Here is a 72,089-nt window from a genome sequence, read left to right on the forward strand (position 1 = left end):
ATGATAATGATATAAAATATATATATATATCACTACTGCAGGACAGGTATATATTATATAATGACGGACCTGCTGGACACTGTCAGCAGTAGACTCCTAAACTACTAGTATGAAGAAGATAGAAAAAAAAAACCCACCACAGGTAGGTATACAATTATGGACAAGCACTGCCGACACAGAGGTAGCTACAGCCGTGGACTACCGTACTGCGTCTGCTAGTATAGACTGGATGATAATGATATAAAATATATATATATATCACTACTGCAGGACAGGTATATATTATATAATGACGGACCTACTGGACACTGTCAGCAGCAGACTCCTAAACTACTAGTATGAAGAAGATAGAAAAAAAAACCCCCACCACAGGTAGGTATACAATTATGGACGAGCACTGCCGACACAGAGGTAGCTACAGCCGTGGACTACCGTACTGCGTCTGCTAGTATAGACTGGATGATAATGTTATAAAAAATATATATATATCACTACTGCAGGACAGGTATATATTATATAATGACGGACCTGCTGGACACTGTCAGCAGCAGACTCCTAAACTACTAGTATGAAGAAGATAGAAAAAAAAACCCACCACAGGTAGGTATACAATTATGGACGAGCACTGCCGACACAGAGGTAGCTACAGCCGTGGACTACCGTATTGCGTCTGCTAGTATAGACTGGATGATAATGATATAAAAAATATATATATATCACTACTGCAGGACAGGTATATATTATATAATGACGGACCTGCTGGACACTGTCAGCAGCAGACTCCTAAACTACTAGTATGAAGAAGATAGAAAAAAAAAACCCACCACAGGTAGGTATACAATTATGGACGAGCACTGCCGACACAGAGGTAGCTACAGCCGTGGACTACCGTACTGCGTCTGCTAGTATAGACTGGATGATAATGATATAAAAAATATATATATATCACTACTGCAGGACAGATATATATTATATAATGACGGACCTGCTGGACACTGTCAGCAGCAGACTCCTAAACTACTAGTATGAAGAAGATAGAAAAAAAAAAACCACCACAGGTAGGTATACAATTATGGACGAGCACTGCCGACACAGAGGTAGCTACAGCCGTGGACTACCGTACTGCGTCTGCTAGTATAGACTGGATGATAATGATATAAAAAATATATATATATCACTACTGCAGGACAGATATATATTATATAATGACGGACCTGCTGGACACTGTCAGCAGCAGACTCCTAAACTACTAGTATGAAGAAGATAGAAAAAAAAAAACCCACCACAGGTAGGTATACAATTATGGACGAGCACTGCCGACACAGAGGTAGCTACAGCCGTGGACTACCGTACTGCGTCTGCTAGTATAGACTGGATGATAATGATATAAAAAATATATATATATCACTACTGCAGGTATATATTATAATATAATGAATCACGGACCTGCTGGACACTGTCTGTCAGCAGAATGCGTTTATAGAATAAAAAAAAAAACCACCACACGAGTGTTTAACTTTTTCAGGCAGACAATATACTGGTGGTCACTGGTCAGTCACACTGGCAGCAAAAGTGTGCACTGTTATGTACTCCTGGTATAACTGCTCCCCAGTCTCCCCCACAATTAAGCTGTGTGAGCAGTGAGCACTCAGCACAGTCAGATATACATAGATGATATTATCATGCAGCACACTGAGGCTGAGCACAGATATGGTATGTGACTGTGTATCGTTTTTTTTCAGGCAGAGAACGGATTTTAAATAATAAATAAAACTGGTGGTCACTAGTATAACTATCAACAAAACTCTGCACTCTCTGATGCTCCCCAAAATTACTAAAATTAAATTACTAAATCAAGTGTCTCACTCTCTATCTATTCTAACGGAGAGGACGCCAGCCACGTCCTCTCCCTATCAATCTCAATGCACGTGTGAAAATGGCGGCGACGCGCGGCTCCTTATATAGAATCCGAGTCTCGCGATAGAATACGAGCCTCGCGAGAATCCGACAGCGGGATGATGACGTTCGGGCGCGCTCGGGTTAGCCGAGCAAGGCGGGAAGATCCGAGTCTGCCTCGGACCCGTGTAAAAAGGCTGAAGTTCGGGGGGGTTCGGATTCCGAGGAACCGAACCCGCTCATCTCTAATAATTACATCTGTAAATATAAGGTCACCCACTTAAGAAAGAGGGGAGTCCCAACTTTCAAATGATTTGCCTTCCTTAGCAGCTATTGTCTGGTGATCATCTGTGCAAAAAGAGATTAACTAAAATGGAGGAAAGGCACTTTGTGCCCTATCTACCCCACATAACTGGTCTGCACACACATGGGGACACACCTGTCTTGAAAGAGGGAAGACTTCTCTTTCAAATGGTGTACTACCTTAGCAATTGTTGCCTGACAGGAGTGGATTCTGAGCAGATAGTGTCCCTGGAAAAATCTCTAGAAGTGTCCGCATGTGGGTGGCACCAAATCAACTACACAGTAGACGGGGCTAGTACGTCACTACACCTGTGTGGAAACTGAATGACCGATAATAGTAGGAATGGTATAAAGAAATCTAATGAAACTAAATTCTGTGTACATACAAACGTAATGCAAACCACCCTGTGCAGTGCTTGGGCACTTTCATAAGTTATACATGTACAATGCAGTGATTTATCCATCATTTATGCAGCACATGCTATCGTCCACTCAATCTGACCATTGCAGCAGTGTTTAAAGTAATTTATCAGCTTCAAATGTTCTAATGCTCCTGCATACACATTGGCTGATCAGCCAGATAATTGGATAGTGTGTACCTAGCTTAACTTGTTAAATATGTTCTTCTTTATCTTTTCAGCTCTCCATCTTTAGCTTTCCCACATCAGTCATCCCAATAATATCTTAATTTCAGCTTGCACCAATACACTTCTACCGCCTGCCCTCTCCCTGCTACACAACAGCCCCAAAGCCCTTCCTTCCCAGTTCCCATGCAGTTGCTCTACCTCCTACTCAATTCCCCTGTACCATTTCCCCACTACTGTCCATGAAGACTTCTTTCTGCCATCTGTCCATATCTAACTGAAATACATTTATGTGAATATGCATTTTCTGTACTCGGCCCGTGCTTGCCAGTTCCTTCCCTTTCCAATTGTAAGAAAATGCTAATGAAGGATTTACAAAACATTATTGGAGAGATTTAGCAAACCTTGGAGAGCGATAAAGTCCCAACCATTCAGCTTCTGTCATTTTTCAAACACAGCTGATAGTTTGATATTTTATCACTCTCCAGGCTGTAAGAAATCTCCCTCTAGATATGTATGTATAAATAAACATATATGATGTACAGTTTAAGAAATGTATATCTTTCTCAAAAGAAAATTAAATTGCAAAACAAAAAATGTATACATCCAACTGCAATGAGGTCCATAAAGTCAGTAAATACTACATAATAATTATTTATTATGTTTTGGATTTTATTGGCCATTAGTTAATGGGGAAGCATTCGGCTTCCCGAAGGATGGGATCCCAGCGTTCAATATATCGACGCTGCTCGGGATGCCGGCATCACATTACCAACAGCTGGCATCCCGAACATCCTCACAGTGGGAGGCGCTCACGTACTGCCATGGAGGAAGGGGGGGGGGAGGTTAGGTTTAAGCAGGAGAAAGGAGGTTAGCATTAGGGATCACGGACAGGAAGGTTAGGGACCAGGGTAGGAGGGTTAGGTTTAAGCACTAAGAGGGGGAGGTTACGGTAAGGCATCAAGTGGGGAGGGTTAGGCTTAGGCAGCGGGGAAGGGAGGGTTAGGCACCACTAAAGAGGGTTATGGTTAGGCACCCCCAAGGGAGGGTTAGGGTAGGGAAAAGGTGAGGGTTAAGGACCTCAATGAGGGGCTGTCGGGATTCTGATGGATGGAATGCCACTGTCGGTATACTGACAGCCGGCATCCCGTCCATCGGCAAATCATACTGATCCCAGTTAATGTTATTCTTTGCTTTATTCAGCCTCTATGACTGGTAATTAGAGTCATTTTCAAAACTGTTCCTCAAAACATTTTGTATTTCCCTGGAAAACTTCTTTGGCTCCTATTGAAATGGATTGACCATCATCCCAATTACACAATAACAAATCCGGTGTGGAAAGGCAAAGTGACAGCATAAATCAAACATTGTATTGTACAACATCACACCTAAAGCTGGGCATACGCGATACAATTATCTGGCAGATCATCTGCCAGGTCTGGCTGGTTGGAATGAAAATCTGGTTATGGATGAGGGCAAATGACAATCGACCATTTGCTCCCAAATTTCGTGATTTAACCAATTTGTCTAAATGACAGGTTTTGTCCATATTCCAGTGTTTGGAGTAAATGGTCAATTTCCATTTGCTCTCAGCCATTACCAGATTTTCATTCCAATCAGCCAGATCTGGCAGATGATCTGCCAGATAACTGTACAGTGCCCAAGTTTAACAAGGTGGCTTGTCTGGTTTTGAAATTGGATTAGTGCTGCCTTGATTTTACCACCAGTATCTAGGACTGTAGAGTATACAAATACTTATGCATCTTGCTACGCCTTTTTGAAACTCTCAATGAAATGGGTTAACAGAGCACTGAATCTTATTTATCTCAGCTCTTTTCAGCAAGGAAGGGCGCAGATTTACAAATGTCTAATTATAGCCTTCCTGATTGATTGTGATTTATACTGCCACATATTCGCATTTTTATGCTGGAATTATTGTTGAAGCAGATGTGCGTTGCTGGAAGCCTGTTTTCACAATGAGCATAGTTTAGTTAGTATACTTCAGATACTCTGTCGTATGTTTTTAAGAAACATCTTTTCTGGAAATCAGAAAATACTGTAAATGGGTCTCTCTGGACAGAAAAAGATTAAAGTGTTCATCAATTCCAAATGCTTTTCATAGAAGTTTAGGTAGCTGCTACCGATGACATGTTTGTATGGATTTTTTTGTGTGTTCTTTATATCGTTGTCATAATAGATGCTCTATGTGTCCATTTGTACACCTAACTGTCCTCCCAATTTATCCTAATATATTTAAGTTTAGGAAGACATAATGTCATTTTAACGTACAGATAGTAGACAAAAATGGAGACATCTGGGTAAAGAAGGAGCATCAAGTATACTGAAAGCAACAGGTTCACTATAGTATGCCGGCAGTCGGGCTCCCGGCGACCAGCATACCGGCGCCGGGAGGCCGACCGCCGGCTTACCGACAGTGTGGCGAGCGCAAATGAGCCCCTTGTGGGCTCGCTGCGCTCGCCACGCTACGGGCACGGTGGCGTGCTACGCGCGCCACGCTATTTTATTCTCCCTCCAGGGGGGTCGTGGACCCCCACGAGGGAGAATAAGTGTCGGTATGCAGGCTGTCGGGATCCCGGCGCCGGTATACTGTGCACCGGGATCCCGTCAGTCGGCATACTGAAGACCACCCGAAAGCAACACCTTGCAAACTTCTGTGGCTTGTTAGACATACAGTATTGTCGATCAGAGTAAAACTGGTTTGTCAAAAGCCTCTCTTTGCTGAGATAGGGAATCCAGTTAACACTTCTGCATAACTGTGACTTATAGATTACACATCCAATGACTGGTGCATGTGCTTGCACTGTACTTGATCTCATTCAGTACACTGGACTTTAGGTAGTTGGGTGACATCATGCAGACACTCTGGATTACTATTATGTGGGGAAGGGGCAGTTCTTCAAGAGTTACAGGGCTACATTCAACAGACTTGTGCAATACATCTTTTTGAGCAGAAATACATTTGCTTAACTGATCAATATGGCGATGCCACATTACATCTGAAGCTATATCCACAATCTAGATCTAACCTGCCTTGAATATTCCGATTCCGATTCCATTTGTGGCTGTGTGGCAAGGGGTGAATAGTGTCAAAACAAATACCATTCTTCAGAAATATTTGTCATTCTTTATTTGTGAATTAAAGTCCATTATCACTGGCCAAGTGTTTAAGCAAATGTTTTCTAGCCAACAGGTTCTCCAACAAGTTCTGGAGCCTTTTTAAATATTCTCAATCTTCAACCCATGGCCATTTCTCCTTACTTTCTAATAGCTGGTGTAATGGGTGGAGCACTGTGGTTAGATTAGGCAAGAATCTATTGTAATAAATGATGAATACTAAACATTGAAAAGACTTCTTGTGACTTGGGGCTTTTAGTATATACCTGGGTGATGGTGAGCAGTATTTTTCTTCTTCCATTTGAAAACTTTTATTAGGTCAATGTTACTGAACCTTTGCCATCCTGACATTTGCAAAGATGTCTACAATTTAGGTTACAAGGTATTGTCTTTGTAAATGGATTTGACAGTGACCTTAAAATCACCACACACTGTCATTGTGAAATTTTTCTTGGCTTCCAAAACCACTGGCATTGCCTATGGACTTCAATCCACTTTGGACATGATTACAGCTTTTTTCAGCTCGGCTTTGAACTTCCACTGGATTGCATTGGCTACAGGACATGCCTTGTGGAAACAGGAGAGTAGCTCCTTCAACGTGCGAAAATTCACACTGATCAGTTGTGACATTCCAGTTCCATCTTGGTAAACAGGTACTACCTGTTTCAGAACCATTTCCATGTTCAGGGGAACAGCTTGTGGAAAACTAAGACTTTTTATTACTTCTAATGTAACTAAAGTTTATTCAATCATTCTCACAAAACATTAACTCTCTCTTCTTGAGAATATGGGATTATCACAAGAGGAACTATTCTTTTTGTGTACATTTTCAGTAACATTGCTAATCTGCACAGATTAATCTCCTTGAAACTCTGTTAAAATTTGCACCAAGACATAAGAGCAACTGCAGTTCCCATGTCTAATTACATTTTTTTCAGTCTAGCCATATGAGTATGGAACAAGCCATATTGCTTGTTTGTCTCACCCATTTACACTTAAAAGTTTTTTTGTGATATGTATCAAACCTTCTAAATAGTGGAAAAATGGGCAATTAGAGATGTTGCCCTTAGTAGTCAGTCAATCAATCAATCAATCAATCAATCAATCAATCAATCAATCATCTTTTACTGTACTTATCATGTCATAGAATATGCTTGATAAATGCTAGCTAGAAATCGCTTGGCTGCTTCTTAAAGTGTCAGCTTCTCCACTTTGTAGAAGGTTTGATACATCTCTCCCATTAACTGGCCAGTCCTTTTTCACTGTCAGTGTTACTTCCCTCTAAAACACAGAATTTTTCAGTAGTGCTGCTCACAATTCTCATGTCTTTTACATCTTTATTTTTCCAGTGTTTATTTATCTCTCATTTGCCTCCGTAGTGTTTACATTGTGCTCAGTCTGCAAGATATTTATCAACTGCATAGTCCTCATACTCCTCCTAACAGTGCCTCATCTGCCCTAGCTGAGATCCTGATCCAGTCCTAATCTTATCCTCCTGTTCTCCAGTCCTGTCCATTACTTGTTCCAATTATATTACTCCAGCCTCTCATCCTGTGGTTTCCAGCCAATTGTATAAGACGCTACAGCTAGAGGTATACGTCCTGGTGGTATCCTAAGTAATGATGTGCAGTTGTACATCAAGCACTAAGGGAACAATGGGTGGCTGTTATAGGCAGAATTACATCTCACTGGCTCTAGGAGTCTTACACAATTGTGCTGCAGTTCCCTAATAGCATATATCATATATATAACATATGTTAAGCGACATATAGGAACAACAAAGGGTATGGGTCATTGGGTCGACACAACTTAGGTCAATAATCATTAGGTTGACCACTATTAGTCGACATGCATTAGGTTTACATTCACTTGGTCGACATGGGCATTAGGTCGACATGTACTAGGTCGATTGGTGAAAAGGTCGACATGAGTTTTTGGACTTTTTTTGGTGTCATTTTCTTTGTAAAGTGATGGGGAACCCCAATTAGTGCACCATGTCCCCTCGCATGGCTCACTTCACTCGCCATGCTTCAGGTTACTGTTCCCAATTGTAGTCCACGTGGATCATAAAGTATGAAAAAGCCAAAAAATTTAAAGAAAATGTGAAAAACTCATGTCGACCTTTTGACCTGTTGACCTAGTACATGTCGACCTAATGCCTATGTTGACCTAGTGCATGTCGACATAATGCCCACGTCGACCTTCAGTGGTTGACCTAATGACTGTCGACTTAAGCTGTGTCGACCTAACGACCGTATCCCCCTCCAAATGACAACAAACTGTAAGGCAGCAAAACAATGACAGTTCAGAGTACAGAAAAAAAAGGGATGGTGTGTCTACACTTCAGTTGCACTGCATGGTGTGTGTGCCTCTGCCACAGTGATAACACATATTATACTGTAAAGTGGCTGCTTTGCTTGCCCTAATAAATGTAACTACTTCTTTACATCTACTGCTACTTCTACTGTGCATTTGAATGTGAGACATCTTATTGGAAATTACACTTTCCAGTCTACATCTCAAGGCAACATTTAAAATATTTCCACATGGGCAGTTATGAGACAGCACCTCTCACAAACTTTTCATTTTCATCTCAAAAACATTTCCAGGATCAGACCCTTTCTCACCAAAGTTGCCACCAAGACCATTATCCACTCACTGATTATTTCCAGGCTGGATTACTGTAATCTCCTCCTAACTGGCCTCCCTGACAATTACCTCTCTCCACTCCAATCTATCCTCAGTGTTGCAGCCCGGCTCATCTTCCTCACCAAACACACTACATCCACTTCCCATCTCCTACAAGCCCTACACTGGCTCCCCTTCCCTTTCAGAATCCAATTCAAACTTCTCACACTCACTTACAAAGCACTCACCCACTCCTCTCCCATTTAAATCTCTGACTTTATTTCCCTTTACTCTCCCACCCGTCCTCTTCACTCTGCTAATGCACGCCGACTCTCCTGACTACTGATTACTTCCTCCCACTCCTACCTCCAAGATTTTTCATGTGCTGCTCCCTTACTCTGGAATTCTCTACCTCTCCCCCTCAGACTCTCCACCTCTCTACAGAACTTCAAACGGGCTCTTAAGACCCACTTCTTTACCAAACCCAGCCAAATCTCATCCTAACCCTCTGTCCCACGCTCGGTCTACCTCATCTGTGTCACCCCTGTCTGTCTGCCCCTCCCCTTTAGAATGTAAGCTCTCACGAGTAGGGCCCTCTTCACTCATGTGATTATCCTTTTCTTACTTTAATAGTCCTCAACTGCCCAAATACTGCAGTTCTTGGCCACCTTGATACTTATCTCAGTGTCGTCTACTGATGTAGTTATGCTTAGTTACCCTGTACTTGTCCTATATTGTCTTCAACTGTAAGTCACTGTTTTCCTGTTTTGATTATGTGCATATGTACTCTGTAATTGGGTGCTGCGGAACCCTTATGGTGCCATATAAATAAAAGATAATAATAATAATAATAATAATAATAATAATAATAATAATAATAATGAGACATTTTTTAAATTCTGCCAAATAAGCAGCAATAAACTCCACCTCGATTTGATTCTGTCTATGGAATCTGAACAGTTCTGCAAAAAGCAGAAGTTTATAAAAAAGAGCATAATTTGTACAATGGTAATAATAAGTAAGCCCGAGATTCTTAGGTAACTTTTAACCTATTCTAATCCTTTCCCATTACATTAAAAATGTCAGTTTCTTTTTATGTTTTATGTAACAGGGAACAACATACTTAATTTCTACAGGACCTAAATAACCTCTCAAGACTGTTAGAGCCTAAAAAGACCTAATTCTGTTACTTAAGTTGAAACTATATATATTTACCGTGGAAATGTGTGGAATAAGTAGTTTTCATATGTAATTCATATATATATGATGTGTCCTGTTAAACCTTGCTGTATACAAACTGAGAGTCGAGGGTGTGAGCGTATGCACGCACCCGCAATCCATTTGATTCTATGGGCTAGCCACAGCTGCGAATGGATCGCAGTCTTATGGGCATAGTGAATCATAGAAGCAAATGCAGCAAGGAAGTAGCAGGATACATCTGTACAGATGTGTCCACTTGCAACTAGCCTTCATGCACTTTAAACAGCCTTTCCAGTCACACCATGGCGTGAATTGGTAGCGCCGAGCATTTTTTCGTGCAACTTTTTCCATTAAAATGACAGGTCCTGTGCAACTACGTAAGCTTCTTCTTTTTTTTTTTTTAGCCAAAATGCGTCTTATTTACAAAATTATATAAATAGGATGCACAAGCAGCTTATGTTGATTGAAATTATATGCGGCAGGCCCATGGCCGGTGCTAGGGTGTTCGGCGACTTCCTGCAAAATATAAATTTGCGCCCTCCCATACTTTACATGCAGGGCCGGGGGGTTATCATGGCCTCTTGGGACCCCGAGCTGCAGGAGATCCGTGCAAGCCTATGGATGAGAACTCTCTGCCCACACACTCTGTGCAGCGCTAGTTACGGCCCTGCACACAGACAGTGCCGTAACTAGACATGTTAGCGCTGTGAGCAAGAGAGGGCATCGGCGCCCCCCCACCTGATTGTAAAATAGGAGCAGTGCACGCCGCAGGCGTGCGTTAAATATATAGGGGCGTGGCTTCATGGGGAAGGGGTGTGGCCACAAAATAATACCAATTCATATTATATATTATAGTAGTCTCCATTATTCAAACTACGCCGCACAGTAGCGCCACTACACCAGGTAGAGCCCCTTTTACACATTACGGCGGACAGATTCCCCTTTTTACACATTACGGCAGACAGCGTCCCCCTTTTTACACATTACAGCAGACAGTGTCCCCCTTTTTACACATTGGTGGGAACTTTGTGGTCAGCGGTGAGGTTACTTTCGGTCAACCGCTGACCACAAAGTTCCCACCATTGGTTACAATGGAGCGCATAGGCGCTACATTGTATCACTGCCGTGTGCTGCCTGACAGACACTACAGGAGCACACAGCCAATCAGGAGGGTGCCACGACGTGGCGCTCCCTGATTGGCTGAAGGAACCCTCTTAGACAGAAGTCAGGGGGGGTTCCTGGCAGTCGGGGAAAGGGGTCCCATGTGAAAACATGGGGCCCCTTTCAGTGCGTGGTCGGGTGTTCGTTTTTTTATTTTGCAAAGTACGTGGATTACAAAAAGAATAGAAGAGGACCGATCTACACTGGATTATGTGAGTATAATTTTTCCCACAGGTACCCCATGGATTCTACATGGAGAAGAGGACCGACCCTCGTGTGAACATAGGTAAGTATGTATGTTTGGAGGTGTGGATGTATGTAATAAACTTTTACTATCAAGGTGTGTGTCTCCTGTTTTTATTGGGGTATTTTTTTAGTAGTAGTACTACAGGTACCAGCGGGCCCGGTTTTCCCTCCGCATGCTGGTACTTGTGTTTCTCCAAGTACCAGCTTGTGGGGGAGGCTTGCTGGGACTTGTAGTACTGCTACTAAAAACAATATTCACATTTTGTCAAAAAGGCTATCAGCCACCCATCCGCCGCCCTTGGATGGGGGGGACAGCCTCGGGCTTCACCCCTGGCCCTTGGGTGGCTGGAGGGGGGACCTCTTGTCTAACTCCATTGGTTACAATGGAGCGCATAGGCGCTACATTGTAACACTGCCATGTGCCGCCTGTCAGACAGTACAGGAGCACACAGCCGATCAGGAGGGTGCCACAACGTGGCGCTCCCTGATTGGCTGAGGAAACCCTCTTAGACATAAGTCAGAGGGGGTTTCTGGCATCCGGGGAAAGGGGTCCCATGTGAAAACATGGGGCCCCTTTCATTTCGTGGTCAGGTGTCCGTTTTTTATTTTTACAAGTACGTGGATTACAAATGGATTACCTGAGGAGCCCTCTACACTGGATTTGGTGAGTAGAATTTTTTCAACAGGTACACCATGGATTCTACATGGAGAAGAGGACCGACCCTCGTGTGAACATAAGGTAAGTATGTGTATATGGTGGTGTGTATGTATGCATTAAAGTTATACTTTCAAGGTGTGTGTGTAATGTCTTTATTGGGGTATTTTTTTAGTAGTAGTACTACAGGTACCAGCGGGCCCGGTTTTCCGCTGCATGCTGGTACTTGTGGTTCTCCAAGTACCAGCTTGCGGGGGAGGCTTGCTGGGACTTGTAGTACTGCTACTAAAAACAATATTCATAACTTTCAACAAAGGCTATCAGCCCCCCATCCGCAGCACATTGGATGGGGGGGACAGCCTCAGGCTTCACCCCTGGCCCTTGGGTGGCTGGAGGGGGGACCCCTTGATTTAAGGGGTTCCCACTCCTCCAGGGTACCCCGGCCAGGGGTGACTAGTTGGGTATTTAATGCCACGGCCGCAGGGCGCTGTATAAAAGTGACCCCCGGCTGTGGCATTATCTGTCCAGCTAGTGGAGCCCGGTGCTGGTTTCAAAAATACGGGGGACCCCTACGCTTTTTGTCCCCCATATTTTTGGAACCAGGACCAGGCGCAGAGCCCGGTGCTGGTTGATTAAATATGGGGGAACCCCTGTCACTTTTTTACCCATATTTTTTAAACCAGGACCGGCTCAAAGAGCCCGAGGCTGGTTTTGCTTAGGAGGGGGGACCCCATGCATTTTTATTTTTATTTTTAACAATGCTATATTTTTTACGAAAGGTGCACAATGAAGCCCAGCACGGATCTCACAGATCCGGCTGAGATTCATTGTGTTAAATTCGGCAGTGTTTTACCATTCACTCCCGTAAAACACTGCCAAAAAATACGAATGACATCGACATCTGTAAATACGAAAATGCAGAATACGACAGCTTAGTAAATTAGTCGTAATAAATTCAAAAAGTTGCAAATTTACACTTTCGATGTCATTCGTGTTTGAACTTTAACCTCATTCGGAAAAATACGAATTTTAGTAAATTTACCCCACAGTGTAGAGAATAATAAAATATGATGTTCTTATATTATTACATGTTGAATTGTAGATTTTATTATAATTGTTCTGATTCTTAGTGCTTGAAGTGTGCACCTGCTTTTATCTTTTTTTCTGCATGGCACTCCGTTTTTCCCCTCTGTATTTGTCTGTATATTTTGCACTTGAAGGTGAGACTCCTTCTGTCTGGCTAGCACCCCACCAACCTGCCCTTAGGTAATTTTAATTAGTGTATGGTCCTCGCATAGCAGTCTACACATTAGAATGGCACTATGAAAGGTAAGTCCTAGATAAATGTATATAATGTGTCAGTATTATGGATGCACCAGATAAAGGTTCACCTTCCCGTGGTATGGTAGGTGGGCTTACATTTTTGGCCAAACATGTATAGTACTAAGTAACTTATTAATACTCCATGTTAAATTGTATAGTTTAATATAATTGTTCTAAATATTAGTATTCTTATTGTTTGAAGTGTGCACCTGCTTTTATCTGTTTATCTTTGATTTTATATATGGGCAATTAAATAGTTATTTCACTGAATATTCTATACACTGTTTTTCCATAGTCACACTATTATCAGGAGTGTGGCTTGGAAGTGAAGTACTTAAACTGGTTAAAGGAAAGACTTTTAGTAACCAGTGTGGGCTTCACTGAATAGGAATTCTGTGTAGCATTGTATACTGTATATGTGTTGGGAATAGTAACTGACACAAGCATATGATGGAATAGACTATTACAGTTTAATAGGAGCTCGTACTTGGGACAAATTGCTGAATCATTTTTTTTCTTCCATGTGAACTCCTAAAGACCTTTTCTTATACAATACACATTTTTCTGCATTACTCTCTCTTTTCATCCTGCACTTCATTGATCTCCAGCGCCTTATCTGGTGTGTTGTGCCTGGCATACAGCCTGCAACATCTATAGGAGGAAACAAAAGTATTTACTGCTCAGACATTGACGAGACGTGTCCTCTGTTCACCTTTGGCTGCTGCTAAAGAACACACTCTGCTGCCATTATATTACATCTAAGGTCCCATGATAATACCTTAATGTGCAGGACGACCTCTTAAAAAAAAAAAAAAACACAGAATAGAGAAATTGTAACGTTAGTAATATAGATCAGATTTAACACAAGTAAAATCTTTATTTAGGGAAATTGTGGAAATACATACCACAATCTAAAATATACAGGTAGGTTAATTGGCACCAACAAAAATTAAACCTAACGTGAATGTGTGTGTGTGTGTGTGTGTGTGTGTATACATGTGGTAGGGAATATAGATTGTAAGCTCCACTGGGGCAGGAACTGATGTGAATTGCCAAATATTCTCTGTAAAGTGCTGCTGAATATGTGTGCGCTATATAAATAACTGGCAATAAAATAATAAATAAATACTACCGGTGGCCGGGATCCCGCCTGTCATGATTCCGACAGCTGGATCCCAGCAACCAGTATGCCGGCAGCAGGGCGAGTGCTAGAAAACCCCTTGCAGGCTCACTGCGCTTGCCATGCTGCGGGCACAGTGGCTCGAGGACGAGGATGTGTCTGTGCCTGTGGGAAAGACAAAGAGTGGGCACAATGTGCATTTTACTTATTAGGAGAATGTGGTCCTGGTCCAGGGAGTCATGCGCCATTATGACTACTTCTTTGGTCGCTACTCCTCCCGGACCAGTAACCACAAGACGTCTATCCTGTGGCAGAAAATCAAGGTGGATGTCAACTGGAGGTGGCCAAAAAGTGCTTTCTATGACATCAAATGGTGCATGAAGTGTATGGTGACCACAGAGGCCAGTCGACATGGACAGAGTGGTGCTAGCTCCCTCTTCCAGCAGGAATGGCTGGAGTATGAAGAGACGCAGCGGGCCTTAATACCCCCAGAAGTAGTTCATGCACTCCATGTCCAGGACACAGATGCCCCTCAAGTGCAGAGTGAGTAATATGCTACATTTTGCTTTTCTATGCTTTGTGAGCTTACAATTTTGCCTTCAACCAAATTTGTATTTTGTAAAAATTTGCATTAGGGCTTTACTAATACTAACATACAGTATGTGGAGGTGAAAAATAGTCTCATTGTAACATATATGTTTCCACACAGCCATTTTAGAAATTAAATTGCATACCATCTTGTAGTTTTTTTTTTTTTTAAAGAAAACACCTCCGTAAGTGTAAAAGAAAAAGTCAGGTTTATTTGTGGGTATGCCAAAGTTTAACATCAGACTAATACAAAGTAAAGCTGTTTGTCTGCTCTGCTCATGGTAAGGACATATATATTTGCCAAATGTGCATAGAAGTTTTTGGAAAACAAATAACTGTAAAAACATATTCTTTCCTCAAGGAAAACATGTTTTATTTTTAAACAATAAACTCACTCCAAATATATCATCACAGGGCAAAGTCAGAAAGGGAAATCCAAAGCCTCCCACCCTCCCCAAAGGCAGCCTGACCAACAGGCAGGTAAGTACATTTGCAGGTTTGTGTTGCGCTTACTCCCAAAAAACAAAGTTTATATTCAACTGGATACATATCTTTAAAGGACCAACTGGCAGATGATGACCACCACCGCAGCCTCCACTGGCTTCTTCAGAGAGGAGGACTGAGGAACAACAAGTGGAAGGGCCACACAAACCTCCTTGTGGGCAGCCACTTGGAGAGTATCTACAAAGAAGAATGAAAATGCTCAAACAAGTGTTTTTGTCCAAATATACACTTAATAAAATATCAATTTGCACAGTGGAGTTGTTTATCTTAGAGGTAAAGCATCCAATAATGTTTTAAAAATAATCTTCCATAAAAAATGCCTTAATTAAACTGCATGTTTGTGGTGCTAGACGTGTCTGTTTGATGTTAAAATCATCAAAAAGTGCTGTATATGACAATGTGAATTTTTTGGGGGTGTTTTATGGCTTGCCTTTTTTTTTTTAAATGTGAAAACCACGCAATACAATTGGTATTACTGCCTTGTGTTCCCTTGTATTTCTACCATTCAATCATAATAACCTCATCTTTTTCTTTAGTCTTAAACACGGATGCGCCAAGATCCCCAATAAATGACCCACTGCAAACAGATGATGATGGGACATTTATTTTGCATCTGTATTCTGGCACACCACCACAGGTCCAAACTCCAAGCCCACCCAGTCCTGACTTACAGGAGGCAACAACCCAAGCAGGAGTTGAAGCTGCCACTAACTTCCTGATCTCCATGGCTTCATTCCATCAGTGTGGCACTGTTAGACACAGAAATTAAGCATTGTCACAAATTTGTCGACCACTGTGAAAATGTGACAATACTCATACACAAATTAATGCTAATTGTTTGCTGTTAAATGACAATGTCATGCAGCTCAACACCAATTTGGCACATAGCTTTTCAGTAATGACAGGGATGTTAGAGGAACAAACCCAGTAATATGTCATTTATTTCTTTAAAGTCCAAAACAATTTTCTAAGGGAGATTACTGCAAATTTATCAATCTTAGCACAACAAAATGTTGGTTGCCTCCCTGAGGTATGAAGTTGTCCCAGTAATAGTAGTGCCAACCACTCACCAACCACCCAGGCGTGGAGTCTGTACTAGAGGAGGTGGTACTGGTCCCTGCCACTCCTCATCCTACTCAGGGCCGGTTCTAGCCCTTGTGGCGCCCCAGGCGAAAATCCTGTGTGCCCGTAGCAAGATCCGCTACTGATCCTACCCTCGCCATCCACCTAAAATGATACGTTGATTCAGTATTTGACATTGGCCACAAAAAACCTTTTTGTTTGCAATACAACATTCTTTAGCAGTCATTTCTTTGCTTAAACAGAAGCAATGTTTATTTTGTAGTTTATAAATTACTTTCAAAATGTTTGTGTAAAAATTGTTCTGGTGATTGTTCTGGTGTTTACAAACCAATATTTCTGCAGCATACTAAGCATTGTATGAAATGTGAACGAGATGCTACTTTTGAGGCATTTAAGCCTATGTTTGTCTGCATATTGGTCAAATCAGACATAATTTTCAAATTCTTTGTATTGATCCTTTATAGGTACTGTATTTGTACTGTATGCTGCAATAAACATTCTTGGTTGTTTTGTTCAGCTGCTCACATTCCTGTTTATTTATCATTTGTGTGGGTTCAAACAACCACAATTATTGCTCTTTGTATTTGAAGCCTAATTCTGTAGTAATTGACATGCGTATACTCCACTTTAATGTGATTGGTGCAACATTATTGTGTGGTCTATACTAGAGATGTGTACATTTTTCGGGTTTTGTGTTTTGGTTTTGGGTTCGGTTCCGCGGCCGTGTTTTGGGTTCGACCGCGTTTTGGCAAAACCTCACCGAATTTTTTTTGTCGGATTCGGGTGTTTTTTTCAAAAAACACTAAAAAACAGCTTAAATCATAGAATTTGGGGGTCATTTTGATCCCAAAGTATTATTAACCTCAAAAACCATAATTTCCACTCATTTTCAGTCTATTCTGAATACCTCACAACTCACAATATTATTTTTAGTCCTAAAATTTGCACCGAGGTCGCTGGATGACTAAGCTAAGCGACCCTAGTGGCCGACACAAACACCTGGCCCATCTTGGAGTGGCACTGCAGTGTCACGCAGGATGGCCCTTCCAAAAAACACTCCCCAAACAGCACATGACGCAAAGAAAAAAAGAGGCGCAATGAGGTAGCTGTGTGAGTAAGATAAGCGACCCTAGTGGCCGACACAAACACCTGGCCCATCTAGGAGTGGCACTGCAGTGTCACGCAGGATGGCCCTTCCAAAAAACACTCCCCAAACAGCACATGACGCAAAGAAGAAAAAAAGAGGCGCAATGAGGTAGCTGTGTGAGTAAGCTAAGCGACCCTAGTGGCCGACACAAACACCTGGCCCATCCATCACTAGTACTGCAGCCGGACAGGTATATATATTTATTATGTAATGACGGACCTGCTGGACACTGTCAGCTCAGCACCGCAGACTGCTACAGTAAGCTACTATAGTAGTATGTATCAAGAAGAAAGAAAAAAAAAAAAAACCACGGGTAGGTGGTATACAATTATGGATGGACGAGCGACTGCCGACACAGAGGTAGCTACAGCCGTGGACTACCGTACTGTGTCTGCTGCTAATATAGACTGGATGATAATGAGATGAAATTAATATATATATATATAATATCACTAGTACTGCAGCCGGACAGGTATATATATTTATTATGTAATGACGGACCTGCTGGACACTGTCAGCTCAGCACCGCAGACTGCTACAGTAAGCTACTATAGTAGTATGTATCAAGAAGAAAGAAAAAAAAAAAACCACGGGTAGGTGGTATACAATTATGGATGGACGAGCGACTGCCGACACAGAGGTAGCTACAGCCGTGGACTACCGTACTGTGTCTGCTGCTAATATAGACTGGATGATAATGAGATGAAATTAATATATATATATATATATAATATCACTAGTACTGCAGCCGGACAGGTATATATATTTATTATGTAATGACGGACCTGCTGGACACTGTCAGCTCAGCACCGCAGACTGCTACAGTAAGCTACTATAGTAGTATGTATCAAGAAGAAAGAAAAAAAAAACCACGGGTAGGTGGTATACAATTATGGATGGACGAGCGACTGCCGACACAGAGGTAGCTACAGCTGTGGACTACCGTACTGTGTCTGCTGCTAATATAGACTGGATGATAATGAGATGAAATTAATATATATATATATAATATCACTAGTACTGCAGCCGGACAGGTATATATATTTATTATGTAATGACGGACCTGCTGGACACTGTCAGCTCAGCACCGCAGACTGCTACAGTAAGCTATTATAGTAGTATGTATCAAGAAGAAAGAAAAAAAAAAACCACGGGTAGGTGGTATACAATTATGGATGGACGAGCGACTGCCGACACAGAGGTAGCTACAGCCGTGGACTACCGTACTGTGTCTGCTGCTAATATAGACTGGATGATAATGAGATGAAATTAATATATATATATATATATAATATCACTAGTACTGCAGCCGGACAGGTATATATATTTATTATGTAATGACGGACCTGCTGGACACTGTCAGCTCAGCACCGCAGACTGCTACAGTAAGCTACTATAGTAGTATGTATCAAGAAGAAAGAAAAAAAAACCACGGGTAGGTGGTATACAATTATGGATGGACGAGCGACTGCCGACACAGAGGTAGCTACAGCCGTGGACTACCGTACTGTGTCTGCTGCTAATATAGACTGGATGATAATGAGATGAAATTAATATATATATATATATATAATATCACTAGTACTGCAGCCGGACAGGTATATATATTTATTATGTAATGACGGACCTGCTGGACACTGTCAGCTCAGCACCGCAGACTGCTACAGTAAGCTACTATAGTAGTATGTATCAAGAAGAAAGAAAAAAAAAAACCACGGGTAGGTGGTATACAATTATGGATGGACGAGCGACTGCCGACACAGAGGTAGCTACAGCCGTGGACTACCGTACTGTGTCTGCTGCTAATATAGACTGGATGATAATGAGATGAAATTAATATATATATATATAATATCACTAGTACTGCAGCCGGACAGGTATATATATTTATTATGTAATGACGGACCTGCTGGACACTGTCAGCTCAGCACCGCAGACTGCTACAGTAAGCTACTATAGTAGTATGTATCAAGAAGAAAGAAAAAAAAAACCACGGGTAGGTGGTATACAATTATGGATGGACGAGCGACTGCCGACACAGAGGTAGCTACAGCCGTGGACTACCGTACTGTGTCTGCTGCTAATATAGACTGGATGATAATGAGATGAAATTAATATATATATATATAATATCACTAGTACTGCAGCCGGACAGGTATATATATTTATTATGTAATGACGGACCTGCTGGACACTGTCAGCTCAGCACCGCAGACTGCTACAGTAAGCTACTATAGTAGTATGTATCAAGAAGAAAGAAAAAAAAAAACCACGGGTAGGTGGTATACAATTATGGATGGACGAGCGACTGCCGACACAGAGGTAGCTACAGCCGTGGACTACCGTACTGTGTCTGCTGCTAATATAGACTGGATGATAATGAGATGAAATTAATATATATATATATATATAATATCACTAGTACTGCAGCCGGACAGGTATATATATTTATTATGTAATGACGGACCTGCTGGACACTGTCAGCTCAGCACCGCAGACTGCTACAGTAAGCTACTATAGTAGTATGTATCAAGAAGAAAGAAAAAAAAAAACCACGGGTAGGTGGTATACAATTATGGATGGACGAGCGACTGCCGACACATAGGTAGCTACAGCCGTGGACTACCGTACTGTGTCTGCTGCTAATATAGACTGGATGATAATGAGATGAAATTAATATATATATATATATAATATCACTACACTAGTACTGCAGCCGGACAGGTATATATATTTATTATGTAATGACTGATGACGGACCTGATGGACACTGTCAGCTCAGCACCGCAGACTGCTACAGTAAGCTACTATAGTAGTATGTATCAAGAAGAAAGAAAAAAAAAAAACCACGGGTAGGTGGTATACAATTATGGATGGACGAGCGACTGCCGACACAGAGGTAGCTACAGCCGTGGACTACCGTACTGTGTCTGCTGCTAATATAGACTGGATGATAATGAGATGAAATTAATATATATATATATATAATATCACTAGTACTGCAGCCGGACAGGTATATATATTTATTATGTAATGACTGATGACGGACCTGATGGACACTGTCAGCTCAGCACCGCAGACTGCTACAGTAAGCTACTATAGTATGTATCAAGAAGAAAAAAAAAAAAACACGGGTAGGTGGTATACAATTATATATATATACAATTATATTTACTATTCCCACTACGGGCATGAGAATCACCATCAGGCATGTTCTCTCCTGTACATCCACGCACATCATATACCTCATTATCTGTCCCTGCAACCTTTGTTATGTAGGGAAAACGATCAGAACTCTGAGGGAACGCATGGCCCTCCATCGTTCAGCCATAAAGGCCGCTATTGCGGGGTCCCCCTCTGATCAGCCAGTAGCGAGGCATTTCCAGGAGGCCAAACATCGGTTGGGAGACTTGAAACATATCATCATTGATCATATTCCAAAATCTGCCCGTGGGGGTGACCGTGATGGGGCCCTTCTTCGCAAAGAGGCATCCTGGATCTTCAGGCTTAACACCATTTACCCAGCAGGCCTTAATGAAAGAATTGTGTGGAGTACCTTCGGATAATTGAAAACCAAGTAACGAGAGGGACCACGGGATACTCTTTATGCCTTGGGACTTGACACCATGTGACATAACCAGTCACCCTCAGTCCCCCATTATCTTTTTCGTTTTATTATTTTTTCATTATTGATTCTTTATTTTGATTATTGTTTATGTTATTCCTCTTGCTCCATTCTATTTGTCTACCCCATGGGTTATACTGACATAGCTGACTATTTACATCACTTGTTACTTCTTTCTATCCCCCTGCATGGCGGAGTGTCTTACACCTATATCTATTAATATCCCTTTCCCTGAGACACTCATATTGTGCCCTCTCTCTGCATGTCAGGCCCGATCGGTGTGCTTTACCTTTAAATCACATTACTGTATTCTGCACACTATGTATTGTGGATGTCGTTAACTCAAGTGCCTGTACTTTCTGTGTCCCCTCTCTCCAGCTTCCGGCCTGTGAGTCTAGCGTCAGGCGTTGCTGGGCAACTGACGGACGGGCATAGCACGGACGTCGGGCCACGTCATCGCCTGGCGCCTCCGCACACGCCGGACGGGGACGCTCGTGACTTCACGTGCACAGGTGTGGTGGCGGGTCCTGTCTCTACATAAAGGTGAGTGGGCTATTCTTTTCTTTTCACATAGGTACATCTTGAAGAAGGGGTTAAAATCCCCGAAACGTTGATGTTATATATGTATTGCTGAATACATTTGCTTTTTCACCAGTCCCTGAGTGCCGCAGTTTTTCTTTTCATATGGCATGCACTTCTGAGGGCACCGGGGCAAGCTGATACCCTTATTGGGAGTGCCGGGCTTTTTGCTTCAATATTACTTTAGGAGCTGTCGCATCTGGACATCACCTACTTGAGCCAGGGCACCCCTGTTGTTCAATTACACATTTCTCCAGGCTCAGGTCTGTTGCTTTCAACCTTTTTAAGGAGACAGTGTACCAGCTGGACTTTACTGCAGTGCCTCACTTGGGACACTCTTTGACTTTAGCACACTAGCACTAAGCACTTTCTACTGCTGTTTTTGCACTATCTAGCATCTGCACTTTACGGGGAGACACAGCAGCACAGTGCCAATCAATATGGATATCCATCCCTCCACGTCTACCACGGATGGCACCAAAGGGTATGCACACCTAAATATCAACAGGCGGGAGGTGTTTGGATTTACAGATGATGACGCTGACCGACTACGTTTTAAAGAGCAGCTGTCCTCTGCAGATCAACAATACAGTGCAGAGGATCTATTTCAACAGTTATTTAAATTGAAGCAAAGGGAAATAGACTTCATGCTCCACGGCATTTCCCTCTCCGATTATCATCGGGAATGCATGATCCCTAGGGGATTCAGGGTAAGGAACACCCCCACAATTGGCAGATACAATCCAGAGTTCTGCAAAAAATGGATTGGCATTACTAACAAATGCAGTCTAGATCTCATGTTGCTGGTAATAGAGGAGGCCGGTAAGGAATTGTCGGCCACCAAAGAGAAGATATATGCATTTGAAACAACACATGCCGCTGCGCTATCACACGAGGGGTTCCACAATTTGCAGCAGAAATTGCAATCACAATGTGACACATACCGCCGGGACCTGATCAAATTTAAGAAAAATAAGCTTCACACTGTTCAGGAAGACTACGATACCAACAGGGTTCACCGCTGGCTGATGGGGGGCAACCCCGGTAACCAACACACAGCCCAGCCCAAACCCAGACAAGGATGGCGGAGACGTAGAGAAAATAAGCAAAGATCTGGACCCTCCTCTAATAGTGATAGCGAATTCGCGATGGGTGATTCAGATGGAGCCTTGGACAACCCTTCGGCCCCTTTAGGGACCATACCAGCCGCAACACCAAAAGGAAGAGGTCGACCACCCGCAGGGCCGGTCAGAACACGCGACTCCTTCGATCGGGCCGCGAAAAACAAAACTTAGTATACAACTTGTCCAAACGCACTTTCTCCCCAATAGAATTGGAGGTCTTGGGGTACGGCCTTTCCTTTGTCCCTACCAATCAGCATAAGGAGCTGGATTGGAAGATTGATTTATATCAATTTTCCCGCAAACTTAGGAGGCAAGAATTCTTCTCACTGCACCCCATCTCCTCTAGCGCTACCAACACCCCCACCACTGTTCAACCTTTTCTTAATAAAAGAAGTAGTTCCACGTTTGACCCCCAGTCGTCAAATTCGTCCATCAAATCGTTTATCAGACTGATGGACGAATCAATGAACAAATACACTAAAGCATCCAAAATACAACATCACAACCTTTCCAAACTACAGCTATCGGCTCTGAAGGATTTGGGATCATATACTGATGTCGTTATCCGCCCCGCAGACAAGGGGGGCGGGATCGTTATCCTTGACTTGGCCTACTACAGAACGGAAATCTTGGCTCAACTTTCAGACCTCGACACCTATGGCCTATTGGATACGGATCCATCCTTAGAATACAAATTGGAGCTGGATGGGATTCTGGCCGAAGCCAAGGACTCAGGCCTCATATCTGACAAGATACATAAGGCATTGACACAAGATTTCCCTCTGGTCCCTATCCTTTATACAGTCCCAAAAATACATAAAGATCTCAATAGGCCTCCTGGTCGTCCGATTATCTCCGCACGTCAATCCTTATATCAACCTGTGTCCCAATTTTTGGATTGTATTCTGCAACCGCTTGTGTTAAGGCAACCCAGCTGTTTGAAAGACACCACATCTTTTTTGCTGCTCTTGGATTCCATGGGGAGGGTACCCGATGGGACCCTCCTATGTACAATCGACATCTGCAGTTTGTACACCAGCATCCCCCATGATAATGGCCTGGACGCCATGAGATCATTCTTACATAGGGAGGATATGCAAGATGTGGATCTAAATTTTTTTATGACCTTGCTGGAGTTAACCTTAACCAGAAACTTTTTTCTGTTTGACGGCAGATTTTATATACAAAAATCGGGGTGTGCCATGGGAAGTAACGTGGCACCCTCGTATGCCAACATTTTTATGTTGCAGGAAGAGAAGTTGATGTTTTTTCAAGATCCTACGGTTGCCCAGTATATCGCCCTCTTCACCAGGTATATTGATGATATTTTTATCCTTTGGACGGGGGGTGAACAAGCACTGAAAAGTCTACTTGAGTCCATTAATACCAGAGCTTCCCCAATTAGGATCACCTATCATTGGTCCCCGTCATCCATCAATTACCTAGATGTCCTGGTGTCCTTGGATGCAGGGAAATTACTGACTAATATCTACAGTAAACCAACAGATAAAAACACCCTGCTACGTGCCAATAGCCATCATCCCCGCCATTTGAAACAGGGCTTACCCAGATCTCAGATGCTAAGAGTGGCACGCATCTGTAACCAGCCGGATAAGATCGAAGGCGAATTGGACAAGATGGTCACCAAGTTTGCCGAAAGAGGATACGATAAGACAGCTCTGGTATGCACCAAGAAACAAGTTCTGGCACAGAAGCGAGATGAACTCTTACGCCCCTCGGTGAGACCGATGGGCGACAGAATTCCTTGGACCACAACATTTGACACCTCCAGTCCTGTGCTGAATAGAGCAAGCCGTGCACTTTGGCCTATAGTGTCTACTGACTCTTCCCTCCCATTTAAACATTCCACTCCTATGATGTGCTACAGGAGGGGACGCAATATTAAGGACCTAGTGGTCCGTACGGACATCTCTAATTTTTCCCATACAGCCAAAGGGACATTCTTGTCTAAAAAACCAGGATGCTACCGTTGTTTGGGATGTACCACCTGTAGCCATATGATTACCGGGTCCTCATTTACTATTCCCACTACGGGCATGAGAATCACCATCAGGCATGTTCTCTCCTGTACATCCACGCATCATATACCTCATTATCTGTCCCTGCAACCTTTGTTATGTAGGGAAAACGATCAGAACTCTGAGGGAACGCATGGCCCTCCATCGTTCAGCCATAAAGGCCGCTATTGCGGGGTCCCCCTCTGATCAGCCAGTAGCGAGGCATTTCCAGGAGGCCAAACATCGGTTGGGAGACTTGAAACATATCATCATTGATCATATTCCAAAATCTGCCCGTGGGGGTGACCGTGATGGGGCCCTTCTTCGCAAAGAGGCATCCTGGATCTTCAGGCTCAACACCATTTACCCAGCAGGCCTTAATGAAAGAATTGTGTGGAGTACCTTCGGATAATTGAAAACCAAGTAACGAGAGGGACCACTGGATACTCTTTATGCCTTGGGACTTGATGTTAGGGTCTCCTGCCCTGTGCTGCCACGTCGTCATGGCAACCGGGAGACAAGTGCTAGTGGAGTAACCTGAGCGCAGCTGATACTCCGGTTCGGGTCTTTTGCTGTGCAGTGGTTATAGGCTCTGTGCACGGCAGGGGATCCGGTGCTGGTTTTTGTGCTCACAGTCTGTGAGGTCTGAGTGGGGCGTGGACAGCACCTGCTTTATAAGGCCTCTTTTCAGGGTAAGCAGATGCTGCTGAATCTCTGTTGGTTAGTCAGTTCATGAAAGTTAGCCAGTACTGTGTAGCTTTGTATTTGTTTGTTGCTTACTGCAAATAGGCCTGGGGATTTGGTATTACACTCTGCCAATCCAGACCTAGCAGTAAGACTGGAGTCAGTCGTTTAGCTTGCTGGGGTTCTGTTATTACTCTGTGAATTTAGCAAGTTTGCGGCTGTATTCTAACACTTGCCTGTCTAATCCTGTCTCACTGTGCTAGGTGTCAGGGGTCAGTTTAGTGGCAGTAAGCTTAAACCTGTGCACTGCAAGTGAGAATCAGGATTGTGGAGGCTCTCCTTGTGTCTATCATTCCATCTCTGACCAAGGAGTTTACTGCCACACCCGTTGGTAACCCTTTAGGGTTTTGCTGTTGCCCTTAGCAACAGCATTTCGGGTTCTCTACGTATTAAAACACAACATCTTGCTTTTTACATCTGAGCAGTTCTAATACAAGGGAGATACCCAGTTCCTTAGCCTCTGGGCTTCTCTGTTCACTGTGTGTGTATTTTGTTACCCTATCACCTTCTGTGTATGTTATGTCATATTCCCCAGTTTGTCTGTGAGTCCATTTGTTTTGCATAACAGTTCAAACACCAGTACATTCCTGCAGACACTGGAGTGCATAACAGTTCTGACACTAGTACTTTCCTGCAGGCACTGGTGTGCATAACATATTCAGCAGCCTAATACTCCTGTTGAAATTTTGTGGGAATATGGAGCATACCCCTCAAAATACGTTGCAACAGGTGGTCGATCAGGTGCAGGTCCTGACTCGGCAATTTAATGATTTGTCCATTAAAATGCACACCTCCCAGGCTGCTGGCGGAGCTCCCGCAGCAGCAGCACCTGCAGGGGTTAAGGAGCCGAAAGTAAATCTCCCGGATCGTTTTTCTGGAGATCGCTCGCAGTTCTTTTGTTTCAAGGAGAGCTGCAAGCTATACTTCCGGCTTAGGCCTCAGTCTTCTGGGTCGGAGATTCAGCGGGTGGGCATAGTGATTTCCTTGCTACAAGGAGACCCACAGGTCTGGGCATATGGGTTGCAGCCTGACTGTCCGTCGCTTAAAAGTGTTGATGCTTTTTTTACGGCACTGGGCATGTTGTATGATGACCCTGACAAGACGGCCTCAGCCGAGGCTCAGATTTCGATCCTTAAGCAAGGGCGAAGGCCAGTTGAGGTTTACTGTACGGAGTTTCGGAGGTTGGCCCATGATACCCAGTGGAATGACCCAGCCCTGAGACACCAGTACCGAAGAGGTCTTTCTAACCAGATAAAGGACCAACTGGTACAATATCCCTTGCCTGATAGCTTGGATCAGCTCATGCAGTTATCCATCCGGGTGGATAGACGGCTGAGAGAGCGTAGGCTTGAAAGGGAGACTGAGATTTCCTTCCTTCCCAAGGGAACCTCAGACTCTGAGGAATTTTCTGAGGAGCCTATGCAGATTGGGGCTACCCGCCTCTCCTCGCGTGAGAAGACGCGGAGGAGACAGCAGGGGTTGTGTTTGTACTGTGGGAATAAAGGTCATGTGGTAGTATCATGCCCAGAAAAGCCGGAAAACTTCAGGGCCTGAGGGTGATGGGAAATATCCTGTCAGGCCAGAAGTCAGAATTTCCCAAGAAGACTTTTATCATTCCGGTGACCTTGAAGATCCTCGGTCAAACTGTCAAGACTGAGGCCTTTGTGGACAGTGGGGCCGACGGGGTTTTTATGGACCGCCAATTCGCCCTAAAACACTCTGTTCCCTTAGTACCCTTGGCATCGGAAATTGAGATTTGTGGGTTAAACGGGGAACCATTATCCCAAGGTAAAATTACCTCTTGCACTAGCCAGATTTCTTTGTTTATTGGAGCCACACACTCTGAAAAATTGTCCTTTTATGTGACTGTCTGTACTTTTGCCCCATTGGTGTTGGGGTTACCCTGGTTAAGGGCCCACAATCCTCAATTTGACTGGGTCTCTGGGGAGATTCTTAGTTGGGGTACTGATTGTTTCAGGAGTTGCTTGAGCCTTCCAGTCAGGCTCTCGCAGCTAAGTTTGCCAGGATTGCCAGGGTGTTATGCAGATTTTGCGGACGTGTTCTCCAAAAAAGTTGCAGAGGTACTACCTCCCCATCGCCCCTATGACTGTGCCATTGATTTGTTGCCAAATGCTAAGCTTCCCAAGAGCAGGTTGTACTCCCTGTCACGTCCTGAGACTCAGGCTATGGCAGAGTACATTCAGGAGAACTTGGCTAAGGGATTTATCAGACCTTCACAGTCTCCAGTTGGGTCGGGGTTCTTCTTCGTGGGTAAAAAGGACGGTTCGTTGCGACCCTGCATCGACTTCAGGGAATTGAACCGTATCACGATTAAAAACTCATACCCACTGCCTCTCATTTCGGTCTTGTTTGACCAGCTTCGTACTGCCACCATTTTTTCTAAGATTGACCTACGCGGTGCGTACAATCTAATCCGAATAAGAGAGGGGGATGAATGGAAGACTGCCTTTAATACCCACTCAGGGCATTATGAATATTTGGTGATGCCTTTTGGGCTCTGTAATGCCCCGGCAGTCTTCCAGGATTTCATGAATGATGTGCTCAGGGAATATTTGGATAGATTCTTAGTTGTATACTTAGATGACATCCTAATCTTCTCCCATTCCCTGGAGGAACATCGGAAGCATGTACGCTTAGTCCTCCAGAAACTCAGAGACCACCGGCTTGGGGCGAAGCTGGAGAAGTGCGAATTTGAAGTTCAGCAAATCGCATTTCTAGGATATATTATCTCCCCAGAAAGGTTTCCAAATGGAGGGTTCCAAGGTACAGGCAGTCCTGGATTGGGTGCAGCCCACTAGTTTGAAGGCGCTTCAGCGTTTCCTGGGCTTTGCGAATTTTTATAGACGATTTATCGCTGGATTTTCGTCTATAGTGGCGCCCTTGGTGGCACTCACTAAGAAAGGGGCGGATGTTGCTCACTGGTCTTGTGAGGCTAAAGCGGCTTTTGCCCGTCTCAAAAGGGCATTTGTTTCGGCCAAGGTGCTGCGACACCCAGATCCAGAGCGTCCTTTTGTGGTGGAGGTGGATGCCTCTGAGATGGGTATTGGGGCAGTGCTTTCTCAGATGGGAGTGTCTGATAATCGCCTTCATCCCTGTGCTTACTTTTCCCGTAAATTTTCGCCTGCCGAGATGAATTATGACGTGGGTAACCGGGAATTGTTGGCTATTAAGGATGCACTCGAGGAGTGGAGACACTGGCTTGAGGGGGCTAAGTTTGTGGTCTCAATTCTCACTGACCATAAGAATCTGGCATATTTAGAGTCAGCGAAGCGTCTCAATGCCAGGCAGGCACGATGGGCTTTGTTTTTTGCTCGCTTTAATTTTTTGATAACATATCGCCCTGGGTCAAAAAACATCAAGGCTGATGCGCTCTCGCGGAGTTTTGCTCCAATCCAGGAGACCACCGAGGAGCCGTTGCCCATTGTTTCCCCATCATGTATTAAAGTGGGCATTACCCAGGACCTCTTATCATTAGTCCTTAGAGCACAGGAGCAGGCTCCTCCAGACCTTCCGGTAGGTCTTTTGTTTGTGCCTCCTAGGTTAAGACAGCGAGTGTTCCTGGAATTCCATGCCAAGAAGTCGGCAGGTCACCCGGGTATTGCCAGAACTCGGGAGTTGCTATCTAGGGCGGTGTGGTGGCCCTCGGTGGCTAAGGATGTGGATCAGTGGGTTCGGGCATGTGACATCTGTGCCCGAAATAAGACTCCTAGAGGGGTTCCTGTTGGCCCATTACATCCACTCTCTATCCCATCTAAGCCATGGACCCACATTTCAATGGATTTTGTGGTGGACTTGCCCAAATCCTCGGGGATGACAGCCATCTGGGTTGTCGTTGACAGGTTTTCGAAGATGGCGCACTTCGTTCCACTGGTTGGGCTGCCATCAGCCAGACGCCTGTCTGAATTATTTATGCTGCATGTTGTGCGTCTCCACGGGTTGCCACTTGATGTGGTCTCTGACCGCGGATCCCAGTTTGTGGCCAAATTCTGGAGGGCATTTTGTTCCGATCTCCAGATTTCTGTCAGCTTGTCGTCAGGCTACCATCCGCAGTCTAATGGGCAGACTGAAAGGGTGAACCAGTCCTTGGAGCAGTTCCTCAGGTGTTATGTATCCAAGTGTCAGACTGACTGGGTTGCTCATCTGTCCATGGCGGAGTTTGCCTATAACAACGCGGCTCACTCTGCTACAGGGATCTCTCCCTTCCTTTGTGTGTATGGGCATCATCCTAAGGCCAATTCTTTTGACCCCCTGGACTCCACGCCTGGTGGTTCCTCTGTGGTTTCGGTCCTTAGAGGTATTTGGCGGAAAGTGAAGAAAGCCCTTGTGTCTGTGTCATTAGTGACCAAAAGGGTTTTTGATAAGCGGAAAAGACCCTGCAGCTTCAAATTAGGAGACTTCGTCTGGTTGTCTACCAAGAATTTGAAGTTGAGACAGCCATCTCATAAGTTAGGGCCCCGGTTCATCGGCCCTTATAAGATCACCAGGGTTATCAATCCGGTGGCATTTCAGTTAGATCTGCCCCGTTCTTTGGGTATCAATAAAACATTTCATTGTTCCCTTTTAAAACGGGCGATTAGTAATCCTTCTTCCAGTGGAAGACCTTCCCCTCTTCTGATACGTGGCCAGAGGGAGTTTGTTGTTGAAAGGATTCTTGACTCCAAGGTGGTTCGGGGTCGGCTGTCATTTTTGGTGCACTGGAAGGGGTATGGCCCGGAGGAGCGGTCGTGGGTGCGCAGTTGTGATCTTCATGCCCCCAGACTGATACGCTCTTTCTTCTCGCAGTTCCCCGATAAACCCGGTGGTAGGGGTTCTTTGACCCCTCGTCAGAGGGGGGGTACTGTTAGGGTCTCCTGCCCTGTGCTGCCACGTCGTCATGGCAACCGGGAGACAAGTGCTAGTGGAGTAACCTGAGCGCAGCTGATACTCCGGTTCGGGTCTTTTGCTGTGCAGTGGTTATAGGCTCTGTGCACGGCAGGGGATCCGGTGCTGGTTTTTGTGCTCACAGTCTGTGAGGTCTGAGTGGGGCGTGGACAGCACCTGCTTTATAAGGCCTCTTTTCAGGGTAAGCAGATGCTGCTGAATCTCTGTTGGTTAGTCAGTTCATGAAAGTTAGCCAGTACTGTGTAGCTTTGTATTTGTTTGTTGCTTACTGCAAATAGGCCTGGGGATTTGGTATTACACTCTGCCAATCCAGACCTAGCAGTAAGACTGGAGTCAGTCGTTTAGCTTGCTGGGGTTCTGTTATTACTCTGTGAATTTAGCAAGTTTGCGGCTGTATTCTAACACTTGCCTGTCTAATCCTGTCTCACTGTGCTAGGTGTCAGGGGTCAGTTTAGTGGCAGTAAGCTTAAACCTGTGCACTGCAAGTGAGAATCAGGATTGTGGAGGCTCTCCTTGTGTCTATCATTCCATCTCTGACCAAGGAGTTTACTGCCACACCCGTTGGTAACCCTTTAGGGTTTTGCTGTTGCCCTTAGCAACAGCATTTCGGGTTCTCTACGTATTAAAACACAACATCTTGCTTTTTACATCTGAGCAGTTCTAATACAAGGGAGATACCCAGTTCCTTAGCCTCTGGGCTTCTCTGTTCACTGTGTGTGTATTTTGTTACCCTATCACCTTCTGTGTATGTTATGTCATATTCCCCAGTTTGTCTGTGAGTCCATTTGTTTTGCATAACAGTTCAAACACCAGTACATTCCTGCAGACACTGGAGTGCATAACAGTTCTGACACTAGTACTTTCCTGCAGGCACTGGTGTGCATAACACTTGACACCATGTGACATAACCAGTCACCCTCAGTCCCCCATTATCTTTTTCGTTTTATTATTTTTTCATTATTGATTCTTTATTTTGATTATTGTTTATGTTATTCCTCTTGCTCCATTCTATTTGTCTACCCCATGGGTTATACTGACATAGCTGACTATTTACATCACTTGTTACTTCTTTCTATCCCCCTGCATGGCGGAGTGTCTTACACCTATATCTATTAATATCCCTTTCCCTGAGACACTCATATTGTGCCCTCTCTCTGCATGTCAGGCCCGATCGGTGTGCTTTACCTTTAAATCACATTACTGTATTCTGCACACTATGTATTGTGGATGTCGTTAACTCAAGTGCCTGTACTTTCTGTGTCCCCTCTCTCCAGCTTCCGGCCTGTGAGTCTAGCGTCAGGCGTTGCTGGGCAACTGACGGACGGGCATAGCACGGACGTCGGGCCACGTCATCGCCTGGCGCCTCCGCACACGCCGGACGGGGACGCTCGTGACTTCACGTGCACAGGTGTGGTGGCGGGTCCTGTCTCTACATAAAGGTGAGTGGGCTATTCTTTTCTTTTCACATAGGTACATCTTGAAGAAGGGGTTAAAATCCCCGAAACGTTGATGTTATATATGTATTGCTGAATACATTTGCTTTTTCACCAGTCCCTGAGTGCCGCAGTTTTTCTTTTCATATACAATTATATTTATATATTAAACTGGTGGTGATTAATTAAACTGGTGGTCAGGTCACTGGTCACACTATCAGCAACTTGCAAGTAGTACTCCTAAGCAGACAATCACAATATACTGGTGGTCAGTGTGGTCACAATGGCAGTGTGGCTGGCACTCTGGCAGCAAAAGTGTGCACTGTACGTTAAAATATGTACTCCTGCTCTCAGACTCTAACTGCTCCCCACTGTCTCCCCCACAAGTCAGATATACATATACAGTGACACTACACTTCAGCAAGTAGTAGTACTCCTAAAAATGCTCCCCAAAATTACTAAATACTGTGTCTCTCTCTACTCTAGTCTCTTCTCTATAAACGGAGAGGACGCCAGCCACGTCATCTCCCTATCAATCTCAATGCACGTGTGAAAATGGCGGCGACGCGCGGCTCCTTATATAGAATCCGAGTCTCGCGAGAATCCGACAGCGGGATGATGACGTTCGGGCGCGCTCGGGTTAACCGAGCAAGGCGGGAGGATCCGAGTCGCTCGGACCCGTGAGAAAAAAGCTGAAGTTCGGGCGGGTTCGGATTCCGAGGAACCGGACCCGCTCATCTCTAGTCTATACCAAATAAAACCTGGTGAAACTCTTTTTTTTGGGATTTAGATGCACTATTTTTTTTAGTGTGCTTCCTTTTCACATGAAATTACTTCATTGGAAACATTATGTATATGAAAAGAACTGTAAATTGTTTTTGTGTACTTTATTTGGGTCACAAATGTGTAGATATATAAGTGTAGGGCAATTTTTTGACTAAATGATGTGGGTAATGGTAAGCTCATTTTCACTACTGGCCACAGTTTTCATGTAGAAATACAGCCACTGCAGCTGTAGATAAAATTGTTCATTTGTAGGAAGCACATTTTTAGTTTCTTTTGAGATTGCAATGTTGTGTGAAACACTTACTGCATCTAACCTGCCTCCCACTCTCTGAGCTCACATAGTCGCCAGATGAAACCAGTAGCCCTGCCTGCTCTCTACGCTTTGCATAATCCAGGGGAGGTGATTGATTTAGGCACAGATTATGCAACATGCAGCAGCAGCAGCGCACAATGGGGGTCATTCAGACCTGATTGCTCATTAGCGGTTTTTGCAGCGCTGCGATCAGGTCAGAACTGCGCATGTGTATGCACCACAATGCACAGGTGCGCCGCATGGGTACAAAGCGGATTATTGATGTGCAATGGGTTTTGCGAAGAATCCATTCACACAGCCGATCGCAAGGAGATTGACAGGAAGAAGGCGATTGTGGATGGCAACTGACCATGTTCAGGGAGTGATTGGAAAAACGCAGGCTTGTCCAAGCGTTTGCAGGGCGGGTGTCTGACATCTATTCCGGCCATGGAAAGGCTGAAGTGATCGCAGCAGCTGAGTAAGTTCTGGGCAACTCATAAACTGCACAAAGTATTTTTGTACCGCTTGCCTGCACACTTGCACAGCTAAAATACACTCCCCGGTGGGTGGTGACTATGCGAATGCAGGAATGCAAAACCCAGCTAGCGAGCGATCAGGTCTGAATGACCCCAAATGTCACAGATCTTATCAATAATATACACGTTAGACCCTGACAATCTATCAAGACAACCGAACCTATATTTTAATAGGCCAAATGTGCGTTCTATCACAGATTGAGTGGATTTATGTGCATCAATATACTTGTGCTCTGCAGGACTATCAGGTAGTGACAATTGAGTCAGAAGCCAGGAGAAACATCCTTACCATGAGTACCCTGTTTAAAAAAAGTGGAAGTTATCATGAGTATATTTGTAGGTGTATGTTGTTGAAGTAACCAGAGGAATGTGTACTTACCAATAAGCCATCCCTCCAGCATTTGTCCTGCCCCAAACTTTGCATACAGGGATGACTGACTAAGGATAATGGAATCATGGCATGAGCCAGTATAGCTGACTGCAAAGCTCATGATTCTTTGGTTTGCATCACAAATCACCTGCAAATTGGTGGACTAGGTGTGGTGGCAATTCAGAAACACATGTGCTCTTGCCCTAGGTGGTCTCAGCCAGAGCCAGATTAAGGGGGGGCCCTGGGGGTAAGTTCCCTGCCTCCCTTCCAAAAAGGCCCACCCACCACAGATCGAATCTCTCTTACAGATACAATCTGCGGTGCTGCCCTCCCGGCTCCCTACTATACTTACCGGTGCCGCATAGCAGTGCAGGACAGCTGAGCGACACCTCAGCTGTCCAATATTGTGTGACTCAGCAGCCTGCGGCAGTTATTGGCTGGGCGCGCAGGCTGCAGAGGGAGGAAGCAAGAGGGATCAGCATGTGTGGAGCCGTCGAACGTTGTGTGGCTCTCCTGTTGTGTAACTTGTAAGTAGAGATGAGCGGGTTCGGTTCCTCGGGATCCGAACCGCCCCGAACTTCATCCATTTTACACGGTTCCGAGGCAGCCTCGGATCTTCCCGCCTTGCTCGGTTAACCAGAACGTGCCCGAACGTCATCATCCCGATGTCGGATTCTCGCGAGATTCGTATTCTATATAAGGAGCCGCGCGTCGCCGCCATTTTCACTCGTGCATTGGAGATTGAACGGAGAGGACGTGGCAGCGTTCTCTCCCTGAAAAGCTCCGTAATCTGTGCTCAGTGTGCTGCAAATATCTGTGCTCAGTGTGCTGCAAATAATCTGTGCTCAGTGTGCTGAAAATATCTATGTTCTCTGCCTGAAAACGCTCCATATCTGTGCTCAGTGTGCTGCAAATATCTGATCAGCGTGCTGCATTGTGGGGACTGGGGACCACCAGTATAAGTATATACATGATGTGGCCATTCACTGGTACCTGGTGACAGAACGTATACTGGATTCCCCCACAATGTAACTTTATATCTGTCATCTATACATATGATGTGGTCATTCACTGGTACCTGGTGACAGAACGTATACTGGATTCCCCCACAATGTAACTTTATATCTGTCACCTATATACATGATGTGGCCATTCACTGGTACCTGGTGACAGAACATATACTGGATTCCCCCACAATGTAACTTTATATCTGTCATCTATATAATAATTATAGTAGTACAGTACCGTAGGCCATTGCTGTATCTTGCAGCTCTGTGTCACTGCAAGTATCCATTCCATATCTGTGCGGCATTTTTGTGAGCAGTATATATAGTATTACAGTGCAGCATTTTGGTGACCCATCAGTATATAGTTGTGTACAGTAGGCCATTGCTGTATCTTGCAGCTCTGTGTCACTGCAAGTATCCATCCATTCCATTTTCTTCCAGTGATTTGGACCAATAATACCATTGATTAGAACAAATAATTCCAGTGATTTTGTCATTTTCTTCCAGTGATTTGGACCAATAATACCATTGATTAGAACGAATAATTCCAGTGATTTTGTCATTTTCTTCCAGTGATTTGGACCAATAATACCATTGATTAGAATGAATAATTCCAGTGATTTTGTCATTTTCTTCCAGTGATTTGGACCAATAATACCATTGATTAGAACGAATAATTCCAGTGATTTTGTCATTTTCTTCCAGTGATTTGGACCAATAATACCATTGATTAGAACGAATAATTCCAGTGATTTTGTCATTTTCTTCCAGTTATTTGGACCAATAATACCATTGATTAGAACGAATAATTCCTGTGATATTGAGGTGTTTGTGTCGCTTAGCTTAGATGTCCAGCGACCACAGTGCACCTCTTTTTCTCTTTTCTTTGCATCATGTGCTGTTTGGGGCCAATTTTTTTAAGTGACATCCTGTCTGACACTGCAGTGCCACTCCTAGATGGGCCAGGTGTTTGTGCCGCCCTCTTGGGTCGCTTTGCTTAGTCATCCAGCGACCTCAGTGCAAATTTTAGGACTAAAAATAGTATTGTGAGGTGTGAGGTGTTCAGAATAGACTGGAAATGGGTGGAAATTGTGGTTATTGAGGTTAATAATACTATAGGATCAAAATTACCCCCAAATTCTATGATTTAAGCTTTTTTTGAGGGGTTTTTGAAAAAAAAACACCCGAATCCAAAACACACCCGAATCAGACAAAAAATTTTCAGGGAGGTTTTGCCAAAACGCGTCCGAATCCAATACACGGCCGCGGAACCGAATCCAAAACCAAAACACAAAACCAGAAAAATGTCCGGTGCACATCTCTACTTGAAAGTATGCCGCCTGGAATACATATGTTTTCCTGCTGCCATCAATAAAATTCAGGCTCTTGATTTTATGTACTGTATGTACCTATGTAAATATATATATATATATATATCCGGAAAAGGATGAGAAATAGCACCTTCTAGTGCAGTAAATAGGTGTCTGATTTAAGGATACCTCCACCAGTATAATACACCCTTGAAATGCACAATTACCATTTCAAGTAGACATATCCACTTTTATATCGCAAGGATGCAGCGGGTAATCACAATCAGGATGGCTTTTCCTTCACCATGCATAAACTTCATAGATCTCCGGTCCCCGGTATGTGTCAGCTGCTTCCTTAGTGGTAATTCAGGAGCTGTGGTGGTGACGGTCTCACCTGATCACGACGAACACTGGGAAGCTGCAACAGTCGATGGAAGTGAGTTTCCATCGACTGCTGCAGCTTCCCAGTGTTCGTCGTGATCAGGTGAGACCGTCACCACCACAGCTCCTGATTTACCACTAAGGAAGCAGCTGACACAGACCAGGGACCGGAGATGTATGAAGTTTATGCGTGGTGAAGGAAAAGCCATCCTGATTGTGATTACCCGCTGCATCCTTGCGATATAAAAAGTGGATATGTCCACTTGAAATGGTAATTGTGCATTTCAAGGGTGTATTATACTGGTGGAGGTATCCTTAAATCAGACACCTATTTAATGCACTAGAAGGCGCTATTTCTCATCCTTTTCCACGTCTACTACTTTGAACCGCTTGGAACATCGTTTTTTTGGAGGAAAGCAGCCACCCTGTGTATAGGGAAGTGTAGAACGACTCTATATATTTGAATTTGAAGTGTATCTAAGGACTGCAAACTCTATATATCTGTTCTATGTATGTGGTGTAGCGCTTGAAACCACTATTTTTTGTGGGGAAAAAAAAAAAATATATATATATATATACACACACATATATACATACTGATGCATAGAATTCGGCACTCACTCAATTTGGTCATCAGCGGAGGTGCCTTCACCAATAAGCATATAAGCAATGGTGTTTCCTTATAGAAGGTAGAAGAAAACAGGCAGCACTCTCCAGACTTTAAATTCAGTATTTGTATTAATACATAGACAGCAATGGTGTTACAGCATGTGAACCGACGTTTCAAGACCACGTCGGGCCTTTTTTTATCAAGGTGCTGTTAGCAAATTAGCTACTTGCTAACAGTACCTTGATAAAAAATACCTGCTGCGCTCTTGAAACTTTGGTTCACATGCTGTAACACCCTTCCATTGTAGCCGATTGTCTATTCAATTTTTGGACGTGACCATCACACGTGATGGTTCAAGATTAAAAACGACCTTGTTCCGAAAGGAAACAGACAGGAACACTCTATGCATGCTGCAAGTAACCATCCTCCACACCTAAAGAATAGCCTCCCCATTTCGCAATTTATGCGGGTGATAAGGAACAATTCTAATCGAGACATTGCTGAAATTCAACTATCAGAAATGAAACAACGTTTTTTGGATAGGGGCTATAATTCTAGGACTATAGAGGGTTGCCTCACCAAAGCACGAAAAAAGACACGTAGACAACTAAACAAGAAAGGTGATCGGTTGACATTCGTAACTCAATTTGATGAGAAATCACCTTTGGTTGCTAGATCTACTGGTCAATCTTGTCTACAGATTCTTCTTCAGCGTTATATAATAAAGAGACGCCAATGATGTCATACAGAAGGGGCAGAAATTTGAAACAACTTTTGATGCACTCCAGTGGAGTAAGCAATACCAAAGATAACACCTGGTTAATGACACAGAAACCTGGCTCGATGGTGTCAGGCACGAGTTTTCCGCATCCACAAACGGGAAGGCCGATTCGGATTCGGTATAAGCTCCATTGTCGTATAGAGTTTGTAATCTACCTACTTACGTGCCCTTGTGGGTTGTCCTATGTTGGGATGACCACATGCACTTTCCGGGAGAGAATGGCGAACCATAGGATGACGATTCGCCAGGCTTTATCCACTGGAATAAATGATAAACCAGTTGCTCATCACTTTATGACACTTAGACGACAAATTTCTGCTTTACAATGCCTTATCATTGACTGGGTACCACCACCATTAAGAGGCGGAGACAGGGCATTGATCCTTAAGAAACTAGAGGCAAGATGGATTTTTTGATTAAGAACTGTGTCACCTCATGGCCTAAATTAATATAATTCTCTCAGTGCTTTCCTTCGTGTTTTGACCCTGGGATTGACACTTTCCATTTGTAAATAGTCTGGATAGGGTTAAACCTGGGCGTTGGTGGATCTTTGTGATTTCTTATTTCTCTATTTTTTGTGATTTTTTTTGTCCAGCACACTCTTACATGTATTTGTGGATTTTTGTCTACATTTATGGTATTTATAAGTATATCATATTGTCTGTGGTTGTATGTATATGGTTTTTAACTTTTTTCAATTCTCCTTATATGCATGTGTTTACATAAGTTACTTCTCCCTGACGGGCTTCCTGAAGCTCCCAGCGATTTCCAATACAATATTACATCTGGGGATAGTGTTTCGTTGTACTCTATGCTATACACTTTTGCTATTGGTTACCATGGTATTATCATTAGAGCCGCTACTACGGTCCCTTCTAGTACGCAGCGGCGTCTTGTTAGATGCTGTTGCTATGTGTGACGCGAATGCCGGAAGTGACGTAGACGCATAGCTGCGATTGTCACAGGAAATGCTATGCGTTCCACCGGGTAGCGGTGAAACGCACACCGGCTGCAGGCACTGTGTGAGGATGCTCGGGCGCTGAACCCGGCGGTGAGTACCAGTGCGAAAGGGGAGTTTCTTCTGGTTACCTGGGTTAATGATATACTCTGTGATAATGTTGACCAAAAGTGTGTCCCCCTTAAATCATCATGGTTTATGCTCGTGGTAATTGGTGCACAGGATTGGCGCTGTTTTTTAAAATCGTTTGGGGTATTTTAGGGGGCCCGTCAGGCACAAATCATTTGATACTGGTGAACATGGACAGCTGAGATATGCTGTATTTGCTGCATATGTTGTGCATCCTGATGAAGATCTGGATTGGATCGTAATGTCGATGAATGAATTAATAACTTGAAACATCATGCTGTTAAGTATGAATTAATTGTCTTTTTAAGTGCAAAATTTCTGGTGAATGCCCCTCTATCCTGTTCTCTATATGTGGTTGTCCAGATTCAGTCTTGGGCTTCGTGGGAGCTACCCCAGGGGATAACTTGATGAACTCTGATGTGAGTGCGACCATACTTGGAGATATATTTATATATATATATATATATATATAAATATAACACAGTTCGAAGTGCACTCACCAATCCAATATAGCTTCATTAGAGTATTATTTGTGGCAAATAGGCATAGACATCATTCCGACATTTCGGTCCCCCCTTGGGACCTTTGTCAAGGTTCAGGTGCTATGTACAAACTGCCCCCCTATATACCCCCACCCCCCATAAAACATATAGCGATCCCAAAAACATGACATGAATCTATTACCAAACAAACCTGGACAAACAATTCATATGCATAGATAAATATACCAGATATAACTGGTCCATTTCCAGCTCTTACCAGCAACTACAAAAATCTCTTAGATCTCACCTGTAAAATCATATACACGCGTGTCCCGCTGGTGGAACGCACGCAACCGTAAGTAAGCCGAGTGGTGAACCGCATGGTACTTCCTGCAGTATCATCAACAGAGGGGGAAGGCATCATGCTCTCACCAAAATGCCTTCCCCCTACAACATATCACCACAGGACAATAGTCCACATGTATAAATGTATTACTTATTAAGCAGCACGTCTATCGATAAGTGCATTAACTAATCCTGATATAATCACATATAGTTCAATATAATAGTAAACAAACAATGATTATGAGCTGAAAATATGACCAGAAAAGTAATAAAGAAATAATAATAAAAAATAAAAAATATATAAAATAAAAAATAAAAATAAAGTGAAAAATAAATAGAAGGCACTAGCTGAGAACTATTATAGAATACAACCTCAGATATATTATATATGAAATATCAGCGGCCTATTTACAGCTTCATTATGGACACATCACTGCACAGCTCCACCGATTGCCCCACACCTCAAAAATATCATATATATATATATATATATATATATATATATGTAAAGAGCACATATATACATACAAAACACAAAGTCAAAAAAATCAAAAAGATGTGTAAATGAGAGTGATTCACCCCATTAAGATATCATATACTTATAGAGGTCCGGACATGTCACAGGAAAAAGCTCCAATGAATTGTATCATTCAAACCTTTTGGCCACACAGTATCAAGTCTGTGTATCCAATATGCTTCTCTACGCAAGAGGATTTTCGCACGGTCACCCCCTCTCGACAATGGAGGTATTCTGTCAATTAACATGTATCACAATGATGACAATTGATGCTGTTGTTGGACAAAATGCCTTGCCACAGGTTTGTCGGAGTTACCAGACTTCAATGCCAGACGTATATTGGATCGGTGGTTGGATATCCTTTCACGGAATGATGTCGTTGTTTTGCCCACATATATCAATGAACACGGGCATATTAATATATATACCACAAAATATGACGTGCATGTCAATCGGTGCTGGATTTGTATCCTCTGACCACCATGTGGATGAGGGAAGGTGTTACCCGTTATCATACTTCTGCATGTGACACAATTCGGACATTTGTAGCATCCCAGCTTCACAGAGGGTAACCAACCCTCTTTTTCTTTACCAATAGACATGTCGGGGCGCATAAGTATGTCACGAAGATTCGAACCCCTTCTGTATGCAATAAGGGTTCTTTTAGGGAGTGACTTCTTGAGGACATTGTCAGTGGCCACAATATCCCAATTTTTCTTAATAGCAGATCTTGTTGCATAACTTACAGTATCGAATGTAGTGAGAAATACAAATCGATCACTCTCCTTACCATTACCAATTTGCCTAGCCTGGCAGTCTTTATGCCGATTTTTGGCCTTCTTTAGGCATTGTTCAATAACATCAGGGTGATATCCTCGAGCCAGAAATCTATGTTGCATTTCCAGCAATTGTATATTCATTATTTCCTCATCAGAGTTGTTCCTCATTACTCGAATAAATTGTGAAATGGGTAGGCTTTGTTTTAACGGTTTAGGATGATAACTGTTATATTGCAAGAGTGTGTTGCGATCGGTGGCCTTTCTGTTTCTTTTTGTGTCCATGGTGGCGAATACAGTCACATCAAGGAAATTAATTTGTCTATGATCACATTCCATTGTGAAGCGGATAGGTGTGTCTAATGAATTCAAGCTCATTACCATATTCTCAACTGAGGTCCTATCTCCTGACAACAGGAGGAATATGTCATCTATGTAGCGTTTATAGTAACTGATACTACCCCCAAACCTCGGGAATATATAGTTCTGTTCATATTCATCCATATATAAATTAGCATACGCCGGGGCTATATTACTCCCCATCGCGGTCCCAGAGGTCTGGAGGTAGTATCGGTCACCAAACTTAAAATAATTGCATACAAGGGTCATTTCTAATAATTCCAGCAGGAAATCTATGGGTGGTCGTTGTTGGCGATTTTTCAGGAGAGCTCTACGAATAGCTGCGATACCAGCCTCATGTGGTATCACTGTATACAGTGAAGACACATCCATTGTCACGAGTAGATGCGATTCCACATCAATAACCAAAGACTTAAGACCCTTGATAAATTCACCAGTATCCTTAATGTAGCTTTGTTTCCCTTTCACACAAGGTTGGAGATATGTGTCCAGATAGCGTGCTACTGGTTGGAACGGTGATCCCCTGGCCGATATAATCGGTCGGCCAGGGGGATCATTCATGCTCTTATGTACTTTCGGTAACGTATATATTATCGGACATATTGGAAAGTCCGTGTGCATGAAAGAAGAAATTGTTTCAGAAATTAAATCTCCAGTGAATGCTATCTCTACAACGTTATCTAATCTCTTCTTAAATAAGGGAGTAGGATCTGCATCAAGTTTCCTATATGTCTGTGTGTCAGTAAGTTGGCGTAGTATTTCGTTATTGTAGGCAATGGTGTCCTGAATTACCACCGCGCCTCCCTTATCCGCTGGTCGAATAGTAATCAGTGAATTCGCCTTAAGTTGTTTCAAAGCAGTTTTTTCTGCATTATTCAAATTAGATCTGCCCATTCCCCCTCTAGAAATGGATTCCATAACCGTGTGATCCATCATTCGTGTAAATGTTTTAATATTGGTATTATTAGAGAAAGGGTCATATGTGCTCTTCTTTCTAAATGTATTATCATAGATATCAGTGTTGGAGATATCAGCATTAGCCCGTGTATTGTCAGCAAATTTCTCTTTTAATCTCAATTTGCTTGAAAGACTATAGTTATCTATCTTCCACTGTAGAGGATCAAATTTAACAGTGGGCACGAACGACAAACAACGAGCCAATACTTTTATCTGATCATCACTAAGTATCACTGATGAGATGTTGATTATTTTGCCCGCGGGTTCTGCTATTAAGAAAAATTGGGATATTGTGGCCACTGACAATATCCTCAAGAAGTAACTCCCTAAAAGACCCCTTATTGCATACAGAAGGGGTTCGAATCTTCGTGACATACTTATGCGGCCCGACATGTCTATTGGTAAAGAAAAAGAGGGCTGGTTACCCTCTGCGAAGCTGGGATGCTACAAATGTCCGAATTGTGTCACATGCAGAAGTATGATAACGGGTAACACCTTCCCTCATCCACATGGTGGTCAGAGGATACAAATCCGGCACCGATTGACATGCACGTCAGATTTTGTGGTATATATATTAATATGCCCGTGTTCATTGATATATGTGGGCAAAACAACGACATCATTCCGTGAAAGGATATCCAACCACCGATCCAATATACGTCTCGCATTGAAGTCTGGTAACTCCGACAAACCTGTGGCAAGGCATTTTGTCCAACAACAGCATCAATTGTCATCATTGCGATACATGTTAATTGACAGAATACCTCCATTGTCGAGAGGGGGTGACCGTGCGAAAATCCTCTTGCATAGAGAAGCATATTGGATACACAGACTTGATACTGTGTGGCCAAAAGGTTTGAATGATACAATTCATTGGAGCATTTTCCTGTGACATGTCCGGACCTCTATAAGTATGTGATATCTTAATGGGGTGAATCACTGTCATTTACACATCTTTTTGATTTTTTGATTTTTTTGACTTTGTGTTTTGTATGTATATATGTGCTCTTTACATATATATATATATATGATATTTTTTAAGTGTGGGGCGATCGGTGGAACTGTGCAGTGATGTGTCCATAATGAAGCTGTAAATAGGCCGCTGATATTTCATATATAATATATCTGAGGTTGTATTCTATAATAGTTCTCAGCTAGTGCCTTCTATTTATTTTTCACTTTATTTTTATTTTTTATTTTATATATTTTTTATTATTATTTCTTTATTACTTTTCTGGTCATATTTTCAGCTCATAACCATTGTTTGTTTACTATTATATTGAACTATATGTGATTATATCAGGATTAGTTAATGCACTTATCGATAGACATGCTGCTTAATAAGTAATACATTTATACATGTGGACTATTGTCCTGTGGTGATATGTTGTAGGGGAAAGGCATTTTGGTGAGAGCCTTCCCCCTCTGTTGATGATACTGCAGGAAGTACCATGCGGTTCACCGCTCGGCTTACTTCCGGTTGCGTGCGTTCCACCAGCGGGCCGCGCGTGTATATGATTTTACAGGTGAGATCTAAGAGATTTTTGTAGTCGCTGGTAAAAGCTGGAAATGGACCAGTTATATCTGGTATATTTATCTATGCATATGAATTGTTTGTCCAGGTTTGTTTGGTAATAGTGGATCCCGATTCATGTCATGTTTTTAGGATCGCTATATGTTTTATGGGGGGTGGGGGTATATAGGGGGGCAGTTTGTACATAGCACGTGAACCTTGACAAAGGTCCCAAGGGGGGGCCGAAACGTCGGAATGATGTCTATGCCTATTTACCACAAATAAAACTCTAATGAAGCTATATTGGATTGATGAGTGCACTTTGAACTGTTATAAATATAAATACTCATGCCAGAGGATTGCTTTTCTCTAAACATGAAGATTTGGTGACACCCCAACAAGCTGCTATAGGAATTGTGTGTGCAGACATTCTCTAAAGTATATATATATATATATATATATATATATACACTGCTCAAAAAAATAAAGGGAACACTAAAATAACACATCCTAGATCTGAATGAATTAAATATTCTTATTAAATACTTTGTTCTTTACATAGTTGAATTTGCTGACAACACAATCACACAAAAATGATCAATGGAAATAAAATTTATTAACCCATGGAGGTCTGGATTTGGAGTCACACTCAAAATGAAAGTGGAAAAACACACCGCAGGCTGATCCAACTTTGATGTAATGTCCTTAAAACAAGTCAAAATGAGGCTCAGTAGTGTGTGTGGCCTCCATTTGCCTCTATGACCTCCCTACAATGCCTGTGCATGTTCCTGATGAGGTGGCGGATGATCACCTGAGGGATCTCCTCCCAGACCTGGACTAAAGCATCCGCCAATTCCTGGACAGTCTGTGGTGCAACGTGGCGTTGGTGGATGGAGCGAGAAATGATGTCCCAGATGTGCTCAATTGGATTCAGGTCTGGGGAACGAGCGGGCCAGTCCATAGCATCAATGCCTTTGTCTTGCAGGAACTGCTGACACACTCCAGCCACATGAGGTCTACCATTGTCTTGCATTAGGAGGAACCCAGGGCCAACCGCACCAGCATATGGTCTCACAAGGGGTCTGAGGATCTCATCTCGGTACCTAATGGCAGTCAGGCTACCTCTGGCGAGCAAATGGAGGGCTGTGTAGCCCCCCAAAGAAATGCCACCCCACACCATTACTGACCCACTGCCAAACCGGTCATGCTGGAGGATGTTGCAGGCAGCAGAACGTTTTCCTTGGCATCTCCAGACTCTGTCACGTCTGTCATATGTGCTCAGTGAGAACCTGCTTTCATCTGTGAAGAGCACAGGGCGCCAGTGGTGAATTTGCCAATCTTGGTGTTCTCTGGCTAATGCCAAACGTCCTGCATGGTGTTGGGCTGTAAGCACAACCCCAACCTGTGGATGTCGGGCCCTCATACCACCCTCATGGAGTCTGTTTCTGATCGTTTGAGTAGACACATGCACATTTGTGGCTTGCTGGAGGTCATTTTGCAGGGCTCTGGCAGTGCTCCTCCTGTTCCTCCTTGCACAAAGGCGGAGGTAGCGGTCCTGCTGCTGGGTTGTTGCCCTCCTACGGCCTCCTCCACGTCTCCTGATGTACTGTCCTGTCTCCTGGTAGCGCCTTCATGTTCTGGACACTACGCTGACAGACACAGCAAACCTTCTTGCCACAGCTCGCATTGATGTGCCATCCTGGATGAGCTGCACTACCTGAGCCACTTGTGTGAGTTGTAGACTCCGTCTCATGCTACCACTAGAGTGAAAGCACCGCCAGCTTTCAAAAGTGACCAAAACATCAGCCAGAAAGCATAGGAACTGAGAAGTGGTCTGTGGTCACCACCTGCAGAACAACTCCTTTATTGGGGGTGTATTGCTAATTGCCTATTATTTCCACCTGTTGTCTATTCCATTTGCACAACAGCATGTGAAATTGATTGTCAATCAGTGTTGCTTCCTAAGTGGATAGTTTGATTTCACAGAAGTGTGATTAAGTTGGAGTTACATTGTGTTGTTTAAGTGTTCCCTTTATTTTTTTGAGCAGTGTGTGTGTATATATATATATATATATATATATATATGTGTACAAAAGAAGCTACCAGCTATATACATATTTCATCTTCCTGCCCCTTTTTTACGGGCCCCACTATCTGAAGTGCCCCAGTCCCCCTATAGCCTTAATCTGGCTCTGCTCTCAGCTCAATGTGCATGCAGTCTATTGCACCCAGGATGTTTGGCATGTCTGCGATCCTATAAAAAGCTAACCTGATATCATGCCACTGTGACTCCTGGCAAGGTGAAGCAGATATAGGTGCTGGAGAGGGTCTTGATTGTGACAAGGATTTGGTCCATGTAGTGAGAGAAGGTGGGTTAGTAGATGCCTACCACCCTCCCCGTGACTGACTGAAAGCTCCCAGAAGCCAAGAAGTGCAGAACAGCCAGCAGTTTGTGTAAGCCTGGTAAGGCTCATGACCGTGCAGTGTCAGGCTCAAGTTGAGTTTTAAAAAGGTCATACAGGTCCTTTAAGTTGTGATTGAGGCTTAACATCTGTATGACCTCATTATGCATTGAGAAAAAATAGGGCGTACCAGTGCTGGCTGTGATAATTAGGGATCGGTATGAAACACCTCCAATCAAAATCCCGACGGTCAAAATCCCGACAGCAATTGACCTATGGTCAAAATCCCGACATGGACAAAATACCGACATTTAAAATACCGCCAAGGTCAAAATACCGACATTTAAAATGCCGACAGGTCAAAATACCGACATGCGGTTTTCATTGTTTTTGTGTGTATGTCGACATAGGACATATAAGTGTACCTTGTCCCCTTGCATGGCTCGCTGCGCTCGCCATGCTTCGGGCATCAGCTTTAGGAAAAGTCCATTTACAGCTGCAGGTATGAACCGGAATGATGCTGAAATGTGAAGTTCTAGTGATGTATGGATGTCCACATAATGGCCAAAATAGTTGACAGGGTTCCAATGGATACAGGATATGGAGTGGGATCCACGTAGGTATCTGGTAGTAAGCTCAACGCGTTTTACTGGTAACAATAGGATCCAGCTTCCTCAGGAGCATGTTCCTGAGGAAGCTGGATCCTATTGTTACCAGTGAAATGGACTTTTCCTAAAGCTGATGCCACCAAGGGATATCATTCTGTGGATCTGGTAAATATGATTGCTCTACAGTGACTGCACTTTGGGAACTGTTCTAGCTAATAAAAAGTTGACATTTCAATATACATAAGAGTGGACTCGCAATAGTGATCCTATTTAGGGAGGTATCTGCACATGAGATTGTTGCTACTAGCATCAATATGAATCTACTCCTGCTATCTTAATTTATATTGTATCATGAAATTGTTATTTTTTATATCAAGCAAACCGTCCTTTGTACGTAATTATCACAGCCTGCGCTGGTACACCCTATTTCTTCCTTTTTTCCACATTGGAGGGTTTGACCACCCCCTTACCAGCTGCTACTGACTGCACACTTACATACTTTCCTATTCATTGTGCATTGAGGTTCAACCACCCAAGGAAGAACAATTTTGTTGCATTTCAATCCTTAATTATTTACCGATTAGCAAAATTGTGGCTTATTAACAAAAAATAAACGCAAATCACCCAAAATTGACCATTGTAAATTGCCCCCTAGTTATCTAATTGCTAATTATCTTATTTAAAGTCACAATATACATTTAACATCACAAGATGGCACTTGTACAGGTATGCTTTTACATCATATGTTTAAGTACAGTTGATGAGACTGATGAGACTGATAGGCCTTATGTGCTTTAACTCTGTTGACATAGGGCCTAATTCAGCATGGAACGCTGCTCTGACAGCATTCGCATGCTGAAGCCTCATGCAGAAGCCACACTGCGACGGCATCTCACATGTGCTGATTAACAGGCAGCGATGTTCGTGGGACGGGAGTGGATGGCGCGTCAGCGCTTCGGGGACGGCATTGCGGGGGTGCGGTCCAGACATGTCTGTGTTATCCGGACTGCATCCCCCTAGCGGCGGATGTGTGATGTCACGCACAGCAGCTGCGACCCGATACATGGCGGGTTGCCGTCTGCTTTAGCAGCTAGGCTACGTAGGCAGAGGGCAACCCTAAACATGCAAGAGCATCGCTGTCCTGCTATGCGCTCACATGTTTGCGGGGGGAAGGAACCGGCATGTGGGGCGGACTTGCCTTGTGCAAGCTCCTGCTACTCACTACGGGAAGCATAGGCATTGTGGCTGCAGGTGACCCCACTGCACAATATTAGAGGGGGTGCCAGCGGCACTTAAGAAGAATGGGCAGCGGGGAGCTATGCTCCCGCAACCCGTTCTTCAATGCAGTTTCTCTTCGTGGCACAACAAAGGGCTACTGGCATTACGCTATGCTGTGATGTGTACGCATCGCGGATATGCCGCACCATGCAGCACTTTATAGCAAAGATGTGTGAGGGTACACTTTTATTTCTTGAGGTTTTATTTATCTTATACACACTGAGTTCTAAATATGTATCATCCCTTTTCAAAATATGTGTATGTGTGTTTTTGTGTGTGTGTGTCTGTATTAGAAATGTCTTGGAAAAGTGCTGGATGTTCCTGGGCAGTGTCTGGGAGGAGGCTAAACAGACACATGGAGATGGTCCATCTTGTGGGCACGTTATGAGAGTGTTGAAGCAGTGAAGTGCGGTCAGGGAAGGCAGGGGAGGCAGAGTTTTGACTAGAAAAATGATCCGAATAATACAAAGAAGATATTTATAAATATCATCTTTGTGTTATTCTAATCATTTTTATAGTCAAAACTCACCAGATTTGCAGCACTCCACTGGAATTACATTGACAGCCAGGGAGAGACCAGAAGTAAGGCAGCTATGTGCTCAGCCACATAGCTGCCATAGCTGTCATAGATCTGCTTCACTGAGGGGTATGGATCATAGGCAGGGCCGGCGCCACCACTAGGCAGCTTTAGGCAGCAGCCTATGGGCGGTGACCACTGCATCGCCGAGCTAATTCCACCGTGCTCGGCGGCGTTACTAGTAATCAGGCAGGGAGGCTGGGAGCGTGACGCTGATGTGCAGTCACGCTTCCTGTCCCTGGGCAAGAGGATCCAGGACTCCTGTTATGTGCTCCACGCAGCGTACCCGCCTGCAGTGCCAGTGCCGCCTGTACTCCTCTACGGTTGTGTCTATGTTCTCTTCGTGCTAAGCTACCACTCCACTACCCCCGGTCCACGTGATGTCTGGGACGCGGCGGGGGAGAGCTCAGCAGAGACTCACCTGCTGTACACACTGCGGGCCATCTGATGGTAAGCGGCTCAGCAGGCGGACTGGGGAGCTGTTTGGTTGCCATGGTGACATTAGATCCTGGCAAAGCTTGCCATGTGAGCCCCGGACATGCAGCTTCCATACATATTTTATTTGCTTAGCAATGCATGTATGTTCCATGTACAATGTAATGGGTAATGGGTTTAATGTAGCACATTTATTTTCACAGTGTGCAGTGGGTATATGCTATGTATGGTCTATGTGCACCCATGTAACTGTTTGCTCTTGGTTACATGCATGTTCTATGTGTGCAGCTGGTGTGTTCTATGTATGTTCTGTTTGGGAACTATGTTACTGTGTCTCTTGGCTTACATGCATGCATGCATACTGAGAGACACAAGTTGCGGTAGGCTGAGAGATGCAGGGGGAGGGGGTGCAGCTGAGGATGTAGGGGGGAGATGATGGTGTGGCTGAGAGATGTAGGGGGGAGATGATGGTGGCTTAGAGATGCGGGGGGGATGGTGTGGCTGAGATGCAGGGGAGAGATGGTGTGGTAGAGACGCAGTGGGGAGATGGTGTGGTAGAGAGACGGAGGGGAGACATGGTGTGGTAGAGAGACGCAGGGGAGAGATGGTGTGGTAGAGAGATGCAGTGGGGAGATGATGTGGTAGAGAGATGCAGGGGAGAGATGGTGTGGTAGAGAGACGCAGGGGAGAGATGGTGTGGTAGAGAGACGCAGTGGGGAGATTGTGTGGTAAAGAGACGCAGTGGGGAGATGATGTGGTAGAGAAACGCAGGGGAGAGATGATGTGGTAGAGAGACGCAGGGGAGAGATGGTGTGGTAGAGAGACACAGTGGGGAGATGATGTGGTAGAGAGATGCAGAGGAGAGATGGGGTGGTAAGTAAAGAGACGCAGTGGGGAGATGGGGTGGTAAAGAGACACAGTGGGGAGATGATGTGGTAGAGAGACGCAGGGGGGAGAGATGATGTGGTAGAGAGACGCAGGGGAGAGATGGTGTGGTAAAGAGACGCAGTGGGGAGATGATGTGGTAGAGAGATGGTGTGGTAGAGACGCAGTGGGGAGATGGTGTGGTAGAGAGACGGAGGGGAGACATGGTGTGGTAGAGAGACGCAGGGGAGAGATGGTGTGGTAGAGAGATGCAGTGGGGAGATGATGTGGTAGAGAGATGCAGGGGAGAGATGGTGTGGTAGAGAGACGCAGGGGAGAGATGGTGTGGTAGAGAGACGCAGTGGGGAGATTGTGTGGTAAAGAGACGCAGTGGGGAGATGATGTGGTAGAGAAACGCAGGGGAGAGATGATGTGGTAGAGAGACGCAGGGGAGAGATGGTGTGGTAGAGAGACACAGTGGGGAGATGATGTGGTAGAGAGATGCAGAGGAGAGATGGGGTGGTAAGTAAAGAGACGCAGTGGGGAGATGGGGTGGTAAAGAGACACAGTGGGGAGATGATGTGGTAGAGAGACGCAGGGGGGAGAGATGATGTGGTAGAGAGATGCAGGGGAGAGATGGTGTGGTAAAGAGACGCAGTGGGGAGATGATGTGGTAGAGAGATGGTGTGGCTATTAATAAGTATAAGGGGTAAGCTATGTAGGTTTTATTATAGTGTAATGGGTTAATGCTGTATATGGGTTGGCTTAATATTTTTATTAAGGTTAGGAATTGGTACTTTAGATTACATAGAGCAGATTGAGCGTTATGGAAAATAAATGTAATTAATAATGTAGGGGTATGGTGGGTATGAGGGAGTTAATGATTATTATTGGCTAATTATGTTGAATGAGGTTGTTGCTGAAACAGTTAATACATTTTTAGGAAGGTTATTTAATGATGAGGTAAGATTTTCAATGATCACAAAAATGCTCTCCGTACTCTCTGGCGGTCATAAAAATGCTCTCTGTACTGTCTGACGGTTATAAAAATGCTCTCCGTACTGTCTGGCGGTTATAAAAATGCTCTCCGCACTGTCTGGCGGTCATAAAAATGCTCTCCGTACTATCTGGCGGTCATAAAAATGCTCTACGTACTGTCTGGTGGTCATAAAAATGCTCTCTGTACTGTCTGACGGTCATAAAAATGCTCTCCGTACTGTCTGACGGTCATAAAAATGCGCTCCGTACTGTCTGGCGGTCATAAAAATGCTCTCCATATTGTCTGGCTGTCACAAAAATGCTCTCCGTATTGCCTGGTGGTCAAAATAATGCGTTAGTATTGTGGTACAGACACTTAAATGCTGTTAATATTGTATGGCTATCACAGTAATGGTCTTATTATCTGATGGTCATTAAAATTCTCTTTTGCTTGGTGGTCCCAAAAATGATCTCCTTATTGTGCAGTGGTCACAAAAATACTCTTAGTATTGTGGGGCAGCCACTAAAAGGCAGTCAGTGTTTTATGGCAGTCAAAGAAATGTTCTCCGTAATGTCTCGTGTTCACTTAAATTGACTCCTTATTGACTGGTATTAACTTATATGCTCTTTGTGTTGTCTGGTGGTTACTAAAATGCTATTAGCATTACAGTACATGGTTGTCCTGCATTGTAATACATATTATAGTGTTATTATATTTTTATGTTCAAAAATGAATATAATAATATTTTAAGTAGTCAATTATGTATGTGAGTGGATGGGCGGGGGAGAGGGGGGTATTTTTTGGGGGAGCAGGGGTGGTATTTTGTAGCTTTGCCTAGGGTGTCTAGAAACCTAGCACCGGCCCATAGGGTCGACATGCATTAGGTCGACAGTCATTAGGTTGACCACTATTGGTCGACACCTGAAACAGGTTGACACAGTCATTAGGGCGACCTTAAAAAAGTTAGACATGAGGTTTTTTAAAAAAAAATTTGGGTGTCGTTTTCATCGTAAAGTGACGGCAATGGCAAACGCAGGATTTTTAGAGGGGGGTTTCCAAATGTCAGTCCACAATCTCCCACTCTACAGAACGTTTGAGCAAGTGCGGGAATCTGGGGAGCGGCAGAAGAACCTAGTACCGAGATGGTCTCTAGTATAGACTGTATCAAACAAAATGGTCAGGAAAAGGTTAAACATATCATAATAAATTAATTAATTCATTAATACACAAACATAATAGAACCAGTACCTCCCTTTCTAAGCACACATTCTCCCACCTTGTGGTAAGGCTCCTGTCTCTTCTTCGTGGTAGCTACTCTCTGGTCCAGAGCACTGATGGAGGACTCAGATCCACACACACAGCAAACTTGGTAGAATAAGCTACTACCACTGGGCATGGGCAGTGGTAAACGGGTGATGTGGTGCTAGCTCTAGTAATCATATTATATACCATTGCTATTGTTGCCATAATGTGAGCCACTTGCCAAGAGGAGGGGGGTTTCCGTGCAACCGGAACCCCCCATGCATTTGCCTATGGACGGGGAACCCCAATTAGTGCACCGTGTCTTATCGCATGGCTCGCTTCACTCGCCATGCTTTGGGCAAGGTACCTCGCTCCGCTACCACTGCGTCGGCACAGGTTACTATTCCCAATCATAGTCCACGTGCCGTGGATTGTAAAGTATGAAAAAGTTGAATTTTTTTTAAACGCATGTCAACCTTTTTCCATGTCGACCTAGTGACCATGTCGTCCTAGTGACCATATTAACCTAATGCATGTCGACTAGTAGTGGTCGACCTAATAACTGTTGACCTAAGTATTGTCGCCCTAATGACCATATCCCCCTCACTGAGGGGGTGGCGTGGCTTGATGCTGTGTCAGGTGACCTATTCAGTAAGTTCCCCAGGACACAACCAAGAGCAGCCACCATGAATGAGAAGCTGATGATCAAGGCAGCTATAATCCATGCCTCCCCATCCAGTAACCTCACCGTATGTCACTGCATCGCAGATTGTGGCTGAAATGGTGATGTACCCAGGTGCTCAATTGTTCACATTGGAGGCCATACTCTTCAATGCCAGCCACAACAGCTAGTGACTTGGTAAATGACTCGTCCAAAACACAAGTATTATATATATGTACCTTGTGATCTGCAGTGAAAGAAGAAAATGAAAATATCACAACATATTGGGGGTAATTCCAAGTTGATCGCAGCAGGATTTAACATGTGCAGAGAGAGTTAGATTTGGGTGGGGTGTGTTCAATCTGCAATCTAATTTGCAGTGTAAAAATAAAGCAGCCAGTATTTACCCTGCACAGAAATAAAATAACCCACCCAAATCTAACTCTTTCTGCACATGTTATATCTGCCTCCCCTGCAGTGCACATGGTTTTGCCCAATTGCTATCAAAAATCCTGCTGCGATCAATTTGGAATTACCCCCATTGCCACATTTCTTGGTACAGTAGATGCTCAATAGGAATTCTAAGGAAACAATACATTGTAGCCACTAGAAGCTAGGAGTATAATAAAGGATTGATGACAGTGCTCTGTGTGCTGCTACAGAGGAAACTGGCATACCGCGTGAGCCAGTGCTTTTAATGACATATTTTCATACTGTATTGCGGAGGTAAAATCAAGGAGGTTTTAAAGAAGAATTATTGATGCCAATTTGTAGATCACTAATGAGACTCTTCAACTTAAAGTGCATGAAATTAAAATCGACAAACCACAATTTGTAACATCATTAGTACAATGTATCATTCAGGGAACTATTCAGGTTTATTTGAATGTCTGTCTGACTCGCTGATTGAATGTGATGTGAGATTCAGTGAAATACAATGCAAGGTAATCCGTGGGTCCTATCACAGGCAATACACAAACTAAAGGTTCGCACATGCGGATAGATTTGTTAAATTATGTGGGTGCTTCTGAGTGATTGGAACGACACATCGTTTAAAAATGGTTAGTGTGTGGGCAATGTCATCGATGTGAGGCGCGCACCAGGGGGTCGTTTGTCACCTCCTCAGATCTCTTCAACATGCAGAAGGATCTGAGGAGGTGGTGAACGATGCCTTGTTGGTGAATGCAGCATGGACTCACTCCCCCCCTCCCCACCGCCGTAGCTCGTCATTGCCGGCATCAGCGAGTGTGTGTGCTCTTGCCGATGCAGGCACCCCGCCGCGTCCCATCACTCATGATGTGTCCCTGAAGGAAGCATCGCTCCATATTGGTCATTCTGAGTTGTTCGCTCGTTGCTGATTTTTCGCTATGCTGCGATTTGTTGCTAAATGCGCATGCGCATGGTACGCAGAGCGCATGCGCTTAGTTATTTAACACAAAACTTAGTAGATTTGCTGGTGTTCGTGCGGCGCTTTTCAGTCGCACTGCTGATCGGTGAATGATTGACAGGAAAGGGGCGTTTCTGGGTGGTAACTGGGCGTTTTCCGGGAGTGTGCTAAAAAATGCAGGCGTGTCAGGGAAAAACGCGGGAGTGTCTGGAGAAACGGGGGAGGGGCTGGCCGAACGCAGGGCGTGTTTGTGACGTCAAACCAGGAACTAAACGGACTGAGCTGATCGCAATCTAGGAGTAGGTCTGGAGTTACTCAGAAACTGCAGGGAAATATTTAGTAGCAGTTCTGCTAATCTTTTGTTCGCTATTCTGCTAAGCTAAGATACACTCCCAGAGGGCAGCAACCTTGCGTGTGCAATGCTGCTAAAAGCAGCTAGCGAGCGAACAACTCGGAATGACGATCCATGTGTGGGGGCCTTAACACTTTTTTTTACAAAGGTACAGCCATGAAGCAATCAAAATTGTAACATGTCAAATGTGCAGCAGCACCATAACTGTGGAAACATGGGCCCTCATTCCGAGTCGTTCGCTCGGTATTTTTCATCGCATCGCAGTGAAATTCCGCTTAGTGCGCATGCGCAATATTCGCACTGCGACTGCGCCAAGTATCTTTGCTATGAAGATAGTATTTTTACTCACGGCTTTTTCATCGCTCCGGCGATCGTAATGTGATTGACAGGAAATGGGTGTTACTGGGCGGAAACAGGCCGTTTTATTGGAGTGTGGCTGAAAACGCTACCGTTTCCGGAAAAAACGCAGGAGTGGCCGGAGAAACGGGGGAGTGGTTGGGCGAACGCTGGGTGTGTTTGTGACGTCAAACCAGGAACGACAAGCACTGAACTGATCGCACAGGCAGAGTAAGTCTGGAGCTACTCTAAAACTGCTAAGTAGTTTGTGAGCGCAATATTGCGAATACATCGGTCGCAATTTTAAGATGCTAAGATACACTCCCAGTAGGCGGCGGCTTAGCGTGTGTAACTCTGCTAAATTCGCCTTGCGACCGATCAACTCGGAATGAGGGCCATGAAGCAGAATTACCCAATGTAACCAAGAGTTATGAGTGGCAGATTCAGCTACAGTATACAGAGGTAACAATGGTATGCTTGTAAAGAGCCATCAACTTGTTGTGGTTATTTTATTGCAGTTACTTTAATGAGATACTCTCTTTGAACCCCTCACTGATTCTAAGGGCCTGATCCAGGGACGGATGCAATGTTCATGTTGGTGCAGTTGAGTGATTTATTTTTTTGCTACTATGAATGCACGACAATCCCATAAAACCCCTATATCAGCGGTTCTCAAACTTTTGAATCACAGCACCCTAGAGTATTAGAATATTTTCACGGCACCCCTAGATCAAAAGAGAAATTCAGAAAAAAAATATTAAATTAAGTAAATTGTGTTTATATGTCATCCTAATGGGCCCTACACACTGATAGATCCACCGCCGAGCTGCCCGACGGCAGATACGGCCAACAGGCGACCCGGCGGCGTTGGGGAAGGGGGGGGCAGTGATGGGGGAGTGAAGTTTCTTCTCTCCCACCGTCACCTGGCTCCATAGCAGTGCAGGCAAATATGGACGATCTCGTTGGCTGCATGCACAAGCTGCCTGCATGCACAAGCGACGGGGCACCAGCAATGAACGGGGTCTGGGACTCCAGGTCGACAACAAAAAGGTCGACACACCTTAGGTTGACGCCAATTGGTCGACACACCTTAGGTCGACATGGACAAAAGGTCGACATGGACTGATAAAGCTAAATATTTATCTTATAACATTCACTATATATTGGTAAGAGACTCAGTACGCAATGGGCGTACGGGGTACCGTAAAGGGTACGCACTTAGCGTAGCAGACGCTTGGCCGTGATCGAGACGCACGAGCGACACGTTCGCTCACGGCTTACGCTAGGTATCGAGCACGCTATAGGCGGTCCGAGTACCGTAATGCTACGCTACTAGCGTAGCGGACGCCGTGCCCACAAGAGGAACACGAGCGGCGCAGACGCTCACAGGATGACATACAGTAAACCTTGTATGCAACACAATGAAAGGATATGCTTATGCTGTAAACCTTATTACTGTAATATTACCACAATGCAACGCTGATTAACCCTTATCATATGAAAGCTGTTGGAGCGATTAAGACGCTCAGTATACTCTCAGCAATGTAATAAACACACAATACCTTGCTAAGGTTCAAAAACCTTTACTAACGAGATTTAGTTATGTAAAAAGGGAAAATACAGTTAACAGTTTAGACACTACAGACTAACATCAATATCTTAACATAATAACCACACATATACAATATACAACAGCGTAACAATAACACAGAGAGAGAGAGAGAGAGAGAGAGAGAGAGAGAGTATGGCAAATACAAACAGAGAACAAGTTGGTTACAGAGAAACACTTACACACTGGGGAATGATCGCTGCGCAGTCCTGGTACCAGCTCTCAAGTTAGTCAGTGATGAAAACCTTTTGTGGAGAGTAGACTGAGCTGGCCCAAGCTGGCTGCCTTATATACACTGCATACAGTACACTACAAAGGGGCCTACAATCTCATTGTTCATTGGACACAGGAATCTGTCCTTACATTATAACAAAAGGTCATAGGTTGATTCAAACAGGTGGGCTGTGACTAATTCATACTGCTCAGGTGGGAGGGAATCTCAGGATTCCCGCCGCATGGATAATGAACTGCAAATATAGTAAATGTCCATAAACTTCTTATACACATAACTATTCGCAGGAGCGATTGATTTCTCTCAAACCAATACCGGAATGTTTCTAATAATATACTCTACCGTTGCATACTAAACACCACTGCTCAAAACCTGTCTGACCCTTCGTATCATGTAAAGAGGGATTTCTCTGTCCATAAACCAGTTACACTAAACAAACTTACTGATATTATTAAGGAGACCATAACCTACAAAATGCACTATTTGGATTAAATATGTTGCGATCGAGTCGCTCGCTAGACGCTTGCAAACTCCGCCGTAAATACACATCTCCATGCGCAGGAGACGTCGGAGCGTCCCTTACGCAACCTGAGGGGATGCGTACGCACGGGGGAGTGGGTGCACGAGCAGCGGGCAAGCGCATGGGGTTAGTAAAAGGCATGAGAATAACGATATTTTTCAACTTTGACAGTCCACCCTTTGGCAGTCACCAATAACTGCCACTTCCTAAACAAAACAGAAAAATATATGTCATCATGTAAACACCTTTTTATGATTGGGTAAGGGGAGGAGAGGAGAAGGTAGGAAAAGTATGACCTAGTGAGATAGTAAAAGCATGTGTGTATGAAATCCATGTTTGAGGGGTCATGTATCATCGTGCCGTACGTGTTTTAAATCAAGCTTCGAGGTATTGCGAAGTATACATTTGAATCCTTCTTATCCCGTATCAAGGGTTTGTGGATGGGCTATCAAACTCTACCGAGCTCTTTTCGGCTTTTGGTTGCAACAAATGAGGAGCACATTTAGTTGATGATACATGAAGGGGGGAACATGTGAATGCTGATATATGTGTCTATATTCCCTGTCGACTATGTGTGTCATTACCTGGAGGTTGTAGAGATGAAGATAAGAAACAATCATTATAAATGCAGTCGTAAACTATGTGAGTTTAAATAAACAGTCGCCGATTGAGGTCTTGTCTGATGTCTTGTCTTGATGTACATGTTGTCTGATGTCTCTCTGTGCTTTTGCTATAAATAGCGAGCAAAAAGCTTTTCCATTGTCCATAAAGTTACAGTCTCTAAAGTATTGGGCTATCGTAAAAATTAAAGTCACTAGGGATATTGGGGGCTTGTAGCATAGTTCATCAATGGTCTGTATAAAAGAGGTTGTCAAATTCTTCTTCCAAGCGGATGTCTTTGTACCTTGGAGGAAAACAAAGGAGAAACGGGTGAAAGAAACGGACCGTGGAATCACATTTTCATCACAACATTGTCTCTATCGTTGGGTCATAAATCAAATTAGTTGTTGTTATTACAGTGTCCTCGCTCCTCAGACTCATCACTCTGGTACTACCTTTACACTTCGTTAAAGTCCGAACACATCTAAATATCAGGCCAACCAATATGGCGACTCCCAGAATACACAAGAGAAATTTCCCTACGTCCATTATAATACCTTGGGTCCATTCTCCTAAACCAGAGAACCAATTTCGTGGGTTTAACCATGACACCCAACTGGTCAGCTCATTACCCACAGCAGCGAGTGTGAGATTGTATTTCCTTCGAAACTCCCACTTCAATTGCAAAATGTCATCCATCTTTTGGTCTATGACCTCGGCCGGGTCCTCAGTGCTGTTTGTAATATACGTGCAGCACTTTACACCATATTGAGTTGCTAGGGTAACACAATACCCACCTGTCACTGCTGTGAGATAATTGAGAATCATCCTATGCTGAACCAGCTCTGTTTTGTAGGCTTGTAACTCTTTCCCAGTGTACCTGAACGTGTCGTCATACATTTCGGTGATATTGTCTAACAAGTTCGCTAGCGCAGATATATACTTATAATTTATCACTCCTCTGGCGGTACGAGTGATATCTAACGCGAGTAAGAATTGAATCCCGGTGGATTCATGGATCAGATCAGAGGCCGGATGCTCTGTCCTCTCTATCAGGTGCCTTTTAACGACGTGCTCGTAATGAGTGTGAATATAAGGAGCTTAGGCACCGCGGTGAATGTCTTTCATTTTGTTATGGGATACAGTCATTACTTCAGGCAGTACTTTTCCAATGTAACACAATCCCTCTGAGTTTGGGGCAAGCCACTTATACGCCTTTCTCCCGCATATGAAATATGCATCATCGGGGAGAACATATGGGACAGAGTATGACATTACCATGTTACAAATTTTCCATGTGAAATCTCCTAACCCTAACTCTCCCATCTGTCTAGTACACGTATCAGTTTGTACGATATGTGCACAGTATCCTGGTGATACTTCTCCAACTCGCATGGTCCTACTTCCTAGAGTATACCTATACCGGAAATATTTTCCACTGTTGGCGATCTGGCGTATAAGCTCTGTGTCTATGGGCATTCTATCGACTCTATATGAAAATGTCATGGTTTGATTACTCCATGACACTTCCCAATTTCCCGGCTTTCGGGGATTGGAAATGTTAAAGCATACTAAGGACTTATCCACGTGATACTGGTGGAGCTTCAAACTAGGAGGACTAGAGATATTAAACCTCTTGTCCACCGGCCTCCCACCACTTAACTCAAGTACCTCTCCTACAGTTAAAGGGAATGGTACTAGTCCTGATTTGCTATGACCTTGAGGTACTTGAGAGCATACCCAACAGTCTGTCTGATTTAACACTTTACCCACTAAGGAGTGATAGTCACTCAATGGATGCCAGTCCATGTGGACATTAAAACTGGACTGACATTACTTGATGACAACTATATTGTCACAATGCCTACAGATGCAGTTCTCTTCAGCTAACAATCCTTCACAATTCCTTCTATTGTCAATGCTACCAGATCGTTTTCTGATACTCGCCTTTACTCTGTGATTATGTTGCTCTTGGAAAACTACGCCTCCATCCTGGTCATCAGAACCCATTCCAGATCCTTTCTCGACCTCCATGGTACTCTCACCGAAACAGACTGCTCTGGTCAACATCATGGTCAACAGGAAAATCCGAATCACAGTCTCTTGGGGTAAATCCATCTTATAGGAGGAGAAGGAGAAAAATAAGAAGGGGGAAGGAGAATAGGAGGGAGATGGGAACTGGAGAAAATAACAAAAGGGAAAAAGAAATCTGGCTCGACAAACGCCTCCGGTCTTATTATTCTCAGCGCTCAGGTGTCGTCTCAACCTTCCCGGAACAGTCACTCTAGTGATACAACCTCTACCGTCTGCTCTTTATCACGGGACCTCTCTGGGTCAGCAACCTTTTTACAATGAGACGAATGGACCCAAGTCTCTCTCTCGGCAACCTTCAATGCTGTCGTGCTGGTCAATAAGACTTGATATGGTCCTTCCCATCTGTCAATAAGGCAACCTGAGCATAGAAAATTCCGTATCATTACATAATCCCCAGGTTCAATGTCATGACAATTACTGTCTGGCAAATCAGGAATCACCAACTTTAGATTATTATTCTGATTCCTCAATTGCTTACTCATTTTAACCAGATACTTTACAGTGACTTCATTGTTACATTTCAAATCATCCTGGGGGTTAATCATAACATGGGGTTGTCGACCAAACAGAATTTTAAAAGGAGACAGATTAAGAGGGGACCTGGGAGTGGTTCTGATGCTGTATAATACGATTGGCAAAGCTTCGGGCCACAACAATCCTGTTTCAGCCATTACCTTGCTTAATTTGTTTTTAATAGTGCTGTTTACTCTTTCCACTTTCGCACTCGCCTGGGGGCGGTACGGAGTGTGCAGCTTACTATTAATTCCCATCAACTTACACATTGCTTGAAAAACTTCACCTGTAAAATGGGTACCCCTATCACTCTCAATGATTCTAGGGATACCGTACCTACACACAAATTCCTGCACAATTTTCTTTGCAGTAAACACAGTGGTATTTGTGGCCGCAGGAAATGCTTCAACCCAATTTGAGAACACGTCAATACAAACCAATACATATTTTACATTTCTACAAGGTGGCAATTGTATGAAATCAATTTGTATTACCTGGAAAGGACCATCTGTAGGAGGGATATGGGATGGCTCTGTTGGTATTGCCTTTCCGATATTCTTCCTCAAGCAGGTGAGACATGTTATCGCTCTTTTACCCGCATGGGAAGAAAATCCTGGGGCGCACCAATAAGCTCTTACCAACTTACACATTCCTTCTTTGCCTAGATGAGTCAGTCCATGTGCCGCTTCCGCTAGACTTGGAAGGTATGCTCTGGGTGCCACTGGCTTACCCTGTCCATCTGTCCAGAGTCCTGAGGACTCCTGGCCATATCCTTTTGACCTCCAAACTGCCTTTTTTTGTGGTGAACACAAATCTTGCATTTCATATAATTTCTGTGTGTTTACAGTATTAAATACCATCAGTTCTGTGCTGTCTGTCTGTATGGGGTTACTGGCTGCTGATTTAGCAGCTTCGTCTGCTCGGCTGTTACCAAGTGATACCAGGTCTTGGCTATACGTGTGAGCTTTACGCTTGATAACAGCCACTCTGTCGGGTTCCTGTATCGCTGTTAGAAGTCTTTTGATGTGGGCTGCATGCGCTACGGGTGTGCCAGCTGTTGTCATGAAATTTCTGAGGCGCCATAGGGCCCCGAAATCATGGACTACTCCGAAGGCGTACCTAGAATCTGTGTAGATATTGGCTGACTTGCCTTTAGCCAGTTCGCATGCTCTGGTTAGGGCAACCAGTTCAGCTACTTGTGCTGAGTGTGGTGGGCCTAGGGGTTCCGCTTCTATGGTACCTTGGTCATCTACGACTGCGTATCCAGTACACAAGTCTCCCGAGTCCGTCTGTCTGTGACAACTGCCGTCAGTGTAGAAAGTAAAATCTACATCTTCCAGTGGGTTGTCACTGATGTCAGGCCTTGTCGTGAAATTTTGGGCCAAATATTCCATACAATCATGTGTGTCATTTTCCTTACTAAATCCTCCTTCACCATCACTCTCATCCTCCACCCTTTGTGCCTGTCCAGGCACACCTGGGAGATATGTTGCAGGATTTAGTGCGCTGCATCTCCTTATGGTGATGTTTACGGGGGCCATCAACGCCAATTCCCTTCTTGTAAACCGTGCTGATGAGACGTGTCTGGTTTGGGCCGAATTCAGTAAAGCTGACACTGCATGTGGTATATGAATTGTGAGGTTGTGTCCTAGCACTACATCTTCGCTTTTACTTACTAGCAATGCTATTACTGCAACGCTTCGCAAGCATGTGGGGAGGGATCGCGCTACCGTGTCTAGCTGAGCACTATAGTAGGCTACCAGCCTGCTGGCATCACCATGCTTCTGGGTTAAGACACCTGCCGCGCACCCAGCACTCTCTGTTCCGTACAGCTCAAAGGGTTTTCCATAATCTGGCATGCCTAATGCTGGTGCCTGCGTTAGGCACTGTTTAAGTCTCTCAAATGGCATCTCAGACTCGTCTGTGTGCGAAATCCGATCAGGTTTGTTTGAGGAGACCATCTCCTGTAAAGGCAAGGCCAGTATGGAAAACCCTGGGATTCAGTTACGGCAATATCCACACATTCCTAAAAACGTTCTAATCTGTTGCTGGGTTTGTGGCAGGGTCATGTCACGAATTGCTTGAATTCTATCAGCGGTGAGGTGTCTCAGTCCTTGTGTTAGACAGTGTCCCAAGTATTTTACCCTGGTCTGGCATAATTGTAACTTGTCTTTGGAAACTTTGTGTCCGGTGTTTGAAAGATGAAACAGGAGTTGTTTCGTATCTCTCAGAGATGATTCCAGTGAATCTGAACACAGCAGTAGGTCATCCACGTACTGTATTAATATTGATCCACTCTCAGGTTGAAAAGACTGTAAACAATCATGCAAGACTTGTGAGAAAATACTTGGACTGTCAATGAAACCTTGTGGTAATCGAGTCCAGGTGTACTGAACTCCTCTGTATGTAAATGCGAATAAGTATTGACTGTCAGGGTGCAGAGGTACCGAGAAAAAGGCGGAGCAGAGGTCAATCACAGTGAAAAATTTGGCAGTGGGAGGGATTTGTATAAGGATGACAGCTGGATTTGGCACTACGGGGAATTGACTCTCAACTATTTTGTTGATCCCTCTTAGATCCTGCACTAATCTGTAACCCCTCCCCCCACTCTTTTTAACAGGGAAGATGGGACTATTGGCAGTGCTGGACGTTCTTACTAGAATGCCCTGTTGTAGCAAGCGCTCTATTACAGGGAAAACTCCTAACTCCACCTCTGGCTTCAGAGGGTATTGTGGGATTTTTGGAGCTATCCTACCATCTTTTACTTGTACAACTACTGGGGCTACGTTCGCCATTAATCCAGTGTCTTGTCCATCCTTGGTCCAAAGTGATTCCGGTATCTGGGAAATCATTTCCTCTACCTTGGACGGACACCTATTTACAATAACAGTGTGTGACATTAATCTTGTTGGGGAGTCTAGCATATCCTGCACTTCCTGAGCGTGGTTTTCGGGTATGTCCAAGAACACACCTTCAGGAGTACAATATATGACACATCCCATTTTGCACAGTAAATATCTCCCTAGGAGATTTGTCGGAGCCGATGCAGCCAGCAGAAAAGAATGCTTGGTATGCAAAGGCCCTATCGTAATCTCTGCAGGTTTGCTTAAAGGGTAGTGTTGTACTACTCCTGTTACTCCCATGGCTGGAATTGTTTTACCAGTGGTTCTCATGCCCACGGTCGAATTTATCACTGACTTGGCCGCCCCCGTATCTACAAGGAAATTTAGAGATTTACCAGCTACATCAATTGTGACCTCGGGTTCACTTCCAAGGCTCGCAATTAATTTCACTGGCTGCAGATTACAGGTGTGGCCCCACCCCTATTGTATGTGGTGACCTCCCTGCATTGCGCTGGCAGCTATTACCTGTGAAGGGGGTAAATGGGAACTATCAGAGACTTGCCAGTCTCTTTTTGGGGGATACCTTTTTGTTTCCCCTGCGTGTGCCTCATAACTCCGTCTCTGCGGTCCTTGATCCCAATTTCGTGTGTCATGTCGTTGTCTAGGGGGTTGATATGAGTTTTGTGTACTTTTAAATCTACAGTCTCGTGCAAAATGTCCCTCTTTAGGACAGTAATAACAAGTTACCACATTTGACTTACCCACAGGGGTCCGAGACTTATGCTGAGTTGGCCTAGTGGTAAGGGCCTGTATACAAACAGCCATCAGCTTATCACTCTGTGACTCCCTGTGTCTGGTGATGTTCCGATCATGATCAATAGCGGCCTCTCTCAAAGTAGCCACCGACAAACCTCGCCAACATGGTTGGGTGGTCTGTACCCTCGTCCTCAATACTTCCTTTAAACCATCCATTAACACAGATACTGCTACTTCTCTATGATTCACATTTGTCTTAATGTCTTCTATCCCTGTATACTTAGCCATTTCCTGTAGTGCCCGATGAAAATAATCAGCAGCTGTTTCTCCATCCTTTTGCTTGATGGAGAAAATTTTGTTCCATTTAGCAACAGCTGGGAAATATACTCCCAGCTGCAAGTTTATTCTTTTCACATTATCTTGATTGTACTCCTCAGTAAGGGGTACTTCTTCGTCTAGTCTACAGTCAGTTATAAAACTCGCTGAGTCGACATTGGAGGGTAAACATGCCCTCAGCAATGTCCGCCAATCTTTGTTATTGGGCTCCACAGTATGTCCTAGCTCTCTAATGTACTTCTGGCTTGCAACTAGATCTTTCCTAGGATCAGGGAATTCAGACACCATTGATCTTAATTCCGTTCGGGCAAAGGGGCAGTGCATGGCGATGTTTCTGACAGGAGTGACTCCTGAAGTGTCAGTTTTCCCATTTGGTACTGCAATTACCCTAACGGGATTAAGTTCAGTAACATCATTCTGAGTAGATTCTACAACATGTGGTGTAATGGTTTCAGCATAGTGTACAGTGCCATACTTACCAGTTGATACGACCTCACCTGTCCCTCCACTAGGGGCCTTTGATACTGCTCTTACTGGTTGGGACGTGCCCACTGTTGTTTCTGCTATGGTGGCTGCTAGAGAGAGTTCCGATATTGTTGTGGGTTCATCCTCTTGGTTACAATCCTGGGGAAAGTTTAAAACAGGGTACAGCTTGCACGAGTTAGTATTAGCATCAACAATCTTAGTTACATTTTTCTTAACATCTATACAGTTACTAAGTGCATGTTTATCATACACCAGTGTGCCATTCTCTGTAACCACTTTCTCTCCCGTTATGTATGGTGGTGGTGGAGCGGTGGCTATCAGTTTTCTGATAGGGTTAGATCCAGCCGCTTGAGCCAATCCTCTCTGTATTTCACCTTCCTGTTGCCATAATTGTAAATAATCATAATGTTTGATCCGTCTCTTTGCAGATTTAATGAGACATATCCTTCTCCTTAGATTTTGTAACACCTTGGGGCTAAAACTGCCTACCCGTGGGAACTTTTCCCCGTCATGCACAGTCATTCTTTCCCATTCATCGCACAAAACCTCTGTGTGTGAACCGTATTTCTCACACATGATATACCTTGCCGACCCGATTGGTCGGCTTACTAAATCAACTTGGACCAGGGTTGATCGCCCCCTACCTGAACAACTGGCCCCCATCTTTGCAGGTGTTGCTTTCGCTACCTCTGACCTTCAAATCAGGGTCTTCAGCGAACACTTACAAAAACCAAGATGTCCGGGGTAGACTGACGGTGAAAGTTTACCGAGTACCTCCACTCACTCCGCCCACATCGACCAATACGCCCACACACTGCCTTAGTGCTGGCGTACTCAACCTAGGGCCCCTGTGACCTTAACCTCTATTTACTGGAACATATGGGTGTGATCCGAAGAGCACTTAACCCTTCCCAGTAAACATCAGTTGCTAGAGAATTCCTGAGTGACCAGCGAACCTCCCTTAAAATAAAAAAAATTACACAAATCACGTTAGAATGTACAAATAGCGTTTATGACCCCTCTAGCGTACGCAAATGGTACTGGGTCAAGTTACTAACTAATGTTCACAATTACATGCGGTACAATCGTTCTGCACATAAGCAACTAATCTTATGTGCGGAACGACCAGTGGAATCGAAAATTTTGGCTGCGAATTCCTTCAGCCAGAGCTTAATGGCCTATATGGGTATTGCACCAACCCTCCTGGTGTTGTGCTTCTTGACTCTATCTGTAGCGGACTTCCTAGTCCGCTGTACCTAGACCTCCTGGTCTGTATCTGGACCTCCTGGTCCGTTATCTCTAAGGCTCTTATTTTAATATGTTAACAAGGGATGCCTCCCAAGCCACCGTGCTGTCACTTGCACGTATGTACCTCACGAGAACTCGATTTCCTGTGATTCCACCCAAAAATGAGAAACTTATATATGTATACAAACTCTTTCACCTCATATACTCTTTACTTTCGTTTCTGCGCAGAAATTCCTTTCATTCAGTATCGCAGTCTAGTCCCGAAAGGAGTTACAACTAGAGAAGGATTATTTACGCTAAAATTTAGGACACTGAGATTGACTTGCGCTATTATCGCGTTGCCTCCGTATCGCCTACTAAAACAATACTATCGTGTGATTTGTATTACGTGGGCGTACCCATACGCTCCGTTGCGTAATATACGCTACGTGCGTCAGCCCTTGCGTCGCGTACGCTTGTCCCGCCCTTTGTTAGGGACACGTGTACACAGGCCAGACATGTCCACAGTAACACAAGTAACACGTTTATATCAATGTAATTGATCTTTAACTGTAATCATTTACTGAACACCACACAGAACTTCCTTGTATCTTAGGCAAGCCGTGTGCGTGTTTTACAAATTACTTCCTTACGTATTAATTTTACTTTTAACTACCAATAGCAACAAATCTTTCTCAGCACGTTATCAATGATAAATGGCAAAACAGGAAGGCGAAATGTGAAAATTACACAAATGGCAAATGCAGGTGTGTGCGTGTGTTGCGTACACAATGTGTATCAAACAGAAATAAAACAGTTTTAAAAGACAATAGCGTACTGTTCTTACCTTCCGGTTCCGGATTCCACCAGCACTCCTACAGCGTAGCGATGCAGACGCTTATCTAGTCAGCACTACCGTATCCCTCACCACCAACACGGATACAAAGGGATACGCCTTCCCGCCCTTTGCTGATAAAAAAAACTGTGTTCCCTAATGCACACCGAGTGAATAATATTACTACATAATAATAGTCAGATAATACGGAGATCTTAGTTGCGTATATCTGCAGAAGTGCTATGTAAGTGGTGTGATTAAAATAATATATGGGGTGGGTGTGGGGTGCGGTGGCCCCTGTGTCGGTATGGCTGGGCTGCTTCAGGTCGGCACACCCTAACACTTTATTAACACCTATTATTTTTCCTATCACTTTGTATATATTATTTTAATCACACCACTTACATAGCACTTCTGTGCTTCTTATTAACCCCCATTAATTCTCACCTGTGTGCTGACCTGGGGTGGCCGACCTGTGCCGACATCGTGGGGTCCTGCACCCCAGGCCCATACCTAGTATTAGGGACCCCCAGTGACGGAGAAGCCTTGTCGATCGGCCTGGGGGCTTAACCCTATATCTGCAGATATGCGCAACTAAGATCTCCGTATTATCTGACTATTATTATGTAGTAATATTATTCACTCGGTGTGCATTAGGGAACACAGTTTTTTTCCTACACAGAATGACCCCTCCCCTTTTAGCACCTGAGTGACATTACAATCTGATTGAGCAGCTTTCCACTTTGTGTATTGTATATAGAGAGGCATAAATGGGTCAGCATTAGGAGGGATTGCTGACTCCAGAAGTGCCATAGGGGAAGCCAGGGGTATCCCCAGGTAAGCTGGCTCTCAGATGCTGTAGGTGCCATTACCATGTGGCCTTACACTGGGAATTTAACCCAGATATATTTGTAATTATTTATGGGGTGGGTGTGGGGTGCGGTGGCCCCTGTGTCGGTATGGCTGGGCTGCTTCAGGTCGGCACACCCTAACACTTTATTAACACCTATTATTTTTCCTATCACTTTGTATATATTATTTTAATCACACCACTTACATAGCACTTCTGTGCTTCTTATTAACCCCCATTAATTCTCACCTGTGTGCTGACCTGGGGTGGCCGACCTGTGCCGACATCGTGGGGTCCTGCACCCCAGGCCCATACCTAGTATTAGGGACCCCCAGTGACGGAGAAGCCTTGTCGATCGGCCTGGGGGCTTAACCCTATATCTGCAGATATACGCAACTAAGATCTCCGTATTATCTGACTATTATTATGTAGTAATATTATTCACTCGGTGTGCATTAGGGAACACAGTTTTTTTCCTACACAGAATGACCCCTCCCCTTTTAGCACCTGAGTGACATTACAATCTGATTGAGCAGCTTTCCACTTTGTGTATTGTATATAGAGAGGCATAAATGGGTCAGCATTAGGAGGGATTGCTGACTCCAGAAGTGCCATAGGGGAAGCCAGGGGTATCCCCAGGTAAGCTGGCTCTCAGATGCTGTAGGTGCCATTACCATGTGGCCTTACACTGGGAATTTAACCCAGATATATTTGTAATTATTTATGGGGTGGGTGTGGGGTGCGGTGGCCCCTGTGTCGGTATGGCTGGGCTGCTTCAGGTCGGCACACCCTAACACTTTATTAACACCTATTATTTTTCCTATCACTTTGTATATATTATTTTAATCACACCACTTACATAGCACTTCTGTGCTTCTTATTAACCCCCATTAATTCTCACCTGTGTGCTGACCTGGGGTGGCCGACCTGTGCCGACATCGTGGGGTCCTGCACCCCAGGCCCATACCTAGTATTAGGGACCCCCAGTGACGGAGAAGCCTTGTCGATCGGCCTGGGGGCTTAACCCTATATCTGCAGATATACGCAACTAAGATCTCCGTATTATCTGACTATTATTATGTAGTAATATTATTCACTCGGTGTGCATTAGGGAACACAGTTTTTTTCCTACACAGAATGACCCCTCCCCTTTTAGCACCTGAGTGACATTACAATCTGATTGAGCAGCTTTCCACTTTGTGTACTATTTCATACTGCTCCGGTGGGAAGGAATCTTAGGATTCCCGCCGCATGGATAATGAACTGCAAATATAGTAAATGTCCATAAACTTCTTATAGACATAACTATTCGCAGGAGCGATTGATTTCTCTCAAACCAATACCGGAATGTTTCTAATAATATACTCTACCGTTGCATACTAAACACCACTGATCAAAACCTGTCTGACCCTTCTTATCATGTAAAGAGGGATTTCTCTGTCCATAAACCAGTTACACTAAACAAACTTACTGATATTATTAAGGAGACCATAACCTACAAAATGCACTATTTGGATTAAATATGTTGCGATCGAGTCGCTCGCTATACGCTTGCAAACTCCGCCGTAAATACACATCTCCATGCGCAGAAGACGTCGGAGCGTCCCTTACGCAACCTGAGGGGATGCGTACGCACGGGGGAGTGGGTGCACGAGCAGCAGGCAAGCGCATGGGGTTAGTACAAGGCATGAAAATAACGATATTTTTCGACTTTGACAGGACAAAAGGTCGACATGAACAAGGTCGACATGGAAAAAAGGTCGACATGAGTTTTTTAAGTTTTTTTTGTGTTGTTTTCTTTGTAGAGTGACCGGGAACCCCAATTAGTGCACCGCGTCCCCTCGTATGGCTCGCTTCGCTCGCCATGCTTCGGGCATGGTGCCTTCGCTCCGCTCCGCTCGGCACAGATTACCATTCCAATCGTAGTCCACGTGGATCTTTAAGTATGAAAAAGTTCCAAAAAAGGAAATAATTGTGAAAAACTAACGTCGACCTTGTTCCTGTCGACCTTTTGTCCACGTCGACCTTTTGCCCACGTCGACCTAAGGTGTGTCGACCAATTGGCGTCGACCTAAGTTGTGTCGACCTTTTTGTTGTTGACCTGGAGTCCAGATACTGATGAACGAGTGGTGCCTCCACACTGAAAGATATGAACGGTATCTTGTTCATTAATGAACGAGATCGTTCATATCTGTCAGTACTATCTGCCAGTGTGTAGGGCCCATTAGTTTCAGTTATGTGGTGAAGGACAGGATTTGCTTCTGCTAGTCCACATATATTATGACTGGAAGCCACAAGCGCTGTTTTTGTCTCTTACATTGACCACAATTAATTTGAAGTGGTCCTGGACCACCAACTCAGGGAAACCCCAGGGTGCCTAGCAGAGTCGGACTGGGACATGAAGGGCCCACCAGGGGAATGCAGTGATAGGGGCCCATACTTAAGGGTGTGGCCAGCCTACAAAGGGGGTGTGGTCAGCCTCCACAGAGGCTTGAAATACACAATAGTCTGGTGCAGTGTAATGCAACATATCTACCATGTATAATACAAGTGCACAACCTGATCCCTAGAGGAAGGAGCAGGCACTCAGGCAGTGGGGCCTACCGGTTGTTTCCCTGGTACCCCTGTGTGCCAGTCCGACCCTGGTGCCTAGGCACACAGTTTGAGAACCACTGCCCTATGGTATATTGAATACTTTTTCCTTAACTTTGCTACTTTTCCTGATGACATTTTCATTCATTGTGCAATGATTTGCTTACAACGCTAATGGTAAGGGGGCTGCACATACACCCTTTGGGGGTAGCGCAAGACAGTGCTCCTGAAAATAGGGGCATCTCATCCCGATTTTCTGGGAGTGCAGTAAGAGATTACTTGGCAATCAATTATCATCAGTCAGTGGTTATCAATCAATAAAGAATAAAGTGAACTGACACTGATGTCTTTGGGAGAGTCAGAGGTACAGTTATTTATTTGACTATGGAACTCATCCAGTTTCAGTTGCAGTTTTGCTATTTTGCATTGAATAGCAATATGGGGGCCACCCAGCACAGGGCAAGGCCACCCAGCATTCTAATCACCACCCAGCACTGTGATTACAATTTAATTGCAATCGTATAGCAATTAGACAAGCGCTAATGCTCGGAAATTGCTCGTTTGCGATTTTTGGACATTTGCATTCCTTACTGAGTAAGGTCTTCTGGCTCAGCTTTACATAGACCTGAAAAAATTGCTTATTTTATATATATATATATATATATATATATATATATATGTCTTTTATGTGTCCTAGTATAATTCTGCATGTAATTTGTTCCAGTTTTCTTGATGTCATCATTGCAAGATTACCACTGATGTTAAGCATTCTAAGCATGTGGCAATTGTACGCTGCAGTTGTCTATGTGCCAAGCAATATATTCCATCATGTTTTTAGCTTGCAGGTACCGTAATTGTCACATTGGTTAAAATTTCACATAATTGTTAAAACTGTACCAGAATAGACCTTCTGTAACACCATATTTAAACTTCTTACTGCCAGTCAAATATTCTTGACAGCTTGTTAAAAATAATAGCCTTGGGTCCTTGATTGATTCCAATGTAACATAATAGCAGTTATTAGATATGTAGGCTGCTAGTTATCTGCCTAGAATATACAGAGCTGTACGTCCAGAAAAGGTTTTGTGCTAACACTCCATGCATCCTTTTGCCTGGTGCGTGGCCAAGTGCATGCTGGGAAAACATAATAACCATAGGAAAATCCTCTGTAATAGCACCTTAATTCTATCCTATTTATCTCATTCTTACCTTAACGTCATGAGGATAGCAGGGCTGTGTTTTTACTGTATTTGTCACATTTATAGATAAGAATATTTTTTATTACAATTGAATTCTTGTGCATAAAAATGTTTCTCATGCAAAGTTTCAGCATGGTGGCACAGTGGTTACATTGTGGACTGAAATTA

General features: G+C 44.0%; 1 long non-coding RNA gene across 2 annotated transcripts; it reads right to left on the reverse strand.

Annotated features, from left to right (window-relative positions):
* Positions 1-15,104: 15,104 nt before the first annotated feature.
* On the reverse strand, positions 15,105-49,458 carry LOC134929370 (uncharacterized). Of its 2 annotated transcripts, none has more exons than XR_010178515.1 (3): positions 49,395-49,458; positions 16,414-16,570; positions 15,105-15,520 (listed from the first exon to the last, which is right to left on the reverse strand). It is a non-coding gene; the product is annotated as an uncharacterized LOC134929370 (long non-coding RNA). The 2 variants fall into 2 exon arrangements; XR_010178514.1 differs by lacking the exon at positions 49,395-49,458 and adding an exon at positions 38,235-38,326.
* Between the last annotated feature and the right edge of the window lie 22,631 nt (positions 49,459-72,089).

Source organism: Pseudophryne corroboree, chromosome 5, assembly GCF_028390025.1.
Source record: "Pseudophryne corroboree isolate aPseCor3 chromosome 5, aPseCor3.hap2, whole genome shotgun sequence".
NCBI classification, from domain to species: Eukaryota; Metazoa; Chordata; class Amphibia; order Anura; family Myobatrachidae; genus Pseudophryne; species Pseudophryne corroboree.